Here is a 60,948-nt window from a genome sequence, read left to right on the forward strand (position 1 = left end):
TTCATTGTTTACCTCGTCGCCATTGTGATGATTTTGGTGGTATTGAAGAGACAATGGAGTGTTGACACCTTTATTCAGGAACCATGTGTTTCCTTTTCATATACAAAAACAAATCCGGACCATAAATACAGATTGTGTACCAAGATAGATAACTCTTAATCATTTGAGGTTATTACATTTCCTTCACTTTCTTAGGCTAAGAATTTCAAAATTAATCATTATTATGTAATTTTAAAAATGTAACAATATAGCATATAAAATCGAACAGACTCTTACTTAATTATCAAACGTAACATTATCACCTTCATATACCTAATGATAATACCAAAGTAGTTGCTACAGTTTCCCCCCGTAGTCAGTAGATTGTATTTATTTGCTTCTTTTGTGGGTTTTTGTCTTTAAAAAGAAATATCAAACTGGAAGGTGTGCACGCAAATCTGAGCGTGTGGAAATTTTTCATAGTTATCTCTCATTGGTTTTCGGGTCGCCCTAGTAACATTTTTTGCCATTTTAAAACACCCTCACGATCAAGAATCACCTGTAACAACAACGCAAAAATATTTGTATCTTGAATACTGTAATCCGAGTTTTCCTGGCAACTCCAAACACGACGGCGTCCTCCATTCACGGCGACAAAATGTTTTGAAAATACAGGAGAGCGAAAGTGCAAGGGAGAAAATGTTTGGCACTTAGAATTCCCACTGTTAAGATATCTCAGTAAAGCAACTTATATGGAAGCCAAGGACAAGTTTCTAAAATTCTAGTAGGCATTCTATTATATCTTGATTCATTAGAAGGCAAAACATTGTTTACATATTTGTTTTGTTAATCTAATCATCGCGCAATATTATATATAGAACGCGGCCTGTCCGATAGGTTTAATTGTTATTTTTGTACTTATAGACCAACTTTACAACTTAATTATAAATCAAATCCCGAGTGAGTAATAATAACGTGGAACTTATATAACGATTTTGTTTTTTTTTTTTTTTTTCGTTTTTTTTTACATTCGGGCAAAACAAATGTGGCAGGAAATAACGAGACCACTCATACGGTGTAAAATGTTGTGTACTGTGGATAGATAGATAAATAGATTTATTTGATTAAATATCAACATATGCAAGCATAGTGAAGCACATTAACATATCACAGACTTATGATATATACATATTTGATTAAAAGTTAAAAGACTTTTTTAATCATACATTTTTCCCCGTGCAGGTCCGAGTGACAAAAGAATAAGCCTGCAGCAGCGCTAAGCTTATCGTAAAAGGCGACTAAATAGTGCTCAGAAACCTAGCCGGGGGCAACAGAGCAACTGGGATGTGTGCCCCAGGTGGTGGAATGGGGTACCCCTGGCATGTTACATGCTAGGGATGTCAGGCTATAATACGGAAAACCTGACCGCAAACCATAGTGGTGCACCGTGTTGGGAAAGATGCCACGTTCCTCGCACGTTAAAGAACCCTGCTGTGGTATTCGATAGGAGTAGGAACCTTTGCGCTCCGCCACAGGAGGCTAAATTGCCCGACCTTACCCATCCCTCCCTTTTTCTAGTGGCAATCAAAATTTGTCGACCCTACTGTCCTTGTGTCCCTTCCCGTTTTTCATTTCATCATCATTTCATGTTCATTTTATCATCCGTTTCATGTTCATCGTCTGAATATAGCTGAAATATTGCTGCTCGGACGTTAAACCCCAACAATCAATCAATCAATAATCATACATTTTAAATATGATAATGATAATTATACAGAAAATCTTTTTAAATAATTGTAATAATGACTAAAATAGCTAAACAAAAATGTTAATATCAAATCGGGATAACCCATGAAAGCCATATATTTTATTTCCAATGGGGTCCCAGTATGTCATACATCTTACTCAACTAAATAAACAGTAAATAAATTATCTTATGACTTAGACAGGTTATAGAAATATATCAATACCTAATACAATTAATTTGATCTAATTTTTTTCTACTAAATATTCCTTAACATTGTTTTTGAACCATTAATATATTTTTTTCAAATGATTTGGTAGTGAATTCCAATCAATAATATCATTATAAATGAATGTCATTTTTTGTTGAAATTTGATCGTTGGTACCCAAATTTTAAACTCACTTGACCGTGAAAAGTACTGATGACAATCTCTGACTTTAGTAAAGTTATCCTTCATATAAGGTGTACTTTTATTATAAAATGTTTTTTTTTCAATTTGATATAATTTTGATTGCAGTTTTCGTAAATCAGATACCCCATGTTGTTATCTTTAGTATCTTTTGTCAGTCCATAACAACCGTGTGAACTGACTTCTTTCCTTTTTCTACCTTTCATATAAGATAGTACCGTTTCTTTTGTTCCCTAAGATCCGACCCACCGACTGATTTTTTTATCATTACTAGTTACGCTAGCTTGGTCAATGACGTAAAAATCGATTTGTTCATTTAAATGTCAATTATTGGTGATTATTTCATATCAGTGAAAAATCAGTAATATCAATTGGATAAAACCTTTTCACGTGGTATTAATTAATCTGCAGTAAAACGTTTAAGCAGTCAATACCATGATATGATAATACTAACGGGAATTATCATATCGTGGAAATAACCGATTACGAGTTTAGAGTTATTCCAACGCATTCGTGATCAAGCAGTTGTCAATGTAAATATGGCGAGCTGCAAGTCTGCTCCAGGCGCAGAAACACGATTTGGATCGCTTTCTGAAACAAACAAATCAAGGATATGGTTCCTCAATGAAATAAACATAATAGTTGTTGATAAACTGGTCAAAATCGTGATATTTAGACTGCCCGTAGGGCAGTGGTATTGACAGTGACAGCGATAATGACCTCGCCTGCTGCTCGGTCATTATCGCTGTTTTAGTCGATACTACTGTCCTGTGGGCAGTATAAATATCACGATATTGAACAGTTTATCAACAACTATTATATTATTGTGAACTGCTGATCATGTGTTATAAGTGGTAATTCATGTCCATGTGAAAGAATAGGTACCCTTTTACCTCTGAAGTGCCTGTACCAAATTAGGACCATTGCGGTATGTGCTGCTCGGGTGGTGTAATATCTATTTTGCCAGATTTATTTTGGACTTTACGAGATTATAAATTGGATTAGTGTTCGGTAATTTTTTTGTTACAATTATATATGTATTGTATCTAATTGTGTTTTTCAACTATTTATATTTTGATGTCACGTTTTGTATGATAGCGTTATAACCAAACATGTGTTAGGGCACATGTCATGGATTTATTTATAATGAAGTCTTATCAATTAATATTTTTGATATTATTAAATCTAAGGGCGTAGCAGAACAAATAATTTTTATTGGTATTGCATGTCGTACCTAAAGTTCTTGTCCAAAACTAAGAAAGAAAAGAAAATAAAAAAATACAGACTATTTTTTTTTCTAAAATTTGCATGTTGAACATGCCCCAGACTCCTCAGCAATGCGTCCTTCCCGCAGTACCAATCGAGATTTCGGTGCTACGCATCTAATAAAATGGGAAATAATTAAACATAGGTACTTTAATTTTTAATAAGCGTAATTTTAACTAAATATTTTTACCGTATTTACTCTTTTTTTAATTGTGATAGTCATGAATGGATATTGCATGTCAGGAATGTCATCTTGATCAATAAAATTGGAATACTAACTCTTTAATTTATAGTTATTTTTTGGAAGTACCATTTAAATATCTCCAGAAACAGTGGCTCCCACATAGTTGATTTACGATCTTCGATGACGGAGTAACCTCCATTTCCATGGATGGACATTATTTTAGCTATACCGGACGTGGATGTGTTTACACGGTACGGACCGAGATCACATTTAGTGTCACTTGCAGCCAAACACCAAAGTACCTCCGTGACCCCGAAATCCCATGATCCAATCTGCATTTATCTATGAGCAGATAACTCCAAATCTTAGCGCATTAAATACCGCGCGAAATTTGTCAGTCTCGTATGCCTCAGAAAATCATTTGTAGTATTAATAATTTCATAACTTAAACGGTTATTTCAAATAAATTTATGATTGGAATGGTTGATGTTTATTTACATTTTTTTGGAGTGAATTCTTTGGACCAATAAGCGATGAGATCAAAATGAAATTTCCCTCTCGGAAAACGGGATTTCCCTTGTTTACTTTATTACCCAATGAAAAAGCTGGCAGATTCGCATTAACATGTCATAATTAAAGATAGAGGGGTTTTCTCTGTAGATTGACCAATGATCTTTGCCCATCTTAGGGGAGTAACTGTTTCAAAGTTGGGATCGATCACCGTTTCTTTGCAAATTTCTGAGACCACCCAAATGACATGTACTCGTCGCTGTCAGTGACAAATTCAAGCGCCAACTCGCCGAAATTCTTGTTGATATGTACTTGATACGAACAATAAATAGTTAAATTGGGACAACAACGTAATAAAAATAAAACAAGGAACATGTACTGAATGAAATTATTTTAGATGTAATGTTATGAAAAGAAATGTTAACTTACACATGTACCCCTTAACAAACCTTGTACAAGAAAATAGTTATCATTATTCAGTGCATGGCTTTTGCTAAGGTAGGTTATTGATCAAGTCTTGTGCGTGGAATTTATGGAGATACATATTTGGCTGAACACCGAAGTAAGTTTTGCTGAAAAAAAATTCTTTCTAAACACCAAAATCAAGTCATATTCAAATGATTGCCTTCTGTTAATGTAAATTATAGTTCCTGTTCTAAAAAGGAAGATGATCTGCTGGTACAAGTTTTTGCTTTAAATCCTATAAATTATGACAAAACGATTTTTTTTTGTGGAGGATAAATCTTACTATTTAGATATAGAAATAGTGTAATATTTTACATTAAATTAAATTTATAAGAAGAACAAGGTATTTTCACTCAATATATTAAAGGAAGCAAGGGTTTTTATTATCTTAAAAAATCACTGGGGAAAGAGAAATTAACACTTGTTAATTCATACTACTTTATTAAAGTTTATATATTTATTAGATGGTAGTTCACCAATTCTTAATAGCTAAATTTATTTTTTTTAACAGATAGAAAATTATTTACTTACCCAGTTTCGAAAATGTATCAAATCTTTCAGACTGAAACCTGACAATATTTCAGCAACAAGTCAGTAGAACTATAGATTCAGATACTTATTTCTAGTTTTCAAAAATATTTCAAATAAATGCACAGTACATGTATTTTCCAAATTTCTTTTTATTATGACAATGATTGAAACCTTAGACACATGACATTGTATATCATATAGTGAGGGCGCTCTATTTTCTTTCAAGGCTCATTCAGCCATGGACATTTGATACTTACTACTGACAGATCTTTTCCCGATTAATTGTTGCCAGACAAAATTTATACGGAATACATTTTAATTTTTTTGTTCTAAATTCTGGGAACTCATTGAATTTGACAACCATACCAAGATTTGAGTATTAGTAGGTAAAGATACCAGGAAAATGGCATCGATTCTTTTATTATGGTTTGCATGAGTTCTTTGATTACGATTTCTTGTATGAAAAATCTTAAGTGTTTCAAAATCTAGAACTTGAGATATCGTTATTTTTATTTCGCAAGGCGGCGAATTTTTGACAAGGGGTTCGTCTGGAAAAAGCTCACAGAATCTCATCTGTGAGATATTTTGGCTTCTTTATTGAAATATTTTAATGATGAAATGAATAAAGATTCGCAGCAGTGTATTTTGCCGATGTAATCGATGAAATTGAAACGAGTCGATTTTTCAGTGCATTTGCCTCAGTGAAAAGTATCGTCATTCTAGGATCATTTGTCACGTGACATTTGCATTTTATTGACTTCGCATTTCAGCTGTTGAGTTCCTTTTTTAGCCCACCTACCGAAAGGCCATGGGAGCTATTGCCATCACTATGTGCCCGTCGTCCGTCGTCCGTTTACTTTTTCAAACATCTTCTCCTCTGAAACTACTTAATAGGATTTTTCATCTGGCAGAAAGATCCGTTGACGAATAAATGAGTAGTGGGTTCTGCAATTTTTTTCCTCCAAATTTTGCATGTATAACTTTTAAAGATTTTCTCGTCTGAAACTACCAAATGGATTGAAACAAATTTAACAAGAATGCTATTTAGATCATCTTTGACTATATATGCTTTGGGGTTTTTTGCTTGCGAAAAACATGGCTGCTGTTGCTAAAAGTAGACCATAGGGGTCAAAATATAGAATGTTGCACATAACTCTAAAACAGTTAGTTAAGCTCAAATCTGGCAGGGAGTAAAATTGTTCAAACTGATGACGGACTTATGCCTAAATTTTTAGAAAGTATCGTTGACGGATGAATGAGTTATGGGTCCTGAAATGGATTTTTTTTTACAGATATTTGTATTTGCAACTTTGAAAAGCTCCTCCTCCTAAACTGCTACTAGATTGTAACAAAACTTGGCATAAATGTACCTTACGATATCCTTAACAATCTATGTGTTTTTTTTTGCAAAAACCATGGCCAATGTTATTAAAAATAGGCCATAGGGGATCAAATGGTTGATTTTTAGAAATAACTCGTAAAGAAATGGGTTGAGCTAAATTCTGACTTGGTAAAATTAATCGGCGTAGTGAGAACGAACCATGCTGAAGATTTCCATTACCTTGACCATTTTGGTGTTACTGTTGATGTTTCATTTTTATATCTTCCGAATTGTTTGAATATCATTCAATTAAGACTCATATTAGTTAATAAACATTTCATATTGATAGTAATCTACGTGCAATAAAATATTAAGTATCAAAACTTGTTTATGGTTAGTTCGTGGTTGTTATAGTAGTAAAACTACTCCCAGTTTTTTGTCCAAATTGCTCATTTACTCTGGTTGCTTTGTACGTATTATTTGTTATGTTCTTTGTTGTGTTTGTTTTCCCGTCTGGTCTTAGTCCCTGGATTGCATTCTTTTGATTTCTGTTACAATCTTGGTTCTCTTGATTACTCTTTTCATTATCAACCAACTGATTTTAATCAAAATATGTAGATTTATGCGTATCATTTTCACATAATTAGTTCGAATCCCATGGGCTTAATTTGTGAACCTCTGCGCATTGTTTTCATTTCCATATTTATCTGTAATTTAAATATATATTTTCCTGTATCTAATGTGGTCTTATTAAATAAAAATTGCTCGATCGGAAGAAAGCAAAATTTTAAATTAACAAAATGTCTTTCACGTATTACCTAACACCTGATGCAATATTTACATATCGGTGCTTGTATATACGTAAGACGGAGTGTATTTTCATTATTTAATGGACATGTTAGTCTTTTAGTAAGCTTTGTTTGTTTTTGTTTGTATGTTTGTTTTGTTTTGTTTTATTTGCTTTTTTGTTGTTGGTTGACATTTTCAAAATATTTATTTCTTGTCGTCATATTTTCTGCTTTTACAAGTGGGGTATAGTAAGCACAACAGCTCTTCATTTTCATAATAACATGCACCCCTTTTAAGTCTGTTTTGCTTTATTCTGCATTTTTTGTTCTTACATTAGTGTTACCTCTATGAATAGTGTGTTAGCTATAAGAGACTGGACACATAAGTTGGGTTTGGAGAGAAACAACAATGTTAGTTTTTTTTCTGCTCTAATTGTTTAATTATGTATAAAATCTAATAAAACCGTCAACAATGCAAAACAAATTAAAACAAATCAAATGTCAATTACAGTTTGTTTCAATGTCCATTTTAGAATTAGACAGTTAACGACATTTTTCTTCGACTTGCCAAGCATTTCCCAACGCAAATGCGTCCGATGTAATTTGGTGGTTGGGCATTAGCATGTCATCATAACGTTCGTGATTTAGGGTACCGAGGAGTCCTCCAGTTTTACCGAAGTACCATTTGCTTAGATCAATGTCTATCTTATCAACATTGTCATCAGTTGAGATTTGGAATCCGTTTCCTTCAACAAAAACCTTCCCTTCGTCAGCGAAAACTGCAAAATCTGGCGATTTGTAAGGTAATTTTGTCAAGGCTCCATCAATCCTTACCTGTAATATACAGCAAACAAAGCTAAGGTAAGGACAGATTTATTAAAAAAAATATATTTGTCTTAGATATTAAATTGGAATCATATATCAAGCAAAGAAAGGACAAAGAATGTTTAATAACTAGATTTCACTAAATTGTCATATCGTATAAGAAACTGTGAAAGACATTCTCTACAGCTAAGTCTATAATTAAAAGAATTTCGTGTAAAAATAGCTTACCTTCCCACCAGGTAATAGTTGAACGTTTTCTCTGTGAGCTGTTACAATCAACTTTTTCTTTTGTCTTGCAATGAAATTCAGGATCATGCTGAAATTTCCATCAACGTAATCTTTTGCAAGTACATAACTACATCGTCCACTAAAGTCATACTCTTGTCCATCAAATGTGGTAAATCGGGCACCATCGATTGAGGCATGTCCTAAAACCAATAAGAAATGGAGTAACAATAAAAAGAGAACGGATATGGTAACACGAAACAAATGCCCTAGCGTATAACCTAAATACGAAGAAGTAAATACTTTCCGAGATCTCCAAAAGGTCTTCAAAGTAAGCTCTGAAAGGGCACGAAAACAAACATAATAAAATCCATGATAACAAATCTAAAAAGTAAAATTTTCTAGTAAAATAACAACTCAAAGAAAATGACTGTTTTCCACCTACTCCATAGTCAGGGAGTAAATTACAAGTTATCTTTATATCTAAAAATACAAATATTGTGTGGTGTTTAATAGTAAAAACATATAACTAGTTCAATGTACGAACATGATAGAACTATCCAAACCAAAATTTACATTTCACAGTATACATACACACTTCAAAAAGAAAGTAAGTAAACAACTGACCTTCCCAGCTTAAATGAGGTATGTAGTCCTCAAGAGAACCCAGCTTCACGTTGGGGATATTTGGAATTCTTGGCAGATACTTCCGTAGAGAAATATCAGATACAGATGTCAGGGATTTGACATCTACAGGAAGATAAAGATCGATTTCTATTTTTCCATTAGCTATATCGTACATGATGATTTTAGATTTGAGGAGATTGGCGAGTATGTCTTTGATCATGGTAGCTTCTTTAGTGGCGTCTTTTTTTACTTCCTCAACAGCCTTGTTAACAAGTGCTTTCAGGTTTTCCTCAAATTCCCAGTATTTATAAGCTGAAGAACCCTATAAATTAAGGATTAAAAATACAAGTGTATTAGATAGTATATGAAGTATGTAGATGAAAATATTATGTACTTGATATTTTTCCTTATGATCCAATACCCCTCTTCCAATTTGATGTAGAATGGTGTAAGGCACAGCCATGATACGTTTCCTCATAATAATGTCAAATTCCGTACAAAGATATAACCGTCTTCTTTCATTGTTTTTTTCCCCTCTTCATCATATCATACTTCGCGTTCGCATCTTAGAGTTATTTGAAGGCAATTTAAAAAGGGAGTCTACATTTCAATATATTTACCATGTTATAAACTGGAGTAGGAAGTGTGTTAATAAGGCCTCTGTTTATGTCTCCTCTAACGTTGTATATAGCAGACGTGTACTGGTTTGCAATATTATTCATATGGTCTTCCATGTTCATATTTTGAAGTTTTTTCGTGTAAGGTTGCAACCTTTGAACGTAAAGCGCTGTGTTTACTTTTCCAATCATTCCTTCAAAAGACAAAAAAATACAGCTATAAAAAAATTCTAATACTAACAATCAAATAAAAAGCAGTTGATCACGTAAAAACTTTCTCAAAAGATTTGTTTAACAAATGGAATCTGATCTTTGTAAGTTTAATTCCCGCTGGTATACCTATAGTAGATTCCGCGTTATAAAGAAATGTGTCTAAAATTTACGTAAACTCTTGTAGTACCTTGAATTTTATTGACAGTATTGTAATTAATGCCATTCAACATTTGTCTAGATGAACCATACAACTCGGAAGAGTAGTCTCCAAGTCTCTAAAATATAAAAAAAAATATTTTTATTGCAATTTTTATTTACGTTGTATTTGATTTAAATGATTTAATACAGTAGGTTTACAAAATATGTCATTTTCATCATGCATTATATTGATAATAGTCAGTTTACTATTACCCGTGCGGTCCATTTGAACATAACCTATTTGCAAGTTTTTAAAGTACACCATGTTAACGGATTATTTCTCTATGGACAGAAAAAAGTATAACAGTCATTTCTAAATTGTTAAGATTTGTACATACGACTTCTGAACATCTCTTACCTGTTGTAGTCCTTGTATACTGTTAATATATTCATCAAGTCTGTTTTTCATTTGGCAACTTCTCCATGATTCCAACATTTTATGTTTTGTCTCACTTTAAAACAATGAAAACATAATTAACATGATGCTAAAAAAAGAAAAGATAGAAATTAATTATATAATAGGAATTTTGTCTTTGATGAAATGCACTAAATTTTTTTTAATTCAGGGGTAAGTTGAATGTTTTTATAATTCGTACTTTATATGATACCAAACTGCTATTTGTAACTTTATAATGTATCATACCTTCCTTTTGTCATGGCTGTTTGTAGACTGTCAGAAACATCTCTTAGATAATATGCGTTTCTATCTCTCAAAGAGATAATATCGGACATGATTTCATCAGCAGCTTGGGTGTATGGTTTAATACTTTCTATACAGGCTGCTCGGATGAGCTGTTTTTTGTAATTGATTTCTCTTCTAATTTCATCGTGGCTGATTTTCAACGATCTAGATGATCTTATAAGGTAATCCTCTGTTCTTCTCTTTAAAACATCCTGTATGAAGTATGAAATTTACTCTTTTCACAGTTAAATATATATTTTTTGTATTCTCAAAGAACTGAATATTCGTGAAGAATTATAAATATAATGAATATCATCTCTAGTCTAAGTGTGTGAAACAGATGAAAACAAAATATAGATCCTATTTAATCGCAGTTTGTTTTTTTTAATTATTATTATTAATTGTTATGTTTTACCTTAAGGTCTGTTAGAAGAGTTGGACGCCAGTTAACACGGGTATGGAGTATTCTAGATGTTTTTAGTCGAAGGTTCACTAAACTGTCGACCATTTTCCTGTCATTATCATTTCTGTATAGTTCAGCTAATAATCCTTTAACATCATTAAACTCTGCCTTCACATGAAGTGTATTCTTAGGGTTATCTGTCAGAAACAAATACCAGTAATTACATAAATGCTAAAATCACATTTTAAATTGCCCAGTATGAATATCAAACACCATGTAATGGCAATCTGAAATAGTTCTAAACAATTTATGTATCGGAAAGATAATACGATTTGAGTTAAACAAAGGTGAAACTAATATGGACATGAAGCATAATTTACCAATGTCATAGTTCATGTTGAAGTCCAAACTAGCATCTTCTGGATCAACTGTTAGTTCTGTATTGATTGGTTTCGAATCATCATATAAGTTCTTGAAAGACAGTCGATAAGGTTTGGTATCAAATGATGCCTCCATTGACATGGATTTTACTGGAGATCTAACCTAAATGTGAAAACAATTATTTCTAAGCTTTATTAAACACCATTCCAGAAAGTAAAGTTTCATTATATGGCAAGTTTTATAATATATCAAAAACTGTAGTGATCCAACGAAAAATTTGTTTAAACAAATGAAGTTAATTCTATACAAGCATAAAAAATAAATTGAAAAAATTGAAAATTTACCTCGACTTAATTGTTGATTCATTTTCGGTAAAAGACGACTTTATAGTAAAAAAAAAGTGAAAGTCAATCTGTATTAATTATGTGCACTTGTATACGTAAAGGAAAGTACGTGTTCGATGATGGGAATGTACCTTTAGGTTAAGTTGCCTTCTGATTTTATCAATTTCTGTCATCAAAGCAATGTTCTTTGTCTGTCGTTTTGCAGTTAAATATTTGATGTCAATATCAGCGGCCAGTTTGTCACTTCCCTTTGTTATCTGAGCCTGTGTCTGAAAATCAACTGTGGTGTATGGGTGGCTAATTCCAAGCTGTAGTTTATACTGATCACCACGGCCAGAGATATCTTCAAGTTTAGAACTAAGCGTTAGAGTTTTGCGTGAATCTGTGGAATATTTGAAAGCTGTATGTCCGTCATATATAACATTTCCACTGTTGACTAGCATTCTTGTGTCAAACTGTACAGACTGGAAAAAAATTAAATTAACTTTAAAAAAAATATATAGAAAAAACTTTAAAAAAATTAATGATGAATTCGTTTAATAAAGGATGACATGCGTTAAATAATCTAACTGAAACTATAGTTTTTGTCCGTAAATATATATGCTTTCAAGGTTATAGTTTCAAAATATAAGTATAACTTACATACATTCAATGTTAAAGCCATGATTTAAGAATTATAGTCTACTACCATCCAAGAATGAATACGTTAGATAACCATACCTCTCCAAGACTTGGCAATTCCAGTGCCAAACTGACTTCATTGCCGTCACCTCTTTTCTTGTCTATTTTCTTGACAACAAAGCGCTTATTTTGATCTCTTTCTACATCCCAAGAAAATGACGTTTCAAAAGTGTCCAAACCATAAGAACTTCTTTTGAAACGGGATGCTTCGATTTTTCTTGACGGGATGATCAATGTGACTTTTTCCGTGTTTGACCTGTAGTCAAATTCCAGTCCATACGTCTCTCTGTCATCTTTCAAGAAATGCAGTGCTACTTGGTTGTTATCACTTCTTTTTTTGGAACTTGCTCGTATTTCATATATTTTTCCAACACAGTTGCCTTTGTAACTTATAACTTGTGTATTGTCAGACCAATCTTCGTTGTATGTCATATCAAGTCTACATTGGCTATCACGTTCAAGTTTGTTCCAGTTGACAAGAATATGTGATTTCGGACTAAATATATTCTGTATTTCAAATTGCATTGGTCGTGGTTCATTAATGCCAACCTTTAAATGAATTTCTTTACCTTGTTGTCTTCCTTCAATCTCAATATCATACACAGTATTTTGGTTGATCTTCATATTGGCTAAAGCTACAATGATGTCACGGTTTTTTGGCATGTCTATTTTGAATTTACCGTCAAGGTTGCGGAGTGCATCACATGGGGAAGATAGCAAGAATGTGACTTCCGTTTCATATATTGAAGCATCAAATGTAATACCTTTTGGCGAATTAAAGAATCCATCTGCATGTACAGTTAAAACATCCCGGCTTCTATCGATATTCATGGACAACCGGATATCTTTAATTCTCTGAATGCCGGATTGTATCCGTGCTAAACCCTGAATGCTGTTTTTAGTCTTTTTAAAATTGGTCTCGACGTCAACCTCTGGAATAGCAGATCCTTGCAAGTTAAAGCGGAGGTTATTTGGGTCATTAATAGATGAAGTGATTTGATGTCGTTCGTATCCTGTAAATGGAGTTTCGATATTAGCATTTAAAGAGGTAGGAGTCATTTCGCCAGTCAGAATGATCCTATCACTTCCACGGGCAATATTGCTTTCCACAATCACATTTTGACCATCGATGTTAAGTTTATAGAACGCAGAGTATCTATTTTTAGGTGTAACTATGAATGCATCGACTAATTTCTTATTCATTTTAAGCTCTCCGTTCAGTAATGGCTTATTGTCCTCTAATGAAAAGTACATTGCAGATTTAAGGTTGTCATCTCTATAGTCATGGCTGTATCTGCAGAGGACATGTGGAGCTGTTCTTGAAGGAATCAGTAAATCTGCATTCAGATAAATATCTGTAAGTTGATTAAACCTCAATGTTACTTTTCCTTCAAATTTATTGTCTGGTGCATATTCAATGTGTCCCGATGTTGTAAACGATCGCAGGGTTCCAGCATGTTCAAGATTCCCTCTGATATTATGAAATGGTGTTTGAAGTCCGAATGATCCTGAAATAGTTGGCTTGACATGAAAAGATGCACTTGCTTTTATTTCTTTTTCATCCAATTTTGCAAGGAGTGATGTTCTGAAATTTGATATTTCCCCATCATGTTCTACTTTAAGTTGTGAAATTCTGGTAGTTCCTGCAATTTTAGACGAGATTTTACTATCGATGGACAATGACGAACCTCGTAGATTGACTGTAGTTTCTTCCTTTATTTCGTTCATATTTCCTACAGATGCTTTTGTATTTGAAGCAAACGACTTCGTGTCAAAACGGATATCGTATTCCATATTGATATCTTCTAGCATCGGTGTTTCCAGAAGCATACTTCCTTTCATAGATTGGTATCTAAATTCATGATTAGCTACTCCTCTCACCTTGTTTTTCCCATAACCAATTGATGACTCAACTTTAAACTGGTTAAGTCTTCCATCTCCGCTTACAATAACTTCAAAGTCTTTGGTGAATGGTGTTTTGACACAAAGTTCAAACAGGAGACCGTCCTTTGATTCAACTTTACTGTTAATCTGTGCTTTGTATTTTCCACTTTGTATCTCCCATTTACCGAAAAGCATAGACTCATTTTTTATATAAGTGGCTTTTGCGGAATTTGTTTCGAACCCAGTTATTGGAGTCTGAATTGTAAGCTCAAGCCCTCTGTTAAGATTGAAAGAAACGTCGGAAGAAACAGCCTTACGGTTGTATGTCAGCAGTGAAAAGGATCTGAAATTATGTAGATCACCCGAGTGTTTCATGCTTATCGACAATTCATGCTGCATTGCACCATTGTAAGATATTTCGGCTCGCCCATCAAAGTTCATGATCTCAGCATTTTGTTTAAGGACGACAGTTATGTCATTGGTGCTGGGCAAATTCAGTTTAAGTTTTCCATCAATTCCATTTGTAAAGTCAAGTTTCAAGTCGACTGACATTTCCTGATCGTTCACCGAGACAAGTCCCACAGAGGAGAAGTCCTTCTGGAAACCAGAAATGGAGAATTTGGCTTTAATACTATATTGCTGTTTTCCAGCATATGATGTTGTAAGTTGTGATTCAAAGTTCTTCAATTCACCATGATGCTGGAGAGATATTGTTATATCTTCAGTAAAAGGTGACTTGAGATTAGCCTGAACATCAATGTTTTTACTTGTATCAGCAAAAATCTCCGAAGATATTGTTTTGTCATTGTAAGTCGCTTTTCCCTCCAGTGTAAACTTCCTTAGTGTACCTTTTAGTTTAAAATTCGCTGTCAATGAGTGTTGTATTTTACCAGAGTATTCCAGCTGACCACGAGAGGAGAAATCTTTCAATGTACCTTCGGTAGTAACTTCAAGTCGTAAGTCGGAATACTTCGGTGTCCTAAGAACAAAAGCAATATCCATTTTTGATAGTGTGTCAACATCTAAACTCAACGATGTTATCTTATTGTTGAACTTAAAGTTGCCTTTGGTTGTAAACTTTCTCAAATTTCCTTCATGTTTAAATGTCACAAGAATTTCATGCTTATTCTCTTTAAAAATTAATTCTGCTCTAGATTGCAAGTCCCTTGAAAAACCTGGATGATCAACAACAAGCTGAATGTCTGACCACACGGGTGTTTTCAAAGTTGTCTTCCCACTTAGTCCAGAGGTTGTGTCAACATCAAGAGACAATGAAGACTGTTTGTTGTTGTAGTTTATTGTACCTAAACTATGAAACTTATCTAGAGTTCCATCAAGTCTGAAGGTTACCAATAAGTCATGCTGTTTTGTGCCACTGTATGTAACTTCGGCTTTTGATCGTATATTTCTACTGTTTCCTTGGTGCTCGAAGGAAATAATTATATCATTGGTAAACGGGGTTTCGATGCGACCATTTAATTTTATTCCGTTTGTCATATCCGATAATACTGCTACTGAAACTTTTTGTTTGTTATATTGGCCGTTTCCAGCGATGTCAAATTTTTTTAAAGACCCAGTGCTTTGAATCAAAAGACCAAAGTCATGCTGTTTTGCTCCGCTATAAGAAATATCTGCACTGCTTTTGAATTTCTTTAGTGAACCTGAATGTTCAAATGATATTTCAATGTCACTGGTAAATGGTGTTCTAAGTATCCCTCGTCCTTTTACATCACGAATGGCATCGAATTCTATCTCAATGGAGAACCGTTTTTTGTTATATGCTACTGAACCAGATGTCCTAAAATTTTTATGGTCACCTATATGTTCAAATAAAAACTCAACGGAATGTTGTATTCTGCCGCTGTACGTTAAATCGCCATTTGTATGAAAATTGAGTGAATCTCCGTTGAATTCTCCGTTTGCAATCAGGTCATCAGTAAAAGGAGTTTTTAAGACAACTTTTCCACTATATCCGTTGGATCTTTCAAGTGCTGCCTCGAGAGATATTTTTTTTCCATTGTACAATCCTTCAACAAAAGCACGCTGTTTACGTAACTGAACGACAACGTTTATTTCATGCTGTTGTCTTCCATTGTATATTATTTCCCCATGGCTTATAAAGTCATTCAGATCTCCTTGATGGGAGATGGACATCGTTATATCTTTCGTGTTTGGTGTTTGTAGTGTCAAAGTAAGAATGATGTCTCTGGTAGTGTCCAATTTAATGTTCAAGGATGCCGACTTGCTATTGTGTGCTGCTGATGCAGACAATTTGAATTTTCTTAAATCTCCCTCAAGTTTGAAGGCTGACGATAAATAATTTCTGGATCTTCCATAGCTAAGATGGGCGCTGTTTGTAAAGTCAAATAAGTTTCCTCGGTGTTCTACGACAATTTCAATGTCATGGAAAAACGTTGATTTTAATGTAACAGTACTTTGCACGCCGTTAGTAATATCAAACATGACGTCGCCAGTTACTTTCTGTCTATTGTATTCAGCATTTGCTTTTGATGAAAACATTTTGATATTACCGGTATGTTCCAATTCTACTAACATTTTGTGTTGTTTCCGTCCACTGTATGTTATATCACCCGTTGTTCTGAATCCATACCGCCCTTTTCTTGTGTGGATGAGTTCGAGTGACATTGGCAGAGAAATTGGTGTTTCTAATTGTCCTGTCATTTCAATATTTCCGAGGAGTCCTTCGCTTGCTCTTACTTTACTTGAAGCGGACACTTTGTTTTTATTGTATTCGCCATTTGCCGACATTCTCCAAGATTTAAGGTTACCTTCAAGATTAAATGATATTGCAAATTCATGCAGTTTCTGTCCATCAAATGAAATGTAGGATTTTGATGTCATTCTGAGCATGGAACCACTTGAGTCAGAACTGAATGATATGTCCCTTGTAAATGGACTTTTTATGTAACCACTGACTTGTAAGTTTTCTGGCCTCATATCAACTGAAAACTGAGCTGATGCTGATTTGTATCCGTACTTGATTTCTCCATTAGACAGAAATTTCTTTAAAGTCCCAACATGGTTTACTTTCAATGATAAATCTTTTGTGTAAGGTGTTTTGAGGTTGGCATTTAAATCAATACCGTTAAGCGAAGAAAATTGAACATTTCCACTTCCTGTCATGTCATCTATGTTAATGTAAGCACTGGTTTGGAAGTTTTGTCTTTGACCTCTATGATTAAATGACATTCTTCCGGACTGTAATATTCTGAAAGGAGATTTTAGAGTCATTTCAACGGAGGCATCGTTCTCAAAGTCTATATTCATCATCATTTCTCCACTCTCAGTCCCGAGGCTGCATTTGAATGTAGACGCAAATCTATTCCATTTTCCTGTAGTTTCCATTGATGCGGTCAGGTCTTGGGTATATTTTGATCTGAAAGACAACTCTCCTTTCATTGTTGGTTGTTTCGTTAGTGTTAGTTTTCCATTTACTAATGTCTCTCGTCCATACATGGCTACAATTTGACTTTCATGAGAAATCTCGTCCTGTAAAAATGAAACTTTTATAGGCCTGTAATTTGGTGTGACAACCGTTAATTTTCCTTCAACTGGACCAAGTGTTGTAAAAGATACATCTATTTGGCTTCTACTCTTTTGGTACAAGGTTTCGAATCTTGAGACAAAGTTGTTTGAAGTTCCAGAATGGGACAATTTAGCAGTCATATCTTCCATTGTCTTAAAAGGTGTCTTTACATTGACTGAAGCTTGTAGTCCAGATTCTAAATTGAGGGAAGTTACAAGGCTAATTGTATTTGAATCTGAATAGGTGATTGTACCTTTTGTCTCTAAGGTCAATTTGTCTGCAATATGGCTTAGCTGTGCCTTCAAATTACGGTAACCTCTGAAAGGGGTTTGAAGACTACCAGATACATGGACTGGAGACGATTTAAATAGAAGATCACCAATAATAGTATCCTTATTCTTTGACATTTCAATATGGCATTTGAAATCTTCAATCTTTCCATCGTGAGTGATTAAAGCCTTTATAGCTTCGTAGCCTTTATGTGGTGTCCTGATGATCATTTCTGCTGAAACAATTGGGTTCAATTTTGATTTAATATTTGCTGTCCAAATATTTTTACCGACTTTAACTTCTGTTTGGCATTTGAAATTTCTAACATCCCCTTCATGAGATATGCGGCTTGATATCTTTCTAAGATTTCTGAATGGTGTTGAAATTGATATTTCAATGTCAAGGTTTTTCACAAAGTTGAAAGACAGTTCGCCGTCAATTTCTTGCTTCTTTCCCCATTCAGCTTTTGTCTTTGTTCTAAAATTTGATAATCCACCTTTATGAGAGACAGAAAAGGCAATATCATCCATCCATGGAGATGACAGCTTAATGGATCCTTTTATTCTTTTTCCAGATGTTCCATCGAAATCAAATTTTATAGGTTTCCTTTGACCGTAGTTTATCATTGCAGCAGATTTTAAATCTTTCTTATTCCTTAAGTGCGAGAAGGAGGCAGATATGTCATTCATTGACGGTGATTTAATGTCAATCGACCCCTGAATCTTCTTCCCATTTGTGAATTTTACATCCAAAGAGTGTTTTTCTTTTTTAGTTAGCTGTAACTCTGCTCCAGATGAGAAACGTTCCCACGACCCTTTATGACCTATTCGTAAAAAAATAGGATCGTCGTCAGGAAGGTTCAACTTTGCACTTATACTGTGATCATTTTGGAATTCAGTTTTCAGTTCGGACGAATAAACTTTTCCCTTTGGGTACTCAATCTTTAGTTTTGTAATATAGCCCTCTGTAGTCGCCTTGTTCGATGCAGATGCGGTAAAACGTCTAAGCCGTTCAAATGGTGTCACAATGCTGAGGTCAGCATCTAATGTCTTGTCAACCAACAAAATCCTTGAAGTAAATCCAATCACTCTTCTGGGAAGGTATTCAAGCTTAATGTCTGTCCTTGTCTTTTCATTCTCTGGTCGGTTGGAAAAAGTAATTTCACTATAGGGTATTTGATGGAAAGGTGATTCAAGTCGAACATTTCCAGAAATCCCACCTATTCTGTTCAGGGTTGACATAATCCTTATGTTTCCGAAAAAAGGCTGCATTTCAATGGAAGCTGAAGAAGTCATAGACTTTATGTCACCTTTAAATTCTATTTCGGTGTTAAAACGTTTGAAGCTTTCTGAAGGTGTTGAGACAGTTAGCGAAACGTATTTTGTGATGCCAGTCTTTAATTTTCCCTCAGTTGCCATGATCTCTCTGTCTTGATACAAAAAGCGACCAGTCGCTATCAACTCCCCATCTTGAGTTTTCAGGTGAGACTCCGTTGTGAAAACATTTTTACTGTCTTTACTCATTGTTACAATTGTATCCAAACTTCCATAGCTGTGTGAGTGACTCACTGATATTTGCCCAGCTGAAGATGGCGTTAATCCTTTCACGGTGTATTTAGCAAAAGCTTCTCTCCATTTCAGATTGTGCCTTCCTTTGACTTCTGCATTATAAATGTTCTTGTTCAAGTTGAGACTAATGACTGATGACATGTCATTAAGAGTGTTTTTGTGTTCCCATTTTGCAATGTATTGCCTCTTCCTTATACCGATTAAAACATTTCCACTTTGTTGAACCATAAGACCTGCTCTGTCGTGTGTCAATCGTCCTTCGTAATTGTATTTCTTGCCATTGAGATCAAGTGATAAGCTGTTTTTCATGGTGTTGTCCTTGTGCTGGTGGCTTACGGCAACAGAGACACTTCTTACAGAAGGAATATTAGACTTCACTCCCAGATGACCTCGGTATACATCGTTATCCTTCTTAGCAGATCCATGAAATTGTATTGACTTTTCAGCGGTCTGAATTTTCACAAGAGATTTTATCTCGTTTGTAACATCATGGGATAATTCTAAAGAAGTTGATTGGAAACTCTTAAATGGAGTTTTCAGGTTCATTGTTGCATGTATACTGTGAAAACTTATTGGTCTTTGTAAAACCAGCATATATGAAACCCGGTTGTCAGGTTTCCAACTGACTTCAAAGTTAGTTTCATACTGGCTAGTTGCTGAGACATGATCGAGGTCGATTTTTACATATTGCAATGGTTTGTATACTGAATTGACAGTCAAGCTGCATTGTGTCTTTTCGTTCTTCTGTATAAAAGAACCATCAAGAGAAAGTTGTTTTGCACCATTGGTCACCAGATCAAAATGGGCGCTATCGACTTTTCTGTTCATGTCCATCTTACTGTTTTGAAAAGGTGTCTTAATTCTCATAAAAGCACTTAAATCTTTCTTGCTCCTGACATCTACTTGGGTATCAATAAGGACTTGTTTAGACTTGTCATTGCTTACATCCCATTGAATATCAAACAAACTGAAGTAAGATGAACCTTTTTTCTTGGCTTCTACGTGCCCTTTGACACGTCTAGATGGAACGGTGAAATCTCCAGATAGTCGTAGGAGTACAGATTTTTTATATTGAGTGTTTATTTCTGCTAGGTAGTCATTGTTCAGTTGTGAGCGAATTCTGAAGTTTCTTGGGTCAAGACTGATCATTCCTTCAACATGAACGGGATCCCTGCCGTCCATTTTGACGTCAGTACTGACGTCATATTCGTCGTTTCCAATTTTCATTTCACTTACAATCTTACTTTTATGACCAGCAATGATTGCAGTTAATTCGTTGCTGTACCGTTTGTTATTTTTCTGTTCCATGTTATTACTAATAGAAAAGTCTTTTTCATTCCATTTTAAATTAGCTTCTCCGATATAGGACAAGAGTTTTCTTGACTTGTCTTTTAGTTTTAATGTTGCAGATGCTGATTTCTTTTTACCATAGACGACTCCTATATTGCTTTCAAGATTTTTAGGAGTGTGTCTGTGACCACCTTTGATCTTAAGATCTACTCCCTACAAAATGAATTGACACATTTTACTTTGCAGATCACGATGAAAAATTTAAGCCAATTACCAGATTCCTTTTAACTTTTCCATTTAATTTTGAAATATTAAAAGTAACTAAGATTGCCTAATCGGGAGATTAGTTGCGATGAAATATTTTATTGATGACGTTTAGTCAATTCTTTGATTCTTTTCTCAACTTTTTCCGAAAAAAAAAGCTCGAATAAAACATTTTCTTATGTATACTGTTTGTGAATATTACACTCAATCAATTACCATAGCCAAGTGTTTAATATCAGCAGTGACGTCCAGGTCTGATTTCTTCCATCCAAGTTCATGACGTACTAAAGATGACACAATAATTCTCTTATTTTCATCTTTTTTCTTTGCTCCGTATTTCAGATCAAAGTCGACTTTAGAAAGTCTTCCTTTGTTACTCATATCGGTTGAAAAAGACACGTCATAGTCACTGTTCCTTTTGAATGTGATTTGTCTATAATAATATAGTAAGTTACAGTTAGTCCTAGTAATTAGGTTCTTACACTGGTTTCTACAGAATATTCGTTTTAAAAGAATGGTAAAAATGTATGAAAGGGTTTTTAACGGTGGGGACGGCTGGGGTACAGTGGATCGAATGGAAACTCGATAAATGTAGGTAGGGAAAATCTAAACATTTAAAAAAAATGTTTACAAGTATTAGAACATTTTGATTTGACAGTAGTGGGTTTGTTGAGCGACAACGAATAGGATGTGTTTCATTTTCTATGTTAAATACTAATATTAACAATTGAAACCAATGTACTTACTTCCTAAAGTATGACAAATAATTAAGGTGGCATATATATGTCTGCCGCAAAAAAAACAGTCATTTATGGAAAAGTCAAATATTGTAACTTAGTATTGAAATTATGAAGGTCATATAAAATATACTTAGAAGAAACATGACCACTTAGTACCTGAGAGTAATTTTAAATAGACAAACTTAAGAGATTTTTTACTTACCCATTCCCGTTTACTGACCAGACACTTTTGGTAAACCGGTAGCTAACTTTACTGTTGCCAGTGATTCTGTCTCGGCTGACCTTAGGAATAACGTAGTCCATGTTTACTCTCGAAATCAATGAGGACTTCTGGAGAACGAAGTTTGTATTGCCTTTCAGTCTAAGCACCGGAGTAGTAACATCCACTTTAGACTGGTACCTTGTACCAGACTTTTTCACAGATCTGACAATTTTTGCTGTAATAAAGGTATGTTGTTTTTAACATTGAATCCAGATATCTTTGATTTTGTTGGTTGTCTAAGCGGATCCATTCTACAAGTTAAGATTACAAAGGGCAAGTATAAAAGAAGAGTCCCACTCTTTAACATTACCTTTAGGAAGAGTAATCAAGGGAACCAAGGTTCTAGTGGTAATCAAAAGAATGTAATCGAGGGACAAAGACCAGACATGAAAAACAGACATACACAACAAAAAACATAATGTAACTAAAATGATACATACAAAGTAGCAAAAGCAAATGAGCAACTCGGACTCCACTAAAAATATTGAATTTTAATTTTAGGAAGTGAATTTTAATATTGTTTTTGTTTTCATTATTCCACAGCAATATTAAATTAAAAATTTAATCGTAGTTAAATCATAATCTAAAATACTTAATCTTTAAGAAATATATTTAAAAAATATATAAAATTATTTGTCTTAACTTACTATATAGTTTGATTTTCTGATCTAAGAGTCTGTCTACAATAAGATCAACTAAGATCAGCGATCCAGTTTTGTATTCCAAAGATCCTCCAAATGCTACCTTTTCTTCTTTTGGGGTTCGTACAGAAAGGAATGGCATGAATTTTATGGCTTTTTTGGTTTCTGTTTTCTGATATCTGGTTTCGAAACTGTAGTCTTTCCCGGGTTCAAAAGAGATAGAAGTCTTAATCGACTGCATTGCCTTCTTTGAAATCAGGCTCACTGAAATATCAAATATAAACATGGGAAACTGACGGAGATATTACTTTACTACTAGGTAGTGTGAATTAAAGTTTATGTTGTCATATTATGTCTATTTAATTTTATACTGTTTATTGTGAAGGGTTATTCAATTGGCACTTTTCTGCTTGCAGTAACATTTAAATGGGAAAAGAACTATATGATTCCCTTTACTTCTGTCCGTCAAATTATCAATCTTTCAATTTTACCTTTAGTGTGGATTGGTTGTTTAGATAAACCACTTAGGGTAATCTCGCCATCAAAGTTTTTACCAGCAACAAATTCCACCTTACTACTGAGTTTAATGTTCTCCGTGTTAGGTACAATAATTTCTACATATGGATTGTATGTGAATAGTTGTCCTTTCCTGGATTTAATCCATTCCCCAGTGATGGAATATTCGTTTTCGTTGTCAATTACGATTCTTCCAGTCAGTTGCTTCTGTTTACCATCACCTACAAGGGCCCCTGTGAAATAAACAAAACAGATATTTTATGCTTTTGTTTTGTTTTGTTTTGTTTTGTTTTTGTTTTTTGTTTTTGTTTTTTGTTTGTATTTTGTTTGTTGGTTTGTTTGGTTTTTTTTTTTTTTTTGGCTTGTTTGTTTCGTGTATCGATACTGTTTGTTGAATAAAGAGTTGTATTATTAATTAAGATCAAGTAAAATAATATAAATTTGAATTTTCAAGCTTAAGTGTAAAATATTCGGCAGTTTTCTTCTGTACCTCTAATCGAAGCTTGTTTCCATGGTGATATTAATGTGACTTCAATTACTGGATCTGGTCTGAACAAAACATCAAAAATCATCTGACGATTGACCTTCGTAGATCTTGGTGTGTTGAAAGCTGCTCTGATTCTTGATTCACCCTTTGACTAAAATAAAACAATATAAACAATGTTTGATTAAATACTAGTTAAAAAGTCAAATATTCTAATTTAAATGTGATAGTTTGATTATATTAAAATGGTAACAAGAAACTATTTAATCGTAAAAATATGAATACATGAGTTTACCTTGACAAGTTTGTATTCCAAGTTATAGCTAGCGTGAGTGTCACGTTTATGGAGAGTTATCCCGGCACTGATAGGTCCAGTCAATGGGAAGTATGGCGCGTCAGCTTTTAGTGAAGCATTAGGATATTGAATTTCAGCACATAGTTCAAGTCCTGTTATCTTGGAAAGTTTGTCACCTGAACAGACTTTCTTTGTCTGCCTATTCTTTGTTATCATTTTCTGCTCTCGTTCCACTTCGCGATTAACAGTGAAAAAAGCAGTTCTGTAAAGTAAATAAAAAATACACAGACGGACGAATAAAATTCATAGAATATTGTATTATATCGGCGTTAAAGCACCAAAAATGGAAATATATTTCCTGAGCAATAAACAAAACAGTAAAAGTCATCTTCATCTTATGATAATATTACTTCAATACAATTGGAAATCAAAAGATATTTTTAGAAAGTTTCAGTGCTAACATACTTGACGTTAAAAACTTCAACTTTGTCGAAAGGTGTTTTCAGCTGTGCACTTAGGATTTTTCCCTCATGTAATTCAATCTGTCCTTCAACTGAAGAAACGGAGTGCATTGTTGAAACCATTTTCATTCCACTTTTAGTGACGAAGGCATCAATACTCATCATGCTGTTGATTTGGACAGAACCACTAGAATATAAAATATTGATCAGCATTTATTGTTTTGATACTATACTGGAACATATGTTTTACGGTTAATATAGCTGTTGAATGGAGCATAGTAAAGTTGAATTTCAAGTTCGATACAATTAAAACCTCTTGTGAAATATCACATAACCTTTGAAAGGAAAATAATTTTGTCTAATTTATTAACTTTGCCTTAATAGAGATGCATACTTGACTCCTTACCTTGGTTTCAATGACCCTTCAATAGACAGACTTGGTGTCTTGGTTGTCAGTCTGCGGATGTCGAATTTACCAGATGCCGTTAGATCAATAGTAGCTGATCCTTCAATTGTCAAATTGAGTGGTAGACCAGCAATAGTTGGAATGATCATACTACTGTCCATAAACATGAAGTTCTGTGTAAAAGTATAGTCCTTCCTGTTGGCTAGAGCATTAACAATGTCCATAATATTAATAGATTTTCCATTCGTTATGTCATCAAGTCCGGCCAGTCTGGTGTACATTAGTTCATTTCCAAATACTCTCAAGTAGATTTCCCCCTTTAATGCATCCATTTCAGAACCATACTACAACAAATTTATTACAGACATATCATATGGGACTAAAATTGAAATTTCAAAATAATAAAATGCATTAAAGATAAGGAATATAAAAATCAAAATATTAGTCACTTTTACAGTTGTAATGTTTTTAATATATATAAATAACTGACGCATTTTTATGATAGGTAGAAAGAAAAAATACAGTGATACCTGTTTATTAATAGATTCCATTTTTCTGTCGCTAATTCCGCGAATTGACTGCTTTGAAACGTCCTTCATATCGTCTGACCGGAAGTATCCATTTGGTCCGAAGTAGGATTCTAAGAAGTACTCTAAACCTTCAATTCGTCCACCTATCTCTAGAAGATTGACTGAGTGTCCGAAGAGGTCAAAAGTTATGTTTGTCATGGCAGATCTTGGCAAAAATGACTTTGAAGACCAGATTACATTACTATCAATAGACGCCCCTGTATTAAGCTTTTCCAAAAATAAGGAACCTTCATAATTTCTGGAATATTTCAGTTTTTCTAGATCAAAATGCTTTTTAAGTTCCCTGTCATTAATTATGCGTTTGATTTCCTGTTTGAGAGGATTGGAGGTCTCTGCCAAATTAGTAAGATGTGACCATACAAAAGATCCGACTTGGTTCACCTCTTCTGTTTCCAACAGATATCGGACTCTAGAAAGTACAATGTCGGACGGACATTTCATGATAGCAAGGTAAGCAGCAATTCTTAGCTCAGAGTCTTCATCTCTGTTTCTAACCAACGCCATAATGTCATCACGCTGTAAAATAACAAAGTTCTCTTAATCGTTAAGATAACGTGATCATATAGAAAATTTGTGAACCATATAACCTTCTAGCTGTAAAATTAAATTAACACACTTTTAATATGGGATTAAAACTGAAGTTTCTTTTATCAAAATAATAAAATGCATTTAAGATAAAAATCAAAATACCAAATACTTCTACAGTTTTTATGTAATGATTTTTTATATATATCTAAATAATTGACCTGGTCTGGACCAAGTCCCTGGATTACAATTATTTGATTTACGCTTGAATCTTGGTTCCCTTTAGTACTATTTAGACTATACAATTACCAGTTTGTTGACCATTTAACACTTAGCAAGTATTTCTTTTTTTTATACTCACCTCGACAGAACATGGCATACGCCTGAAAGCTTGGATGGCTGCTAAACGAATCTCCGTTGGATTGTCTTTCCTCGACATGCACTTGGTAATTGAGCTGACAGCGTTCTGGACATAACCAGCATTACCAAGGGATTTCAGACTCATAAGAACCTGTAATTGTAAATGCAAGAGTACATTATAATTGGCAATAGAAGTAGAGATTATAGTACTTGAAAAATTCACGGAAAATGCCATCTTCCCAATGTCAGGGCTGCTGTGTCCACTTGTGTTCGTTGGAATGTTACATTGAGAGGATAGAAAAGTGCAAGTGTTCAGAACTTGAGTGAATAATTCCTTTTTAATATTACAATACAAATCATTGTCGTAATTTATTGTTTACCTTGTTGGTGTTGTCTTTGTCAACATAGCATCCAACTCCGATTTTATTTTCAATAGCAGAGACCATTGATACAATGTCAATGTCATTCTCGCAAGATTCCCTTCTACAGTAGGAATGGATAAGTGACGATATACCAAGCATCGCCTTGTCGTTACCTTCAGATGACAAAAGAGGCTGAAAATGTAAAGATAATGGTTATTATGATACACGAGAATACGAGAATACCGTATTCCATAATGCTTTGTTAAATTAGGTGGATACCAAACTTTTGCATTCTGAGCAACTTCAATGATTATATTCACATTAATTTAGCTTTAATTTTAAGAATCTATTTAGATGAACATTTGATTACTTACTTTGACTTCAATGAGCATGTCTTTGGTGGGATCTTTGATGAATGCCAGTGTTGTTAACCACATGTTAGCTTCAATTCCTGTCACTTCCTTATTCCCAATAAGTGTTGCGATCATTCTCAGTGACGCTTGTGTTCCTAACATTGGGATGGCGTCCAGGAAAAATTTCCTTTAAAGTTAACAAAACATAATCAATCCACTTTCCGCAATAACAACAGATTGAGATGTTGTTTTAGAAATTCAAACAAATAGGCAAGCTTACTAATATAGTTGTTCAATGTACAATTCTAGTCACCATATCTATCCTTTTTAATACTTACTCTACTCTTTTCTGGTTCGATTTACAGAAACTAGCCCCCTTGACGATTCTGAATACTTGTTCTAGATCAGTACTGTCTAATGCCTTCATCAGTCGTACCAGGCTTACAAATAGTTTTGGTGTATCTGGCTTCACACTGTCGGAAGTCGATGAACAGACCTCTCTCAATTGTCTGATGACGTCATCTTTACTTCCTCTATTCCCATTCGAATGAGCAAATATCAGAGGTTGGCGTTCTTCAATAGGAACTGTCAAGAAAAAAATAAAAATATTCAGTCAGCTTTATCTTTTGGAAATACCGATTTATCGCATTACTTTCTTTTGTGAATGTGGTTCAAAATAAAACTAAAAAAGAAGTTTAGAATGATACAGCAGCCATATTCTACTGTAATTTACCTTGATCGGCTGAAGATGATCGCTCAGTCAAGTATTTCAATGTCTGGGTCGTTTTTGTGACAGCACCGCTTGAGTCACGTGAGAATGGTCTTAACACATGCTCCTCTACACATACACTAGTCTGTATGATGCCTGCTTTACTTATGTCCTGTGTACATTCATGGCTACCTTTCACCAGAGGCAACGACTGGATTTCCTGTTGAATAAAATCAATCATTTGTATCTTTGATTTTACTTTAAAAAAACTTTTTGATTGTTTTATTCGTTTAAATATATTCTAGTGCTTGAAATACATTAATTTTAATGAGCAGAATTGAAGAAATTAAACAATTCAATTAAAAAAAAATGTTTATTATACCACCAAGTGATCAAAGATGAACAAGATCAGATACGTAAAGCACTTACAGATTGGACTCTGTAAGGAGTGCCTTGCATCAGAGTGTTGTAGCCGTTTCTTTTCACACAACCAAGAAGGTTTTTACTCTTCTTGATAGTTGTGGTGTACCATCCATTATTGACCAGTTTGTATTCGGCACTACATTCTCCAGCAACGTCGGTCTGAAAACAAAACATTAGTTAATAATACACGCTGCAATGTGAAACAAGTCTAAAACAGTCATTCAATTAACATAAGTCCTGAATGAATTAGTCCTACGATCAAGTGGTGCCCTAGGCATAACTAATGAATGTCTTGTTTTCATTTTCTATCTCTGTAAACCTTTCTCACGAGTAATATTACTGAAGTGTGTGATAAATGAGGTTATTGAAAGATTTCATTTCATACCATTTCTTTATTAATACTGGACATTCAATTTAAAATAAATCTAAGAATCATCTGATGACATAAACATTACGCCATTCAATAAGGTTATAACATTTATAAACTAAATGGTATTTGACCCACCTCCATCATGTTTTGGTCTGTTTTGAGATCATCCATGGAGTTCTGGAGAGCCGACAGGATACCACGCTTGACGTTGAGTGCCCATGCCTTCTCTTGCTTAGAGGTACAAAGTTCAGCCACTACACCATCTTGAAATGAAAACGCCAGGGGTAATGCTTCAAGACTCCTCTTGAATTCACCAGTTGAATCGGCGTCAATTTGGTTTTGTGGTGCATTCTGGTCGGTCTCATGTAGACGAACATCTTGGAGCTAATGAAGCAAAATGAACATAATTCTATACCAGACAAGAAAAGGATGTTTGCGCATTTGTTACATTCTTAAAAATAGTTATTTTAAATTCATATTTAGCGCAAAGTTATAACAGTGACCAAAGCAGATAATATTATTTAACAAAATGGACTTTAAATAAAAGGAAAATTTTGGAAAATTACTTGTTTTTGTTTCGTCTTCCAAGCTATGAAACCTAACATGTGACTGTGCAGAATAGTGTAGATGGAATATAAAAAAGACTATTAATGGTTGTGTATGTACTTAATCAACAAATCATTCCCCTAAGTTGGCGCTATTATTTACCCTCATGCTAAATTCACATTTAGACACAACGTTGATGTTGACTTTAGTTGTCAGTTTGACTCCGGCTTTGTCCTCGGCTGCCCCTTGCATTGTAGTGTCAATGGCAGCAGTGTAGTCATATTCGTAGGTACTTCCTGGTTTGTATCCAAATTTCTGTGTTCCTGTTTTTAACAAACAAAATCCTTGATAAGTCATTCCGTTTCGTTTATTTAGCGACGAGGGTATACATTAAGAAAAGTTTTTGAACCGCTATTAGAAGCTTAATGTTTTTTATTTTTTTATTTTTATTTTTCTTTTTTTTTCTTTTTGTTCATTTATTTTTTTTTTATTATTGTTGCTCTTGTTATTGTAAGCATTTTTTTATCACTTCTCTTGTTAAAAAAGTAAACGAGTCATCATTTATCGTTATACGTTACTTACCTGTACAACGTGTTGAGCATCTTTCTGAGTTAATAATAGGTCCTAAAATCATACAAAATTAAATGAATTTTCTTCGATTATTTCGCTATAATCACAGTTTATACTTCTGAAGAAAAAAAGCGTATTCCGTTACAACAGAAACAAATATGATTATACACTACAAAATTTTTATGAATATGTTCTTGCAACCTCTCCATTTTCAGAGACTAAACGCTTTCATTTTGAATTGTTAAAAAAATAGTTATAAAACATATACACGACAAAACAAAACAACATAATCCGTTGCATTATAGTGGCAACAAAATAATTTTACTTTCTAATTGCACATATGTGAGTAACTGAAAAAAAATAACTTACCCGCCAATGTTGAAACCACGAAGGTCAAAAACAATAAGAATTTGAGCTCCATAATGGAGCCTGGCGGTTGTGTTGTTCGCAGTTTTCTGGAGATGACTGTGGATACTGGCCGATTTATATAGTACTTGAAGGTACAAAGTGACATTGCTATTTTGGTATTGTGACCCGTAATTAACGCTGTCATTACTAGGACTTTGTAACCATGTCATCTGTGATGAATCTTTTATCTTTTAATATTTACGCAATCAGCACATAAAATCATATGGTCGTTGTACTATTTAGTTTTTGTAGGTAATGATAACATTCTGTAGCATATCTGAGACTTATTTAATTATTGCGCATTTATAACTGGATTTATAACTCTATTTTCATATTTCAAGTTTTAAATGAAAATATTTTGTTTCAGTTGTAATCCTTGTAAATGTCAGACAAAAGGTAATGCACCCAAAAACCAACCTGAATTTTTTTTTTTTTTTTTTTTTTTTTTTTTTTTTAATTTACTGTGTTTATTTCTAATTCAGAAAAAAGACAGTAACAATATAACCAATCTCAATCTGTCAATCCGTTATTGTACTTTTGAGTCAAAAACATAGAGTTTGTATATGAAATTAGCACATTACAAACGTTATCATTCTTGATTTAGTTAATTGTAATATTAGGTTTTCTTTAAAATACAGAATTGTATACAACTTTTGTTACGTAAAATATGGATTTTCTGTTATTTTGTTATTACCCTTTATTCATAATACAACAGCACAAGCTGTCTTTGAAAAGTCTACAACAATACCAGTCAAGCAATCAGTATATAGCACATATCTGTTTTCGTTGTTTAAACTAAAATAATACAAAAATGATAGACAGCAAACCAGCAAGACAATTCGGTATAGTTACAAATAAATGTGTAGTAATTTTTCAATGGCTTCACGCGAAGGGCCCTGTAATTCTGTTTACTTTAATGGTACAGGAACTTGGGATTGGTTCCGTATCCGCTTTCATGTTTGTTGCTTGTTCGTTAAAATTGTTCTATGTGTTCTTAAACATCAATTCTTCACCTTCCAAGTGATTGACAGGTGATTTTTTAATTCAATTCGTTTGTTTTTCTCTTTCGCTCAATTTGTTGTAGTGTTCTTACACCTTAGGCCTGCTCGTCGTTTACATTGTGTGCGTGTGTGGGTGAATTTGACTTTGAAAAAAAATCACATTGTCTTCTACTCCTTCTACCAGTTTACAAGATAATTTATTATGACGGAGATCCTTATCTAGTTACTTTGTCTTTCCCTGGGAAGCAGATATCATGGATAGACTGTTTGTAGAAGGAAGAGGTGTTGCAATTGTAACATTGCATGCTTCCGTCGAAATTTAGATTTAAACATTGTGATGGTAATCATTAGATGTGTGTGTGTGTGTGTGTGTGATTTATTTATATATTTTTCTTTTGTATTCGAGTTTACTGCGTCTAATTAGGTTAAAATATAATAGATCATGTATTTTTGTTTTGGTTTGATTTGAGTATATTGATTTGGTTTAAAATGAACTAATTTGTACATGGTACATTTAAAGTACGTGTGAGTTATCTGTAAAATTGGCGTTTTCATAAATAATCTTTTGTCATAGGATATGCATATCACAGATCATTGATCGAAAGGACAAAGATTTGTTTACAGCTTTATAGGTTATCTGCATAGTGTAAATTTTCACGTATTTTGAGAAATTCATTGTAAATATCTGTTATCTTCATTTATTTATCTTCCATACATAATTAGTTATTTTTACGTGTGCAGTATTAATGTCTTAATAAAACCGCTACCCTTTTAACAAATGTTAAGTATGAATTTGACTAAAATTATATTTTTATGTACATGTAGAAACTTTACTTTATTGGCATAAAGTCATTAACAAAAAAATGATTTAATTAAAAATCATATTATGAGTTGTCAGTACATGCAGTCTGACATACAAGTATACATTTATAGCAAAACTAAAAACCGTTGGAGCTCCTCGGGAGTGTACTTACATGTACACTGTACTTTTACGTGTACATAATGTCTATATGTATAATGTAGATTCCCCGAAACTTCATATTACAGTGATAAGCAGCTAATTGGACTACCCCAACTCAACAGATTCCTCAATACCATATGTTTTGCAACAAAATGAGTGTGCTCTTGGTCGTTAATAATCCCTTTTGGGATTATGTCGTCGACTAAGTCTATTATTTTTTTTGCATTTTTTGTTCATTGTGTTGGTGTCACTAAAAATTATTCAATTTTAAACATTTTCAATAAAAATAAATCCCTACCTTCCGACCCGATAAAATTTTAGAATGGAAACATAACATTATTTTTTTGGTCTTGGAGATTTCTCATCAACTGACTGGCGTGCGCCATTAAGTTGACTGACTTTACTGTCTTACATACACTTGAAAGTGTTGATTTTATCCCAAAAAATATTTTTCTGGGTTAAAGATTAAGAAACCCCTCTGTCCGTCATCTATTACAAATACCACATATGAGTGCAAACCGGGTCTAACCGTATTGAGTATATATGAAAGCACGAAAACCAAAATAAAACCAAGTATAGGAAGAGTCAGCTGATGGTCGGCGTCACTCATATCGTGCAAATGATTGGCTTACAATGTGTTACGAAAGATTTTGGGGAATTTTTGTGGTTTCTTTCCACAAAGACAGTCAAATTATCTGCTCAAAGCAACGATGTCCTTGCTTTATAATGCACGAAATGAAGGATGTAACGGATATACGGAAAGTGCTGTCTGTTTCAACTTTATTGTCATAGTGTTATTTAATTATCACAGTAGCAACACTTTCTTATAAATATCAATTTAAAATATGGATGAAATGTGTGTACCCCCCAATGTTATACATCTGTGTCCTATTTACAACACCACGTTAGTCAACATTTTTTCTATTAAATGAAGTTGGGACCCCGCGGTGCCCTGTTCATCTCAATTGGAAGCGGTTAAAACAATTCTGAGAAGGGGTAATTTAAGTTTACATTCTGTGTAAATATCCTTTAAGTTGAGTCTTTACGTTGATATACACTTCATATAAATTTTAGCATCATGTCTTCTAATATTTCGTGTGATGTACGTTTGCTTGAAAACTCATCCACCACACCAATTTTAATAAAATTTGATTAATTGTGTTTTTTTTTTTTCGACTTAGAAAAAATTGCTGTCACATAATGATTTGACACTGTTCTCTGTTGTCAATGCAAGACCATAGACACTTACTTTCCTGTGATAATTGCATGTTATATAAGTATTAGTTGATTGCTCAAGTTTTCAAATCCAAAAGGATGGTTGGTATTGATTTTGGGAGATATGACTTCAACCATTAGGGTCAAAAGCAAGTATTCCAGTTAAGTTAGACTGGTTTTGAATCTTTAAGGAATGATGGTCCAAAAAAGGGCCAGAAACCAGCATTTTCCTGAAGTACCAGGTACAAGTAAATTGATCTTTTTGAGACTGTACTGCAAGGTGTTATTTTGGGGGTTGTGACTTGATCTTATTAAGAACTCGGGATCAAAAGCAAGCATTTTCCTGATGTCTGGGTGATAACTTTAGTAAAATAGAACTGATCTGTTTGAAATTATACCAGAATGTGCCTTTTCTCCAAAGGAAAGTTCACATATTTGAACCAAATGAGAACCACATTGATTCTGGTGAATTTATTTTCTCCGAAGGAAAGTTCAGATATGATTTGAACCAAATAAAATCCGAAAAAAAGGTCACATTGATTTAGGTGAAATTCTTATTTTGTGTCAATGCAATCAGAATTCAAAGCTGTATCAACATTGAATAGTGTGTCCATACTTGCCCTTCGTTTTTATGGTTCAACCCTGCAGTCATATGAAGCTGTCATAGAAGATGTATTTTACTGGGTTATGGGATCGTTACATTTTTTTTATTTTTTAGAGCACAAAGATTTAAATATATGACATACACTGTAGGTGTGTTAGTTTTTGCAGGGAATTATAGTGTAGTTATCATTGTAATGTCAGGTCATTTAAGTTAATTCTGACATATAGTCATACAGAGGTAATTTTGAATTAAATTTAAGCATACCACCCAATTTATATTTTCAATTATATATCACTGTTTGTATCTTTAAAACAAAAAAAACTTAGTCCAGATTTATAGCAACAAACCTACTTTAAGCGAAATAGTCAATAACGTTGCACCTGGTCCATGCTCACAGTTTTTAGTGGAATCCGAGTTTCTAATTTGCTTTTGTTGCTTTGTGTGTATGATTTTAGTTACTTTGTGTTCTTTGTTGTGTATGTCTGTTTTCCATGTCTGGTCTTTGTCCCTGGATTGCATTCTTTTGATTACCGCTATAACCTTGGTTCCCTTGATTACTCTTAACATGACATAGCAAAGTTCTACACATCCATGCAAGTACACCCTCAGGAAAGTAGCATTGCAATGTATACGACTTGTCTCATAATATGTAAATCTAAACCTTAGTTTCTGAGTAATAGGACTTCAACACTGAAAAACAAGTACCCCCCCCCCCCATTTTCTTTATGTATAGCAGAGGAAATATCTTCTTTATAGTAGTAAAGGTGTCCTTCCTTTCTTCCGTTACGCAGAGAAATTCCCATATCCCAATTTTACTTATCCTACACCACTGAATGGAATTTAATGAAACTTTCATAGAATCTTTCAGTTTCGAAAATTGAATATTTTGCATTTGAATAGTGTGGGATACAGAATCACAGCGGCACCCCCTATAAAAGAAGTATGGAAGTGCACCCATGGCATCAATTACTGTAAAATACTACAATATTTTTATTTTCTAGCCAATGCAAACACATTTAAGACTACGCGAATTTACGAATTTGCTCTTCGGGCATCACCAGTCTGCATCCATACTTGCCTCTCGGGCAATACTAGTCAGTTTCCACACTTGTATTAATATAAATTATTATTATTTAAGGATTTAACAATGCAGCTAAAGTGTGATTTTTAATTCATCATTGTCGTAATCAGTTCTCTGATAATTAAAGAAGTGGATTAAGATCATGACCGTAATAATTAATTATTTGTATGTTTCGTAAAATAACAGTGTTATACATCCTATCAAATTCATCGTGTTGATTTTGTAGTACATATACGGACATATTACAATTGAACTTTGAACGGCAAAAAAAGTTTATAAGTTCTATTAAATTAGACATTGTACTTTTAAGATGTTGCATGTTAGAGTTGAGTAATTAACACGAAATTGGTCACATGAACGTGTAGTATGCATTCATCGAATGCCCACGGACCAATCACATCAGTAGCGATTTACAAACTAGAAAAAAAACTGAGTGCAACGTTCACTAAATTGAAACCCCAAAATACCCATTTTATAAAATGCACCTTTTGACCTTAAAATTGTTTTGGATCAAAACCTGAAATACGAGATGTACAATAAGCATTCTGTGAAAGTATCAATGATAAATTTCAATTCAGTTGTGTAGAAAGGGTGACGGATAAGAGATGGGTACTCCAAAGTCGGGAATAACAAATTCAATGTTCTGATAATGTGAGACCTAAAAATACATTCATATCAAAATCTAAAATAGGAGGTGCACAATGGGAATATGTAATAAAGGTTCTGTGAAAGTTTCATTTAATTCCATTCAGTAGTGTTGGAGCTAGAAGTATCGGATAAGAGATTGGTATCCCTCTACGTAACGAAAGGAAGAACGTACCAGATGCCCCTATCACTATATGTCCCCACTTGCAAAGCGGAGATATAATAAAATGCTTTGCATGGCACAGCTTTAGTCGACCGCAAGATTGAACAATGAACACAGCAGTCAAACGATGCGGCTGTGAATGTTAGAGTCTGACCAAAATGAATGTACTTTACAATTTGCAATTAGAAGTAAGAAGTAAGTAACTAATACAAAATTGAAGACAATGCCTATCCTTGACCTCTTTTCGGCGCATCGTTTCAAAAAAGTAAGGGCCATATCTCTTATTGATATACAACTATTAGTGGTATCGAACTTAGTAGTACAATTTCATAGAGAGCTCTTAGAATCTTTCACTCGTCATGGCCAGGAACCCAAAAAAAAGTGTTTTTCAAGGGTACGGTAATAATCTCCAAATAAATTTTCTAGTTATTACACGAAAACCTTGACCGAGATCAAGTACGTTGGATATTCGATGTTCGATATTCGACATTAGGGGGGAAAATAACTGATATTTCCTCTGCTATACATAGAGGAAATGGAGGGTACTTGTCTTCAGACTTGGAAGTCTTATTCTTTAGAAACTATTTAAAGATTTAGATTTATATATTATAAGACAAGTTGTATACATATACATTACAATGTTTCTTTCCTGAGGGTGTACTTGCAGGGAAGTGTTGAGCTTTTTGCTATGTCATGTTAAGGATTGATTATTTCGCTTCATGTAGGTTTGTTGCTATAAATCTGGACTCTAAGATATATTTTGTTTAACAGATATAAACAGTGCGGTATCTATCAGTTACATTGAATAAGGATATTTCTCTCGGAAGTTTTTAAGTCCTACAACTCGAAAAGGAAGCGGCATAGTTGTTATAGATTACATAGTTACAGGTAAGAACTTTTCTTACACTCTTTAGTGAAAATCCCATAACCCAGTAAAATACGTCCTCTATGACAGCTTCGAATGACTGCAGGGTTGAACTTTGAAAGTGTACGGGCAGGTATGGACACATTATTCAAGGATGATGCAGCTTTGAATTCTGATTGCATTGACACAGGATGAGAATTTCACCACAATCAATGTGGCCTTTTTTCCGACCTTATTTGGTTCAAATCATATCTGAGCTTTCCTTATATTTTTGGCACTCATTTGGTTCAAATCATTCTGAACTTTCCTTTGAAGAAAAGGCACATTGAAGTATAATTTCAATAACATCAGTTCTATTTTACTAACGTTATCTCCCAGATATCAGGCAAATGCTTGTTTTTGACCCCTAGTTCAACCCTCAAAATGGCACCTTGCAGTACAATCTCAAAAAGATCAATTTACTTGTACCTGGTACTTCAGGAAAAGGCTGGTTTCTGGCCCTTTTTGGACCATCATTCCTTAAAGGTTCAAAATCATTCTAACCTTAGTGGTATAAAAAGTTGTACAGCAACTCATTTGCTTTTACTTGAGTTACATGAGTCAATTCTATGAAATGCTTGTTTTTGGCCCTAATGGTTGAGGTTGTATCTCAATAAAATCAATACCAACCTTCCTTTTGGATTTAAAACTTGAGCAACCAACTCATTACATGTAATAATCACAGGAAACTAAGTGTCTATAGACATGCATTGACAACAAAGCACGGTGTCAAATCATTATGTGATAGCATTTTTTTTCTAAGTCGAGTGAAAACACAATCAAATTTTATTAAAACTGGTGGAAGAGTTTTCAAGTAATTGTGTGTTAGTGCTACGGACAGGTATCAAAAAGTGCTTTAGTTTTCTAACTTTAATGGGCCTAGAGGGTATACGGCTGTATCACATGTCAACGGAAAGATAAATCAATGTAGTTTTTGAATATCCTACTCATCAAAGTGAAAAACGGTAAAGTTTTCTGCTATTTTGCATTAATTAGAGGAGGGGTCAAAGATCAATCGACCCCAGTACACTTTGGTAAGTAATCTAAGTGAAATCATTTATTGTATTTATTGTTAGAAAACAAGTAACATGTAAAGGTCACATGTATAGAATTTCAAAAATGTAAAAAAAAGAACTTTTTCCGACGAAAGTTGACTATTTAATCACAGAACAAAATTGCCCCTAAAATTGGTTGAATTTTAGTGCATTTTCAATGATTAAGAGATAAAAAGACACCGTATAATATTACAATGTATATCTGAGTATTCTTTACTGAATAAAAATAAAATAAACACAACGTTCTCGATTCAATCTGCAACATGAGCTTTACAAAATGTGTTTCATGTTGCAAATTTTCACATATTTTAACCACTAATTATACTAAAATTGTAAAATACGAAATCTTTTCCGTCTGTTGGTACAAATTAACTTACTTTTTGACTTGATCAATATTTTAAGTGCTCTTTAAGCAGATAAATAAGAGTTTGACATATTTTTTTCTGTCATTCAATAATCGAGCGCTCAACAATGTTCGTTTTAAAGCACCAAAAATACAAAAATAGTCATAAGAAAAACATAAATTTAAAGAATTATTAGCAAGCCAGGCTTGATAAAAAAAACGGGTTTGGACCAGGTTCATTGGTAGGATATTAATTTGAACGCCTTTTCTCGCCTTTTGACGGTCAAAAAAGAGAAAGTTACAAAGATTATTTGTAAATGGATTATTTCAAATAAAATTGGCCTTTACTATCATATAGACCGATGAAAAGTTTCCAAATTATGAATGGCTTATTTCCGATTCCTAGATTTTACAGCATCTTCCTTAGGCAAGGGTTACAGTCCTGTCCCTCTCCCTCCCATTGCGTGAAGGGAGGGGGCAAGACCGTAACCCTAGGGTAGCCAATATGCTTTTACAGTTGTGATCCCATATTCAGTTTAATTCTTATTGGTTTAGATTATAGCAAATCAGAATCAGAGTGAACCATCAAGTGGCTCTTTTATTCATTCTTTGCGTGAAGCAGACAAACATGATTAGCTGCCCAAAAATTGAGACTTTGACATTGTCAATATTCAAAACAACTATTCTACCATGTCACAATATGACAACTGAAGTAACGCACAATTCAATGCACAAACCACTTACTACAACTGCTCTGTACATGTATGTTTACACCGCAAAAAAGTAAGTTTATAACAACTTATAGACAGTAAATATAGCAAACCATAGATTGCATCCTATTTTCAAACATCTTGATCAGAGCCTCTCTTTTTTGATATTCTTGATCCGCCCCTGGCCTGGACAATCATATTTCCTATGAACTAATATTCTATAACAACTATGCTGTAAACCATTGTGTCCTATTCATACGGCTACTAAAACTGGAGTCTTTCTGAGAGGTAAAAAATCATAGAAGTTTTTATTGCGTCTGAACTTCTTTCTTCTTTTTGCGTTAGAATTTTTACAAGGAATCTGGTTTGTTTTTATCAACTCGTTTAGTGTAATCCGTTCACAGCAGCGGCCGATCCAGCAGGGTGCATGGGATTTTGCACTCCCCTTTTTATTGGAAAATTTGTCATTTTCATGTGTAAATTGACAAAAAAAAAACAGTTTATAATATCCTAGCAGCACACACACCCTTTTCTGAGAGACCCCGGCTATCACTTTCCTTTTCACTGTGTGGATCTGCCACTCTAGAGGATATTGCATTACAAGCATCAGCCTGGTGCACAGTTAAACATCATAAGACATAAATAGTGTGACAACAAGCAAGAACGTGTTTGCACATGATTCCATGCAAAGTTCAGAGTTCACAGTTTATGTATTGTCAAATTTATTACGAAATCCAGCCTTATCATGAACCCCACGAGTCGCATTTTTTGTTTGAGAATCCCTGATTTATGGTTAAATCTTAAACGTTTTATATGAAGTCCAAGCATATAAAGACAAATGCAACAACAAACAATATGCATGATTTTTGTATGTACAAAAATTAATCTCAAAACCTTTTCATCAAAACCTAAGGCGGACTAGATACTTTACATGTGTCTCTCATAAAGGCTAGAAACCACCAATTCCACTTCGCATAGGCTTCTATGCTAATTTCACAATATTCAATGGCTTCTATGGACTTTACCTTAACTTTAACCTGTAGAGGACTATATACCAGCATGATTAATCAATTTCTGAAAGTAGAATATGATTTCAGGAGACTGTCAAGTCTTCAACTTTGCATTTTAATCACGTGCACATGATGTCAGTTATTTTTCTGAAAGGAAAAACATTTCTGTACATTTTATAGGCGCATTTTGCTTCTTGTGATGTGAAGCCTAATCTCCATAATGATTTTTAAATATACCCCTATCTTGTGAAAACACTGGGATTTCCCATGCTATTTATAGACCCTTCACTTCCAGTGACCAGTACTGCACTGCAAGTCTGCTAACCCCACATGCCATTCCGAGGATTGTGAGCTGACATATGTAGAATCATGCTGATATATAGTCCTCTGCAGGTTAAAGTTAAGGTAAAGTCCAGAGAAGCCATTGAATATTGTGAAATTAGCATAGAAGCCTATGGAAAGTGGAATTAGTGGTTTTTAGCCTAAAACAGTCCGGAAACTAGACAAAATGTCCGGAAACGATTCCGTGTTATACAATTTTAGTACAATTAATAGTGTAAAAATGTAAAAATTTGCAACTTCAAACTCATTTTGTAAAGCTCATGTTGCAGATCGAATCGAGAATGTTGTGTTTATTTTATTCGTTATTCAGTAAAGAATACTAAGATATACATTGTAATATTCTACGGTATCTTATATCTTAATCATTGAAAATGCACTAAAATGCAACCTATTTTAGGGGCATTTTTGTTCGTAATTATAAAGTCAACTTTTGTCGAAAAGGGTTCTTTTTTACAGTTTTGAAATTCTGTACATATGATCTTTACATATTACTTGTTTTCATATACCTACAATGAACGATTTCACTTAAATCACTTATCAAAGTGTACTGGGGTCGATTGATCTTTGACCCCTTCTATAATTAATGCAAAATAGTGGGAAACTTTACCACTTTTCAGTTAGAAAAGAACGATATTCAAAAACTACATTGATTTATCTTTCCATTGACATGATATAGTCGTATACCCTCAGGGCCCATTAAAAAAAATCGAAAAATCCTTAGCCGTCCGCGGCACTAGTAGAACTGTACTGAACAAAGAAAGTGTTCTTCGAATTTTATCTTGAAAACCATGCTTGTAATACTTGTAGTACATGTCGTAGCTTCATGTATAGATAGAATACCCTTTCAGTTGATATGATTTCTATGATAGGGCAATATAAAAATGGATATTACAAAAATGTCCAGTGTATTTGGATAGGCCTCTGTAAATAAAAAAAAATGTTCTGCTGGAATCAAATAAATTAGTAACCAGATTTCTAATATTACCAGTTGGGCAATTAAGGCAGTTTAGAGCTCTTTTTGTAGATACACGTACATAAAAGAAACAATACATGTAATCTTCAAATGCTGGTATTAATAGAGACTTGCGAATTCGGGTCACTCAATTGCTTCATGAAAACGCAGTCGACTAAGGTATTGAAACAACAAAACTTCGCCATTAAAATAACATCTTCCGAATACTGCTTTTAGGAGAGAAAAAAAGTTGCTACTGTGATAAATATATAAAAAGTTTCGCTTACTAAAGTACATAAATGATTTTCATGAACTATTTTCATAATGGCCATGAACCATGATCATATATTACAAATACCGCATATGAGTTCAAAGTATTGAGTATATATTCTTAGCACGAAAACGGCAATTACACCAAGTATAGGAACAATCAGCTGATCGTCAGCGTCACTCATATCATGCGTTTGATTGGTTAACACTCCGTTACGAAAGATTTTGGGGGATTTTTGTGGTTTATCTGAACAAGGACAGTCAAATTATATCCTCGAAGCTACGTTCTATTAGCATTAAAATGAACGAAATGAAGGGTGTAACGGATAAAGGGAAAGTGCTGTCTTCTTCAACTTTATTATTATAGTGTTATTCAATAAACAGACATGCAAAAGAAATACTCACTAAACTCATCCCACTGGTTTGTTTTTTAAACAAAAGTTGTAACAATAAAATGCTTTGCGGTGTGCAACTTGACTGGACAGCTCGGGCAAGTATAGACACACAATTTAAGCTTGATACTGCTTTTACATAATTTTTGCGGTTGTATATTTATAAGTGAATATTTCACTGAATTCTTTTCAGCGGTTTTAGAAGATTTATGGATAAGATGATGTCTCCACTCCTTATTGACCAATGACCAAAAGTCCACTTTTGCGTTAGGAAACCCCAAAAATAATTCAGATGAATAAACAAAACTGCTGCATCATTGTAAAAGTTTCATAACTCAACAAATGCCATTCAGTGGTTTTAGAGGAGTTGTAGATAAGATGGTCCCCCTGTGTGGACCAATAACTAAGCCCATAAGGAAGCCCCCAAATGTCATTCAGATGGAAAACAAAATAGGTGCACAATGACATCATGTGATACATAATTAGTGAAGATTTCATCCTTTCATCTTATTCCAGTCAGTTATTTACGAGGGTTTGTGGATTAGATGTCTCCATGGAACCCTCGAATGTTATTCAGTTGACCACATAAAACAACTGCACATTTAATATGGGATAAAGTTTGTGAAAATTTTATATTTTATGCAGTAACTTCAGAAGAGTTGCAGTGTAGAGAACACCTGCTTTTTAAGTGGTATGTGTTATGAAAACTCTGGACCAATACTTGTGAAGTTATTGCCAAATAAGAGGCTCTCAAGAGCCTGAATCGCTCACCTGGTTTAATAGCTTTAACTAGAGGCTCCCAGGAGCCTGAATCGCTCACCTTGTTAAAGCTGCATTAGATGCCAAATTTGTTCAGTTTTGATTCAACTGAACTTTGCTGATTCAATGAAAGTTTGTAGTAATGCAATTGAAGCAATTAATGTCGATAACAACCTACCGAATATTTTGAAAACAACGTTTAATTTAATCAGAGTAGATCGATAGGTCTGATCTAATTATTTTTCGCCATTACTTCCGAAGATTGCCGACAGGACAATAACGGAAACACAGGTAAGCACGTGCCTTGTTTTCATTTCATTTCATCTATTTCTTGATTAGTTTTCAAATAAATAATGAACACATTTGAGCCGCATTATATCACAATACGTAAATTTCAGAAGGATCCTTGCGTTATATTTGAACTTTTTTCTTTTACGGCTTGAGTCCGTTGGTCTTCCTTGCCGTTGAATAACCACTTTCGCTTGCAATCAGATTTGCTATCAAAGAAGCGACCCTTACAGCACATGCGCGGATTAAGGTTACCAGATGACACATACATACGAACTAATCTAGGTCGATTATTTGTCTTGCAAGACAATAAAAATATAGCCAGCTGTTTCATGTATTTAATGCATTTTATTTGTACGAGGCACCGAATGGGACTCTTGTGGTTTTGTACTAAAAATTCAATTTTGTACAGACAAAGGTGAATTTTGTTCAACAAAAATGAATTCTGATTAACATAAGTTATAACATACTACAAATTTCAATTTTTTTTGTCATAAAAGTCAATTCTTTGTCACAAAATTGACTTTTGTTGGACAAAATTCTATTTTGTGTCATAAAAATCGATTTTGTGAGACAAAAGTATACTTTATGTCACAAAAGTCAATTTTGTGAGACAAAATTGAATTTTGTCACTGAAGTCTATTTTGTATGCTAATCAGTTTACAGAATCATTTGGACATGCATCACGATTTTGTAAGGAGGTTTCTCATTGGATATAGTAACCGCGGGTCTGGCAGACGCAGGTTTCCGATTACTTCGAGCAACGCAGGACGGTTAAGGCTGTTCTAAGAGAAAATAAAAAAAACCTTGTATGTTGCATTCTACAGTAAAACTGTTTTGAAATTCCTAAAATTGCTGTTCAAGAGGTTTTAAAATACGGGATTTTTCTACTTTCGATTTATTGGGATTTTACCTGGTGAATCACGTGATCATTTCCTGTAGTGACATCTTTCAACTCAATTATATAATGCTTTTGCCCGACCTGTTAATCGCAACCAAATTTGTTAAAATTTGACAAGATAATTTGTATTAATGTATTTGTCCCAAATTTTGCTGGGAAAAAAAAGAAATGAATCGTCAGATTAGCCAAGAAAATCATATTAGAAATATGTTTTGCGGTGAATTTTTTTAATCTGTCACAGTCGGCGAAAGATTATTTTGTTCCACTATTCCTCACGACTTTTTGCCAGATACAGATAGATTCCTTATTTCATTCCGATTCTATTGATGTATGACAAAAGAAATTCGGTTGAGTGGAACAGGTTAACAGGTTAACACGGAGTTGTCAAACAATTTTGACTCATGAAGACTTTGGTAGGTCTTATAAGGATCATTAAAGTTTTCAAAGAATGGCTGATAACAAAAAAAAACGTCATTTTTCATCTTTCAAGGGCAATTACTCTTACAAGGAGTCGCCTGACAATTTTGATCCAGTGGTAACTTTTGAAGGCCTTATAACATTAATTATTTCAGCAATTGAAAGGGTTTGGCTAAATCTAACGGTTTTAGAGATATACGCGAAAAACTACTGTCTGACCCGTATGTTCTATTTTAGAAAGTGCGGGGCTTGTTTTTCAACCGATCAAAAATCCGACATTTAAAACGTTTTTCACCTTTCAAGGGCAATAACTCTAACAAGGAGTCATTTGACAACTTTGACCTAACGCAGAATTTTAAAGCCTTATAATGAAAATCATTTCGACAATTTATACAATTTGGCTTAACCTAATGGTTTTGGGATATATGCGAAAAACTTCAGTTGAAATTGTTTAAATATAGTAAAGCATTTATACACAGACAGAAGTAATATATGTCATGGTAAACAGGAGTAATTTAAATGAAGAATGGTTTCCGAAACGTTTCAGTCCCCTGTCGTATTAGGTTCTCTCCTCAGCATCAGATGGCTGATTTTTTGCACGAACTTTTGGAACCAAAATTGTGAGAGAATGAATCGAAAAGGGTCTTATTATTTTTACCCTTTTCCCACCTACTCCATGCACCACTGATTTGGCTGTTTTGAAAGGCACCCCTGAGTTGTACTAAAAACTAGTAATATTTTTTTTTCAGTATGTTACCATGGCCACTGGATTTTATAACAAAAATCACTTAAATACTTATAAATGACTTGAACCTCCACACACCAAGGATTTCAAAAATATGCATTGTTTATGAGAAAACACTAGAAATTACTGCCTCATAACAGCTTTATTTCAACAAAATGAGACCAAATTTTCAGAAATGACTTAAATGCATTGTACTACTTAAACGAAGAGTTCTGAAAAATCGTGAACGACGACGGACGCTGACGAACCCCAAGTGATAGCATGGTAAGCTACAAATGACACTTTCAAGGGCCCTAACTCCAGGAAGGGCTAACAGATTTTTTTGAAATTTGCACTTAAAATAGAAATTGAAATACTGAACATTTTATCAATTTACATTGATCATCTATCTGCTTTCGTTTCCTAAATATAAAAAAATGTAATAGGCAATAACTGCAAAAATAAAAGTAAAATTAGCAAAACCAAGAGGCCCCCAGGAGCCCGAATCACTCATCTGGTTGAATGTTGCCCTTTTAAAGCAATAAATTTAACAAGACGTTGTCCAACAATTATGACTCAAGAAGACTTTGGTAGGACTTCTTAAGGATCGATTCAGCAACAGAAATTTTCTTTCTATCAGTTTTCAAGATAGTAGCTGAAAAACTGTAAAAAAAATAAAAATAAAAACGTTATTTCCACCTTTCAAGGGCAATAACTCTTGCTAGAAGTCGTTTGACAATTTTTATCCCTGAAAACTTGTAGTCCTAATAATAAGGATCATTTCAGCCATTGAAAGCTAATCCTAACAATTTTGGAGATATGTGCGAAAAACTACTGTCGGACTCCTGTGTTCTATTTTTAGTAACAGTGGTCATGTTTTTTCATGGATCAAAAATCCCCACATCAGTTCTGTGCAGGATACCCAAAGGAATTTTCATACCAAGGTTGGTTCCAATAGGCCAAACAGTGTCAGAGTAGATTTTTGAAAGAAATAACATTCAAAAAATAGCAAAAAAAAACGTTAAAAAGGGAAACAACTCCGACATGGATCATCGGACGACAACGGAAATTTGACCACAGATAGACCTCATCATGGTTAACACTTTTATCCAGTCAGAATATGACTATACCTAAGGATTTTGAAGGTATATGCGACAAGAGGTTCCTAGGAGCCTGGATCGCTCACCTGGTTCAAGTTTGTCTTTTAAGGGCAATAAACTTAACAAGGAGTTGTCCAACAATTTAGACTAAAGAGAATTTGGTAGGACTATCATTATGATCATTTCAGAGATAGAAAGTTTCTTTATTTTGTAGTTTTAAAGATATTGGCTGAAAACTGTAAAAAAGAAAAAAAAACTGTCATTTTTCATCTTTCATGGGCAACAACTCTTACAGGAGTCACCTGACAACTTTTGAAGGCCTTATAATAATGGTCATTTCAGCTAAATTTTGCTAAACCTAACAGCTTTGGAGATACTTGTGAAAAACTATTGTCTGCCCCCTTTGTTCTATTTTTAGTAACAGTGGCCATGTTTTTCGACGGATCAAAAATCCCAACATCAGTTCTATGCACGATACCCCAAGGAACATTTATACCAAGTTTGGTTCCAATTGGTCAAGTAGTGTCAGAGGAGGAGATTTTTTAAAGAAATAACATTCAAAATAGCAAAAAAACGTCGAAAAAAGGGCAATAACTGCAACATGGTTTAACAGATTAAAATGAAAATTTGACCTCAGGTAGACCTCATCAAGCTTAAAACTTTTACCTATAATAGAATTTGGCTAAACTTAATGGTTTCGGTGATATATGCGAAAAACTACTGTCTGACCCCTATTTTCTATTTTTAGTAATGGCGGCCATGTTTTAGAACGGATCAAAAAAACTCACATCATTTCTATGCAAGATACCCAAAGGAACATTCACACCAAGTTCCAATTGGTCAAGTGGTGTCAGAGGAGAAGTGTTTTGAAAAATAATTAACAACAACAGATGACAACAATGAACGCCAACTGATGGCAATAGCTCACTTGGCCTTCGACAAGGTGAGCTGAAAAGGGCAATCACTCCAAAATTAGTCATTTGAGTATCTTGAAATTATCAGGGAAGATAGATCTCTTCGAGCCAACCAGCCTCAGATGTCTCAGATTTCATCTGTTATGGTTTTTGAGACATAAACAAAAATATAGGGTAATATCCCTATGTTTTATTTTTTGTAACAGTGGTCATGTTTTTTGGCAAGGAACCATAAAGGATACAATTTTGGGAGTAAACATGCCAAAGATGATCGTCACCAAGATTTATCGAAGTTTGCTCGGTGGTTTCAGAGAAGATTTTTAAAGAAAAGTTAATCACAGACGATGACGACGACAGGTGCCAAGTGATGAGAAAAGCTCACATGGCCTTTTAGGCCAGGTAAGCTAGAAAGAAGAGAGTTTATTTAAATGATTCTAAGAAAGGTCAATAGACAGCCACTACTGATAATAAACACAATTTACTTTTCAAAAATTTTTTGAAAATGTTTTCGTATAGAAACTGAAAGCAATGAAAAACTTAACTTTAGTACATCACTGTAGTTAGGAACATTACATATGTGGCATAATGTATCAAACTTATTATTTTTTTATCTATAGTATACATATTGTAGTATATATAGTTTACATATTGTAGTGTTTTCAATGAGAACTCTGCCTCAAATAATTTATTACAATTTGTATAAAATAATTATGAGAACAAGTATTTTTTTGATGCACTACTTGTATAGGTAAAATAAATAGCATGCTTATGTAGTCATCAATGTTACAGCAGTCTTCATCCAGTGTGCATTATGGCCTCCAGGCAGGTGATATGAAGGCCAAACCATCACTAAGGAAAAAAACAAAACTAACGACTATTACAAGTTCTGTTACAATTGATATATTTACAAGATGACAATTTATCTAACATTAACAATAGCAGCACAATCTCTACATTTATAATAAGTAAACACTTTTATATAGACACAATGTAATAGTATAAATAACCATTTCGATTGCTTAAATGTAGAAGTACTGAAACAAACGGATAAACTTAAGACAGATCTTCATGATTTTTTATCTTTTTTCTGCCCTAAAGTTATAAAAAGGCAAAAAAAAACCCTTCCTAACTGTAGAGAGAAGATTCTTCACATTTTTTTACAATATTCAAACAACAATAAACAGGCCTTTCATTAAGAGTCGGTACCAAGTACTTTTACCCATCTAAGCTACTGAAAGTTACCTCCAGAATTTAAAATTTCACATGTTTAAAAGAAATGATTAAAAGTACCTCCTACAAACCAAAGGTACCTGCATGTCAAAAATAAATCAAACACCTGAATAAAGCATTGACTTTGATAGTTATACATAGGAAATCAAGGGCAAATGTATATTCAAATAGACCCCTTTTGTTCCAAATCAATATAATTGGCCAAATGTTCATAAATTCCCCATTAAGTCCAATAAAACAGTGCACAATTTTAGCACTGGTTATTTGGCCAATGGCCTTTGTAAATATGTTTGGGCTAGTAAAGGAAGAAAGATTTTGCTGAAAATTTCAACCAAAAAAAAGTACTTCTTAGATTCAGGTAAATACACATTATGTCTATTCACAAGCTTGTCAAAGAATGGCAATTTGTAAAACTGGTAAATCAGAAAATTCAACTAAACTTATGGTGAACTGCTGCAATGTACTTAGACTAGCTGCTAGCAGCAAAAAAACAGTTAAAAAAACTTGGAGAACTTTGCTTCATATAATGTACACTGTAAAAGCTTTCCTTCTTTAATTACACTTCAGTCACACAAGAAAAAAAAACATTTAGAGTAAATAAAAATGAAAATATTTCCTTGAATCTTATCAAACTGGTCAGTCAAAATAAGAACACCTACCGAAAACACTTTCATCTTAAATTTAGATATCGCTTCTCAATTTAAGATATTGCTTCTCTAATCAACCTGCCATCAACTGAAATAGAAAGTAAAATATTGCATTAAGATATGATATAATAAGTGTTTGACTAAGAGCAATGCCTGCAGGTATGGCTGCAAATGTTATTGATACCATTTTACAACAGAAAATTTTTTTTGTAGTGGCATTATGAAAGTTAGTTTATAGTAACAGTGCACTGCTTACAATAATAAGTTTATAGTAATAGTGCACTGCTTACAATAATAAGTTTTATCTTGTTGTTCAATTTATTTTTACTCTTTAATGTTCATTCACCAAATAAATTTTTGAGACAATGTAAGCATCAAGATTCTGTTAATTTACATGTTTCAAAAATATGATGCAAAATGTATTTGGAGTTTGAACACCTTTTAGTTAATTAGTTTAAAATTATTTTTCTGAAGAAGTTGAAAAACATACATTTAACCCTAACATTAGCCATTGAATACATCCTGCAAGTTTTGCTAATTTAATTGAAGTAATATGAAACATTCTTATAGATTGTATTTGAACTTCCAATACTCCACTCAAAAGTACATTGTACAAGTAGAAAACATTAAGTTATAAGTCAAACTTGGACTTCTCTTTTCAACCTGATATAAGGAAATAAGTTAAACCATGAGTATTTACTGAAAACTTTACTAAAAATGATAATTTTTAGTGTTTCATATTACTTGAAATTACTTTCAACAATGACATGGTTTAAAGATAAATGTACATATGTTCTCCAGCATTTAAGAAACATTTGTAGAAAATCAGGGTTATCAAAGAAAAGAAAGCATCTTACATACTAAACAATTATCATTACATCACATGTAATACAATTTTTGAATTCTGCTATTGTATTTAAATATACAATACATTAAATAAGGAAACCCTAATGAAGGGCACCAATTTCATATGCAATCCCATGAACTATAAAATGACATTTCAAGAACCAGGTTCTAAAACCAGGAAAGTGTCTTTTATCTTTATATGTAGCACAGCATTGCGAAAAAGGCCTTAACAAATACAATGTAAATAATACATCTCAGCACATACATTGTAAGTCATCTGTTCGAAGTACTAGTATCTTACGTTATGTGTTTTCCAGTAAATTCTTGTCTACATGTATTTTTATGTACAACATGTAGCATTTTTATTGTCATTTTGGCTTGAGAACAATAAACTTGAAATTCTGGCCCCATTAACTCAAAGTAAAAAAAAAAAAAGAAATCCCTACCTATTGTGCCTAACCTATTTTTATAAGCATGAAACCAGAAAACAACATACATGTTTTTTTTTTCTGCCTTATCAAATTTGCTGATTATGCCCCTCCATTTAAGCACTTTCAAATTGATAAAATGAAAGAATAGAGTATTGGTGATTTGTTCAATCCCACACTTACATGTAGATGAACTGTCAATCTCTGAAATCAAGAAGTAAAGTAAAAATAAAATGAAACAGACCATAAATACTCCACTGTAAACTGATTGTCATGTCTTTCTTTTCAAAACTTTTTCTTTCAGTACATTTGATTCTGTAAATGCAAAGTAGTCAGTTAAATACAGGGGAAAAGAGATATATAGGTAATACTTATAACTTGTAATAATAGAGTTATTACAAATAATGCATAGTATCTACATTGTACAAACATTTTGGTTTGATGTCGCTCTTGATATTGAGTTATTCAAAGCAACCAGTAATGTGGAAATGACATTTTCGATATAGAAAAAAAATAATTAAATAAGAATTTCCCCTAAAATATTCCATGTTGCTCAGAATTTAAAACACAACACACAAAAATTATCTTCCGAAAAGCTGAGTAAGACACCACTAAGTCTCGTGATAAAGTGAAGAACATGTATACATGTATGTACAAGCAATACAACGTGTATGTAATTAAAAAAAAAAAAAAAAAACGAAACAATCACTGATCAATACGTTTCCGGATTATACTCGACCTCGGATGATTTGAACCTCAGATAACTTGAACATTTTTTGCCTGGTCCCTTTGACTTCGACTTAACAAGGTTTGACTGTATTAACACCCCTGCTAATTTGTACATGTTGGTCACATGAATGTACACAATAAGTAAATTACAGTTTTAAATGTGTAAGTACAAAATGTATATGTTTATCAGTTTTCAGTAGCTTCTTGTCACAAGATATAAGTACAATTATGGTGTATACACCATGCCACATACAATATACATGAACATGTACATTTGTACATTAATTTACTGAAGGTCCACTACTGTCCAGTATCCCTCTGTACTGGGTAAGTTACCAGAACTGTTGGAAGTTTTATACTGAAAATCTTAATGAAGTACTATCTACTGGCTTGCATAGATTATGGAAGATGGGTTTTACCATAAGAATGATCACCTGATAAATGGGCTGCCTTCTTTGTATGCAAGGCATTTTTAGAACATTTTGAACAGAATTCCAATGAAACCTCCTCTCCAGAAACATGAAGACACACACCTCCTTTAGTGTTACTTCTTTCTTTTTGCTGTTGGAAATTACTGCTTTGGAGAGATTTTGATGATTTTTTTTCAGACAAACGAGAAGATAATCGTTTAGTTTTAGGCTCAGAGTTGTCATTAGTTTGATCTTCACAACCAATCATTGCATTTTTCCGTTTGTTTTTGTTTTTTGTTTCCAGTCTTTCATTCTCCTTAAACTGTTCACTGTCCATTGCAAAGGAGGAGTAAAACCTGACCCCAGGAGTATGGCACATTGACCCTATCAGTCTAGATAATGTGCTTTGATTTGCAATGACACCTTTCAAGTATTCAACTTCAGATACAAGGCTTTCAAGTCTAGACTGCATCGCTTGGGATTCCAATATTAGTTCTGAATTTTGAGCTCTTAAACTTTCAACATCTTTTTCTAAATTCTGAATGTATTCTTTCTTTTTCTGTCGATTTTCACGGGCAATGACTGCATTTCTCGACATACACATTTGTCCGGACCTAGAGCTGACAACATGATCAAGACGACAATCGTCTGTGTTATTCTTTTGCCCAATAGAATGCAAATGACCTTTTGGACTGTTGCCACCGAGGTAGCTCACAAGTTCTTCGTCAGTTCTCGAACCATCCATGCTTATGTCGACCCCACTAAATATATCATCGAACAGTTCATTTTCTTGGGCCATTTCTATATGCTATTATAAAACGAAGCTTTCTTCATGTACGTATGAACGACAGTGTATTACTCAATAAATCTCACAATATCACAGATTGGATATTCAAGGAATACGAAAACTAATTCTTGCAGGGATTCTTGGAACAATGCTTCTTTGTGCATCCGGCCAAGATGGCTGATTTTACAACCTTAACTCGTCCCTTGCTTGACGCATTCGCCCCTTCTAAATTGTCTAGTATTTCAGTAACGATATGTACTAATAGAAGGGCTTCTAGTTTTCCAGTTCGGGTTACTAAATTGCACATGGCTGTTTTTGTCTCATTCGAACGAAATGTTTCTTGGTAGAAAGGTACTATTTATTTCCCATAGGCGACAATAATGAAACTTTTCAAAAATTCACACCTTTAAAACAATGACGGAGCTATAAACTGACTTTTTTCGAGTAATATCTTCATTTATCGAACTAAAATTGCGATCAGTCATAGAAAAACCGTCTCGATTCTTTGGTATTTTAAGCAGATGATGTTTGGGGTCAAAGTTCCCCCTTTTTCTGCGAATGGCACATAAATTTTAAAAATTCATAATATTTATATAAAATGGTTTTCCAAAAATATAAAGCAACTTTTTAAAAGTATAATAATGTTAGAGCCTGGAATTAATAAAACATTTTGGATATCAGCACAATTTGTTCATTCACAGAGTCCAGAAGTATTAGGGTACACAAAAGGCCAACCTAAAATAATGAGAAATAGTACCATTCTACCTCTTTTTTGTCTATTTTAGTACGGATATACTAAAAGAAGGGCTTCTAGCTTTCGAGCTCGGGTTAATCAATGATGCATGGCTGTTTTTGTCTCATTCGAAAGAAAAACATCTCTAGTGTCGTCGTAATCTATCATGCATGGTCACGCACAGGAGTTTGCTACCACGGTACCAAAATAGTGTTTTGCTAAAGCATTCATTATTACAGAATGTCAACAAATCAAACAAGAAATAATATGGGGTAGGCATTGCCTAAATCAGCGAGCACCGTGAGCTTTACTATACATGTATCGTCTGTGCGAGACTCGTAAAAATAACAATGAACATTACAAAGAGGGGGGACGACACGGATGAAAATTTTTGCTTCGCAAGTGCAATATTTTTATTTATATTTAACCAGCAAGCAAAATCAATATTTCTATTTGAAAATATGTCTTGTTAATTAATGGGGGACCTTTTCAATAAATGAATAACTTGACAGAGTAATCAAGGGAACCAAGGTTATAGCGGTAATCAAAAGAATGTAATCCAGGGACAAAGACCAGACATGGAAAACAGACATACACAACAAAGAACATAAAGTAACTAAAATCATACATACAAAGTAACAAAAGCAAATGAGCAACTAGGACTCCACTAAAAACTGGGAGCATGGACCAGGTGCATCGGTAGGGAAAGCGTCCTCTGCTTTTCTAGAAACACCCGCCGAGTGGCTCATAAAAAGTCAAGTCCGGGGTAGACAAAGTAACAAAGGCAAATGAGCAACTAGGACTCCACTAAAAAATGAGAGAATGGACCAGATGCATCAGTAGGGTAAGCGTCCTCTGCTTTTCTAGAAACACTCGCCGAGTTGCTCATAAAAAGTCAAGTCCGGGGTAGACGAAAGAGGAAAGGAAAAACTATGACGCGATGAGCAAATCAGTTTTCATGGTGCAGATGGATACACCATAACGATCCACGAGTTCATGATGGCGACCATAAAACTTCTGTAGTGATGATTTCAATCTTGTAGCAACATAACCCTAGCTATAAGAGTCCTAGCGCGATACAGGTGGTCTTTTCCTTAAGCTGTTAGTGACTCATGGTCCATCCATGGTCAATCTGATTAAAATACACGATCTGACATGTGCCAAGTTATGGAGGGAAGCGTAATTGAAGATTTAATTTTAATTAGATTGATCCATGGTAGTTTAATAGCTAGCTCGTCGTGAGGGTTCATCGCCTGGATAAATATAGCACGGACTTCGTGGAGTGGTGAAGTGACATCGGGTTTCAGCTCCGTCGTTACACAGCATGCAGGTTGTGTCAACTTCGTACTGATTGGAGCAGTGTTTCATTGACAGCAAGATAGCTGATAGCTGTAAATCAGGAGTCGGCACTGGCCTTTGTAACTGTCATTTGTTCATACCCTGCTGTTTCCCAGATTCTGTGGACTTTCCCTACTTTCAACTTGTCGATGTTAGCATACTTCATTGAAGACTTCGTTCGAGCGTAAGACTTCAATATGTGTTCCCAGTAGTCATTTACGGCATAATACACTATTCTCTTCCAGGTGTGTTTTCCGGACGGCATCTCCAGTAGGACATGCTGGTTTGGTAAGTTGTATTTCGCCAGTTACAATGATATCTGTATAAACCAGCTATGGGATGACTTCTGTTTTGTTAATTGCTAATTGGTGTCATGCAAGGTGATTAAGCACGGGGTCCCGGCAGACTTCACAAAATAAGGTCAGAGTACGCTTATGGACCTCTGCTTCTACAGGAAATAGCAACTTTGAAATCCGATGCTCTATCTGCGAGGGTTTGGTTTGTTTTAGCAACATGCACTTTATGGAAGGCAACGAGAAGAGCGATGTCTTTTGTTGGGAGTCGTATTACATCCTGTCCATAGACGACGAGACGAGGAATCAAATAAACAGGATTCATTCCATTTGCTCCGTGTAGTCCTGATCCAATCATAGTATATAAAGCTTTTCTTGATGCACTGATTCTGTCTAGGGCAACATTTTCTGTGCTGTGCTGTGTTTTGAATGGTTATCCCTGGTCATTCCTAGATTGGAAGTGTTTGAAGATGATGGTATTGATGGGATGGTATTCCATTGAGAGTGTGATCTACTCCAATGCCTTCATCGTTTATTTGTAAAATCTGGGTTGCGTAGTATCCCTGTACATTCAGCATGCTCTGCAGCTCATCTTTGTCAAATTAGGCAACGGTGTCGTCAGCTACTGTAGGTGTGCCGCAGTATATGGAACCAATGTGACAGCCCAGTTGGGTTGATGACTATCTTGTTACAAGCGGGGGACAGGACACCTCCTTGCTGTTCGAATTTCTTCGAATGTTGAGGATAGTGCGTTTTTCCATCTGACTCGTGAGTTCGGATCTCTATATAGCTCTGCAATTATCATCTACTGATCGCCTTTTACTCAGGTAGACTTTTTGAAGCATGGAATGGTGCCAGACTTTATCAAAAGCCTTTTGTACATCAAGGAATCCAAAGTATATGGAATTGTTGTTGTCTTTTGCCTCGGCATGTCATTATTAAGGAACGGCGTGTTCAAATTTTAAAGAGCTCAGAGTTATGTTTTATTAAAGTTGTAAATAAACCGAAGTTAATGGATATGGGATATTTTTTAGTAAACAAGTGTGGACACAGACTGGTATTGTCCAAGGGGCAAGTATGAACGCAGACTGGTATTGCCCAAAGAGCAAATTCGAACATACATACGTTTTGTCTTGAAAGAGTAACTAATGGAACCATGATTCTAGCGGAAATCAAAGGAATGTAATCCAGGGACAAAGACCAGACATGGAAAACAGACAAACACAACAATGAACATAAAGTAACTAAAATAATACATACAAAGTAACAAAAGTAAATGAGAAACTAGGACTCCACTTAAAACTGGAAGCATGACCCAGGTGCACAGGTAGGGTGAACGTGTTTGCATCGTCCAGAAAACTCCGTTTACTGAAATCAATAATTGAATTATGCACATGTTTATAAATATATATGAACATGTGTTACTAAATATCTAATAATATTAATAAATGTATTGAACTTGCTATATCATGTTAATAAGGATTGGGCATTTCACTTTTTGTAGGTTAGCTTGGTAAAATTCTGGGCTCTCGGTCTTTTTTTCTTTTTTGATTAACAGAAACCGACAGTGTGGTATCTGTCAGTTACATGAATGGCCTTAATTTTAAAATGGTAGGGGCCATAAACTGAAAAATAAAATAGGAGCAATCATTAATTAGTAGTTAGTAACATCATATCAAAATTTCATAACAACTGATCAACCACAACCATAAAGTCATCGCACGAAAATCAAGTGAATATGGACGACGACGACACAGATGCTGCCGATGATGCCGTCGCTGTCAGCACCATTTTTCGGTGACATTATTACATTAAATACACACACACACACACACATATATGTATATAGGCAAATTCTGGATTTTTGACGTGCTCAATTCCTTAAAAAGCCTATCAATTACTCTTCCTTAGGACCAAATTAGTAGTGTATTATTTGCTAAGAATTGACATCTATAATGTCTTTGTTTTTACATTAGTCATAGTTAAACAGTTCTCTAGCAAAGGAGAATAAAACTGCATAATGGAGACATTTCCCACTTACAGTCATATATACTCAACGAACAACATTCGAAATTCTTATGAAACAAAAATACAATACCGGTATATAAAGGACTTTAAGGCTAAATCCATCGGTACTGACTCACAATAACACTTCAAATCAATATTTCAACTAAATCTTGTATCAAACAATTTTATCTAATTCTAAATAGTCACATACATTTTTAGCCTGAAAAATGTTTCCTTGGACAAAAACTGTATACCTGTTTTGCAGCTGTATAAAATATATCAAGAGGCACTGCCAGTATCATTTGGTTTCAGAACCAACATAACGTGCATGTACATTCAGCACTCAACAACACTGTCATTAACTTTAGAATCTCTTTTTCATTAAATCCAGTAAATCTTCTTCACAATGTAATCTTAGAATCTTTATTTGTATAAATATAGACAAATGATGTCAGAGGTTGGCATTCGGTTCTTTCACAACCGAGCCAAGTCAGAAAAAAGCTTGCCAGACAATCTCTAGCACTACTGGAGTAATAAATAGACCATCTGTTTAGGCCTTAAAATATTTCCGGTCACCCTACTGACCCTCCTTCAAGTTTTTATTTGAAATTATGAAGAGAAAAAAATAACGTAAAAATTCTGCCGATTGTCTTTCTGAAAAAAGAAGACAATTGAAAACACATATGCCATGAGTGTGCTCTTGGTCGTGGATAATCCCTTTTTGGAATTCGGCACTTGAGATATTCTTTGTTTTTACCGCCTCCGTCAAAACAAAAAAAATACTCATGCGCCGAATCCCAAAAAGGGATTCAGGCTGTGAACTAAGTGTATTACATGTTTAGTCTTTTCATATGTAGTGTTCATTGTATCTTTATGACTTATTTCATTTCAAAAATATCAAATGAAAATAAAAATCCCTGGCTACCGACCCTACAAAATTTTAGAATAGTGCTCGGAAACATAACATTATTTTTTTTCGGCCTTCGAAATTTCTCATCAATTGACTTGCATGCACCAATATCTGTTTTACATGCACTAGAAAGTGTTGATTTTATCCCAAAAAGTATTTTGCTGGGTCAAAGATTCAGCAATTGCTGCTGTAGGCTATACAACGCTGTATGTATATAGCGTGTATATTACAAATTGAATCACTAGATCACCGATCGACATTAAATCACGTGATAATGCATTAATTTTAATTAATTTAACGAACGAACATGGTCAAATGACAGCAAATTTCCCCATTCACGGTTTGACTATGCCCGGGGACTGTGGAAACGCTTTGATGCTTTACACCGTCCGTGAGAGACCCCAAACGATAACCAAGGACGTTAAGAAATACCTCAGTCCGTCATGTATTACGCTTATAAGTGCAAACCGAGTCTATCAGTATTGCGTATATATGTTAGCACGAAAACGAAAATCAAACCAAATATAGGGACAGTCAACTGATTGTCAGCGTTACACATATCGTGCAAATCGTGGCTAACACTGTAATACGAAAGATTTTTGGGGATTTTAGTGGTTTATATCCACAAAAACAGTCGAATTATCTCCTAGAAGCAACGATGTTCTGGCTTTATAATGCACGAAATGAAGGATGTGACGGATGTACAGAAAATGCTATCATTTTCCACTTTATTGTTATAGTGTTATTTAATAAAAAAACAAAAAGTTATGCCTAGTGCCTTATGTTTTGACTATTACATTGTTACTACTGATAACTTCATCATTAGTTATGTTAACTGCCTAGTGGTAATTGACTACTACTGACAATATGCTTACTGATTACTACATATTTAATATTCTATTCCTATTATTGCAATACCCGTCCTGAATTACACATTTTGTTTCATACATATAATTCTATAAATTATTGATTCAAACTATATAGTTTAACACTACTAGACAAAATAATGACTGAAAGAAACAACCACTGTCGTTTTTTTTTTGACTCATAAAAAACAAAATGTCTCAATCAACGATTTATCTGTCTGTGAGAAATACATTTTGTCTGCCACAACAGTTAAATGTGTTGCATCATTATTTGTCATTCTAAACAAAATAAAACGTTTATGTTGATATTTTTGGCTTTGTCAATACTTTTTGGTTGACTTAGTCAAAAATTTGTATGTTAACCCTTTCGGGTTTTGTTAGACAAAATATGTAAACCTCAACGCACAAAAACGTTGTATTTGCATGACATTTTGTGTACTACTCAGCACAAGATTTGCTTTGATGTTTTATTGCTGTCTACTACAACGCATTTCTGTGTCGAGTTAGACAAATCGAGTTTTTAATGGCCATTTTAAGTGTTTATATGGTCGATATATAATAACTTAGTAAAACAAAATTAGCGCTTATAGCTGCATTAGCTGCCAAATTTGTTCAGTTTTGATTCTACTGAATTTTGCTGATTCAATGATATAAGTTTGTAGTAATGCAGTTGAAGCAATAAATGTTGATAATACCTACAGAATATTGTGAAAACAACAAATGTTGATAATACCTACAGAATATTGTGAAAACAACAAATGTTGATAATACCTACAGAATATTGTGAAAACAACGTTTTTTTTTTTTTGTTTTTTTTTTCATTTCATCAATTTCTTGATTAGTTTTCAAATAAATAATAACCATAGTTGATCCACATTATATCACAATACGTAAATTTCAAAAGGATCATTGCGTGATATTCGAACCTTTTTCTTTTATGGCTTGAGTTCGTGGGTCTTCCTTGCCATTAAATAACCACTTTCGCTTTGCAATCAGATTTGTTACTAAAGAAGCGACCCTTACAGCACATGCGCGGATTAAGGTCACTAGAATTCACATGTGATGTTGCGTACGTTGTTGGTGTCACATTCGATTGAACAGGGGCTGGTTACGAAAACTGAAATATTGCTATTACAATGTGGAGTTATCAAAGGCAATATAGATATTAAAATGATCGGAAATGGTTGTTGTTTTAGGATTACAATCATAAATCTTTGAAAGATGCAGTTAATTGTGGAGGGAAAGCGATCACAAGAACGTCCATTTTCATATGTGGACGGGTAACATTAAGAAATGCTTGCTTCCCATTTCACCAATATATATACGTTGTTTTGTGACGTATTTTGATAAAACAAACTTTTTTTGGAAAGAGCAGTTTGTGCTGCAGACGATGTCATATTTTTCATGACGTAATGATAAGATCAAAGCGTATTACAATATCACAAATGTCTCCCCTTTGATGTGGACATTGTACAAATGGAAAGAAACCAATTTGAAGACAAAATGCTAGACTTTGTTTTTAAGTTATCCGAACAGCTTTTTTTAATTGGGACTTTTATTAACTATAATGACAATTCATTACATAACCCCAATGAAAATATATATAAAATGTTCAATCAGACTTTTTGCTAAAAGCCTTTCTGTCCGTATTTCAATTATGTCACAAATCTTAATTTTTTCGACGTTGGCCAGTGGCTACTTTCTTGCTTACGGTTGTAAAATATAACAATGAATAATATTTTTACCAAAGTATATTCACGCTGAAAGGACTTTCTAAATATTCAGAATATCATGTTTATTCTAAAAATAATGAGGTTTATTATCTAATAGTTGATAAATACGCACGTACATGTATGTTGTGATGTCACGTTGTATTTTCCCCCGACATTTTCTACACGTTGCGTGCTACCCTGTCTTTATCAGAAGCTTTTTTCGTTAACTTTGAGTGAATTAATAACTATGAAATTTCGAATTTTACATGTATATATGCTGCAAATAGTATATTCTAAAAATAATGGTACTTGGTTGAACATGTATCTAAGCGCAGCATATTGTCTGTGCCTAACCAAAATGTCACAACATCTAACATTTGTATATTTTATTTATTCACGCGTACCATGCGAAATTCGAACGAATTGTTCAAAGAGGCAAATGGTGTTGAGTCGATTTCTTCATATACTTAAAAATGTATTCATCCTCCTCTATTGTTTTATCATTTCATTTTTTCTTTGGCTTAACAAATGGGTTATACATACATACATACATACATACATAAAGATATATATATATATATATATATATATATATATATATATATATATATATATATAACTCTTTTAACGTCAATTTAAAAAAAACAATAAAAAGTATTGAAAAGTTACGATACTAAAGATTAAATTATTACGACTGTGGACGTAACGAATAAAAAAAATACGATTTTAGTGAATCTGATAAAAGAATGAAAGAAATGTTGAAAAGAAAACAGGAAAAATAAAGTCCCCCCTTTTGCGCGCACTCCTCTCTGTTCATATGCAATGATGTCCTGGTGAAATCGGGATCAGCGTGCCTGCGTCAAAGTATTTTGAAATGTGTAGACACGCGCTTGCACATTCGCTAATGAAATATTGTAAAATCAACGTATTTCATGATCGTCTAATTACCTCTTGACAATTACTTTAGCTATAAGATAAAATAAGCTGTACAAATATTGAAAAAATATTTTTTTGAATTTTTTT

The 60,948-nt window shown here is 33.9% G+C and overlaps 2 protein-coding genes across 4 annotated transcripts; both read right to left on the reverse strand.

Annotated features, from left to right (window-relative positions):
• Positions 1–7,614: 7,614 nt before the first annotated feature.
• Positions 7,615–30,307, reverse strand: LOC148623622 (uncharacterized). The gene is made up of 30 exons (XM_088565566.1): positions 30,200–30,307; positions 29,843–29,884; positions 29,423–29,583; positions 28,850–29,098; positions 28,351–28,503; positions 27,946–28,141; positions 27,551–27,797; positions 27,234–27,399; positions 26,878–27,051; positions 26,499–26,648; positions 25,553–26,128; positions 25,023–25,366; positions 24,621–24,803; positions 24,156–24,417; positions 23,867–24,014; positions 23,352–23,609; positions 22,867–23,124; positions 22,160–22,394; positions 21,434–21,650; positions 12,434–21,166; positions 11,845–12,177; positions 11,369–11,531; positions 11,001–11,185; positions 10,547–10,797; positions 10,262–10,355; positions 9,893–9,980; positions 9,496–9,686; positions 8,876–9,197; positions 8,252–8,451; positions 7,615–8,032 (listed from the first exon to the last, which is right to left on the reverse strand). The coding sequence occupies exons 1-30, from the start codon at positions 30,249–30,251 to the stop codon at positions 7,742–7,744; spliced, it is 14,922 nt and encodes a 4,973-aa protein (XP_088421692.1). The 5' UTR covers positions 30,252–30,307; the 3' UTR covers positions 7,615–7,741.
• A 14,812-nt stretch (positions 30,308–45,119) lies between these two features.
• On the reverse strand, positions 45,120–52,269 carry LOC148623623 (uncharacterized). Of its 3 annotated transcripts, none has more exons than XR_015919465.1 (4): positions 51,403–52,269; positions 50,385–50,455; positions 48,879–48,954; positions 45,120–47,838 (listed from the first exon to the last, which is right to left on the reverse strand). XR_015919465.1 is itself a non-coding variant. In XM_088565574.1 (3 exons), exons 1-2 carry the CDS (start codon positions 52,076–52,078, stop codon positions 48,920–48,922), a joined length of 711 nt encoding a protein of 236 aa, XP_088421700.1. In that variant the 5' UTR covers positions 52,079–52,269; the 3' UTR covers positions 45,120–47,838; positions 48,879–48,919. The 3 variants fall into 3 exon arrangements, 1 of the variants encoding a protein (XP_088421700.1); XR_015919464.1 differs by having other exon boundaries at positions 51,304–52,268; XM_088565574.1 differs by lacking the exon at positions 50,385–50,455.
• Between the last annotated feature and the right edge of the window lie 8,679 nt (positions 52,270–60,948).

Source organism: Perna viridis, chromosome 2, assembly GCF_037379345.1.
Source record: "Perna viridis isolate PV_CMFRI_1.1 ecotype Kerala chromosome 2, ASM3737934v1, whole genome shotgun sequence".
NCBI lineage: Eukaryota > Metazoa > Mollusca > Bivalvia > Mytilida > Mytilidae > Perna > Perna viridis.

Coding starts and splice junctions, on each gene's coding strand:
- LOC148623622 (XM_088565566.1), bottom strand. CDS start 30,251: ATGGAGCTCAAATTCTTATTGTTTTTGACCTTCGTGGTTTCAACATTG. Junction 23,610..23,866: donor GAAACAAGCTTCGATTAGAG/GTACAGAAGAAA, acceptor TTTATTTCACAG/GGGCCCTTGTAGGTGATGGT. Junction 11,532..11,844: donor GAAGGCAACTTAACCTAAAG/GTACATTCCCAT, acceptor TTTCACATTTAG/GTTAGATCTCCAGTAAAATC.
- LOC148623623 (XM_088565574.1), bottom strand. CDS start 52,078: ATGGCCCAAGAAAATGAACTGTTCGATGATATATTTAGTGGGGTCGAC. Junction 48,955..51,402: donor AAGAAGTAACACTAAAGGAG/GTGTGTGTCTTC, acceptor TTTCTATTTCAG/TTGATGGCAGGTTGATTAGA.